Source organism: Ranitomeya variabilis, chromosome 1, assembly GCF_051348905.1.
Source record: "Ranitomeya variabilis isolate aRanVar5 chromosome 1, aRanVar5.hap1, whole genome shotgun sequence".
NCBI lineage: Eukaryota > Metazoa > Chordata > Amphibia > Anura > Dendrobatidae > Ranitomeya > Ranitomeya variabilis.
In genome coordinates, this window is record NC_135232.1 from 24289712 (window position 1) to 24361800 (window position 72089).

At 45.4% G+C, this 72089-nt stretch overlaps 1 protein-coding gene and 1 pseudogene across 2 annotated transcripts in view; both read left to right on the plus strand.

Annotated features, from left to right (window-relative positions):
- The first annotated feature begins 2002 nt into the window (after positions 1 to 2002).
- Positions 2003 to 14621, plus strand: LOC143803348 (SET domain-containing protein 9-like). Its single transcript, XM_077281400.1, has 6 exons — positions 2003 to 2156; positions 3191 to 3534; positions 10572 to 10695; positions 13395 to 13510; positions 13619 to 13724; positions 13825 to 14621. Exons 1-6 carry the CDS (start codon positions 2053 to 2055, stop codon positions 13910 to 13912), a joined length of 882 nt encoding a protein of 293 aa, XP_077137515.1. The 5' UTR covers positions 2003 to 2052; the 3' UTR covers positions 13913 to 14621.
- A 51093-nt stretch (positions 14622 to 65714) lies between these two features.
- Positions 65715 to 72089, plus strand: part of LOC143803364 (SET domain-containing protein 9-like) — a 20204-nt pseudogene continuing 13829 nt past the window's right edge. The window contains exons 1-2 of the transcript XR_013220948.1: positions 65715 to 65838; positions 66857 to 67200. The product of XR_013220948.1 is annotated as an SET domain-containing protein 9-like (transcript). The remainder of the gene's footprint in view (positions 65839 to 66856; positions 67201 to 72089) is intronic.

A 72089-nucleotide genomic window follows, 5' to 3' on the forward strand; every position in this document is an offset into this window, starting at 1 on the left:
GTAATTCAAACCCCCCTATACCACCCCTTTAGATAAAAATTTTAAAATGTGTTTTTTTTTCCCCCAATTCTTTGCAGTTAGGGTTGTGTTGGTGTTAGGGTTGGGTTTAGGGCTGTGTTAAGGTTGGAGTTAGAATTGCGGGGTACGTCAGGGGGGTCTCCAAACACGACATGGTGCCTGCCATTGATTCCAGCTAATTTTGCAGTCAAACAGCGCTCCCTCCCTTCTGAGCCTTTCCATGCGCCCAAACAGTGGTTTTCCCCCATGTACGGGTTATCGGCGTACTCTGGAGAAATTGCACAACAAATTTTGTGGTCCATTTTCTCTTGTTACCCTTAGGAAAATACTAAAAAGTTACGGTCTAAAGTAAATTATTTGTGAAGAAAGTTAAATGCTATTTGTTTCCTTCCACATTGTTTTAGTTCTCGTGAAGCACCTGAAGGGTTAATAAACTTTTTGTATGTGGTTTTGAGCACCTTGAGGGGTGCAGTTTTTAGAATGGTGTCACTTTTGGGGTATTTTCTGTTATATAGACCCCTCAAAGTCACTTCAAATGTGAGGTGGTCCCTAAAAAGAAGAGGTTAAGAGAAGCATAGAATCCAGATCACATGAAGTCATTATCTCCTCCTCGGTCAGGCCTCATCAGGAATACTACTGTGTCCAGTTCTGGGCACAACATTAAAAAAAATACATTGAAAAACTGAATGGGAGGAGACACGGATTAGAGATTAGAAAAAAAAAATTGACAGTGAGGAAGATCAATGAGTTGAACAGGCGGCCACGAACCCTAGAATTTAAGAAGCACATTTACTTCACTGGCCCGCAGTTGAACAAACCTATCACTAGATGGCAGCAGTCTACCATTAAAGGAGTGAATGGGAGGAAGAGAACTAGAACTCTAGCGCCACCTGCAGGAATCAGCAATACTAATAGTCAATATCGACTCTACTGAGCCTTGTCACATGATTTTGGTTTTGGCTTTTATCCTAAGTCATGTGACAAGGCTCGCTCGATAGTTGGTATTGACTTTTAGGATTGATAATTCCTATAGGAGGCACAAGAGTTCTAGTCCTCTTCCTCTCTGAAGAGACATATTTCACAGAGGAGCATGGCGGCTTAAAAGTCTCCTAGACTTGACATGTCAGGCTTGATGTGTCACTCTCCACAAGGAGAAACGTTACCCCTTGGATCCCAAACAAGAGGGAAGCAATGTACTACTTTAGTCACATGTAATTCGATAAAGTGACCACTAGATGTCACCAGTGTGCTCCCTGTAGCACACACAGTTTCTAAAATGTAACGCTATATAGTCACCACTAGGTGGCGTCTGGTTCAGCTCTCGCCACAAGGAATTTCTTATGGTGGTCACTGATGATCACTAGGAGACACTCCTGCAATCTTCTACAGAACACACATTTCCATAGATTGTAATTCCAAAAGGAACCTCTAGAGGATGTCTTGTTACGATAGTCTCAAATAATAAGATAAAACAACCACTGGGAATCACCCAAGTAACACAGTATCTACATGGCATACATTCCATTACATGTAATTCTGGAATGTCACCACTAGATGGCGCAGAGAAATAATTGAGCTACTTCTAATTTAATAAAGTGACCACTAGATGTCACTCGAACATGACCTACGAGGCATAGATTCAGTTATATGTAGTTTCATAAACATACCACTAGAAGGCGACTTGGCCACCATATGTGTAATTTGAATAAATGACCACAAGGTGTCACTCGTTCATCACCTATAGGGCATATAGTCTATTACATGTCATTTTAAAATGCTACCACTAGATGGCACCTGAACAAGATTTTTTTTGCGTGTAATTGGAAAAACTGACCACTAGATGTCACTCGTCCATCTCGTCAGGGGTATACATTGTGATACATGTAATTATAGAAACACACCACAAGGTGGCGCCTCCTCAGAGTCACGGCCCCGCTTGTAGACACGCAGAATATGACGTCACAGCTCCTCCTCCCTTTCATGACGTCTTTAATCCCCTCCCTCTCTTACGTCACTGCCCCGCCGGTAGGCGACATGCCCGCTCCGAGCGCGGTTTTGCGGGCGATCCTTTCCCGCTGGAGATCGTACAAATATCGGTTTGTCCCCTGGGTGGCGCTGAACCTGACTCGTAACCGCAGGTCTGGTATATGGCACTGCCGGGTATATGGGGGGCACGTATTATGTAATTACCCGAGGAGACGTATCGCACCGGGGGATGGTACTAGCGCCCCCCGCAGACTGATTGTATTTACAGAGGATCTGTAGACCCCGCAGCAAGGAGTGAAAGAGGGTCCGAACTATGTGCAAACACCGGTGACCGCCAGGTGGCACCAGAGGTCCTGCCGCTTCCTTTCAGTTTGTTGCTTCCGTGTAATTTTATGCCGCTGCCACAAGATGGAGCACGTCTTATTGCGCAACTTACCTGTAATTGCACAAACGGCCACGAGATGGCGACCGTGTACATTTCTTGAAGCACATTTATAGCGTTAATATGCAGATGAACAAAGGAACCACTAGATGGCAGCCGTGAGGCACTTAAGTTCATTCACTGCCGTGTACTTGCACTAGAGGGCAGCAGAGTACTACAATGCATGCCATTCGGTAGATTCACCACTAGATGTCGCCCGTGTATAAGGTATAGCTACTTGTGCAGCTACTGCTCGGCGATCTGCAGCATCTGAAGGGACTACAACTCCCATCATGTCCTGGATTAAGGGGACAGAGACGGAACCTATTCATGTGGATTCCCTCGCGGCAGCCACATTGTACGGAGCAAAATCTTACTTAGAACATACAGATTATACAAATAAAATATTAAATATAAATTAAATACAATTATAAGATTAAAATATGTATAAATATACAATAAATGTTAATAAAGTAATAAATCGCCATGAATGCAATAAATAAAAGTGCAAAGACGTGACATAGTGTATTCCCGTGCAGTGTCGGTGAGCGCTGCGGCACATTTGCCTTTTTCTTTGCATTTTTCCTCTATAGAAATGAATACAGGTGAAGACTATAAAGCCGCGAGAATAAAGCACAATCCTCTCTACGACTCCAGAATAAAGTCCTGACCCGCAGAAAGCGACGAGGCGGAATAAGCCCATTGCTCGTGTCCTCGAGGGGTTAATACCTCGGCTCCTCACTTCTGCTCTTCTTCCTCCTCCAGGACGCTGCGCTGTGTGTCCGCCGGCCGCGCTGACAAGGTCGTGGCGGATGACGACGTCTGCTCCTCGCTCGTCACTTTCTTTCGGGTCCTGTTCACATGGGACATAAATGCACAGACGGATCTGCTGTCGCTGCTGCCCCCGACCACCCGCGCCATGTACCCTGCACCCGATACCAGCGGTCAGCAGCACAGACATCATCACACGCTGCACCCTGCGGACGCCATCTACGAGTGTCTGGGGTTCTACATCGATCGGCAGCCGAGCACCATGGAGGCTGCAGGAACCGGAGTGTTCGTCTCCAAAGGGTTTGTGCCTAAAGGAGCCGTAGTGTCAATGTATCCGGGTAATGTCCTAAATGTCCGCACCCAGAACATCCTGTGTACACGAGCACCCCCTCCGAAATCACAAAATATACCGCCAAGAACAGCAAATCTAAGTACATTACTGATCCTGAGTTACATCCTGTATTATACTCCAGAGCTGCACTCACTATTCTGCTGGTGCAGTCACTGTGTACATACATTACATTACTGATCCTGAGTTACATCCTGTATTATACCCCAGAGCTGCACTCACTATTCTGCTGGTGCAGTCACTGTGTACATACATTACATTACTGATCCTGAGTTACATCCTGTATTATACTCCAGAGCTGCACTCACTATTCTGCTGGTGCAGTCACTGTGTACATACATTACATTACTGATCCTGAGTTACATCCTGTATTATGCTCCAGAGCTGCACTCACTATTCTGCTGGTGCAGTCACTGTGTACATACATTACATTACTGATCCTGAGTTACATCCTGTATTATACCCCAGAGCTGCACTCACTATTCTGCTGGTGCAGTCACTGTGTACATACGTTACATTACTGATCCTGAGTTACATCCTGTATTATACCCCAGAGCTGCACTCACTATTCTGCTGGTGCAGTCACTGTGTACATACATTACATTACTGATCCTGAGTTACATCCTGTATTATACCCCAGAGCTGCACTCACTATTCTGCTGGTGCAGTCACTGTGTACATACATTACATTACTGATCCTGAGTTATATCCTGTATTATACTCCAGAGCTGCACTCACTATTCTGCTGGTGCAGTCACTGTGTACATACATTACATTACTGATCCTGAGTTACATCCTGTATTATACTCCAGAGCTGCGCTCACTATTCTGCTGGTGCAGTCACTGTGTACATACATTACATTACTGATCCTGATTTATATCCTGTATTATACTCCAGAGCTGCACTCACTATTCTGCTGGTGCAGTCACTGTGTACATACATTACATTACTGATCCTGAGTTACCTCCTGTATTATACTCCAGAGCTGCACTCAATATTCTGCTGGTGCAGTCACTGTGTACATACATTACATTACTGATCCTGAGTTACATCCTGTATTATACTCCAGAGCTGCACTCACTATTCTGCTGGTGCAGCCACTGTGTACATACATTACATTACTGATCCTGAGTTACATCCTGTATTATACCCCAGAGCTGCGCTCACTATTCTGCTGGTGCAGTCACTGTGTACATACAATACATTACTGATCCTGAGTTACATCCTGTATTATACTCCAGAGCTGCACTCACTATTCTGCTGGTGCAGCCACTGTGTACATACATTACATTACTGATCCTGAGTTACATCCTGTATTATACTCCAGAGCTGCACTCACTATCCTGCTGGTGCAGTCACTGTGTACATACATTACATTACTGATCCTGAGTTACATCCTGTATTATACTCCAGAGCTGCACTCAATATTCTGCTGGTGCAGCCACTGTGTACATACATTACATTACTGATCCTGAGTTACATCCTGTATTATACCCCAGAGCTGCGCTCACTATTCTGCTGGTGCAGTCACTGTGTACATACAATACATTACTGATCCTGAGTTACATCCTGTATTATACTCCAGAGCTGCACTCACTATTCTGTTGGTGCAGTCACTGTGTACATACATTACATTACTGATCCTGAGTTACATCCTGTATTATACTCCAGAGCTGCACTCACTATTCTGCTGGTGCAGTCACTGTGTACATACATTACATTACTGATCCTGAGTTACATTCTGTATTATACTCCAGAGCTGCACTCACTATTCTGCTGGTGCAGTCACTGTGTACATACATTACATTACTGATCCTGAGTTACATCCTGTATTATACTCCAGAGCTGCACTCACTATTCTGCTGGTGCAGTCACTGTGTACATACATTACATTAGTGATCCTGAGTTACATCCTGTATTATACTCCAGAGCTGCACTCACTATTCTGCTGGTGCAGTCACTGTGTACATACATTACATTACTGATCCTGAGTTACATCCTGTATTATACTCCAGAGCTGCACTCACTATTCTGCTGGTGCAGTCACTGTGTACATACATTACATTACTGATCCTGAGTTACATCCTGTATTATACTCCAGAGCTGCACTCACTATTCTGCTGGTGCAGTCACTGTGTACATACATTACATTACTGATCCTGAGTTACATTCTGTATTATACTCCAGAGCTGCACTCACTATTCTGCTGGTGCAGTCACTGTGTACATACATTACATTACTGATCCTGAGTTACATCCTGTATTATACTCCAGAGCTGCACTCACTATTCTGCTGGTGCAGTCACTGTGTACATACATTACATTACTGATCCTGAGTTACATCCTGTATTATACTCCAGAGCTGCACTCACTATTCTGCTGGTGCAGTCACTGTGTACATACATTACATTAGTGATCCTGAGTTACATCCTGTATTATACTCCAGAGCTGCACTCACTATTCTGCTGGTGCAGTCACTGTGTACATACATTACATTACTGATCCTGACTTATATCCTGTATTGTACTCCAGAGCTGCACTCACTATTCTGCTGGTGCAGTCACTGTGTACATACATTACATTACTGATCCTGACTTATATCCTGTATTGTACTCCAGAGCTGCACTCACTATTCTGCTGGTGCAGTCACTGTGTACATACATTACATTACTGATCCTGAGTTACATCCTGTATTATACTCCAGAGCTGCACTCAATATTCTGCTGGTGCAGTCACTGTGTACATACATTACATTACTGATCCCGAGTTACATCCTGTATTATACTCCAGAGCTGCACTCACTATTCTGCTGGTGCAGTCACTGTGTACATACATTACATTACTGATCCCGAGTTACATCCTGTATTATACTCCAGAGCTGCACTCACTATTCTGCTGGTGCAGTCACTGTGTACATACATTACATTACTGATCCTGAGTTACATCCTGTATTATACCCCAGAGCTGCACTCACTATTCTGCTGGTGCAGTCACTGTGTACATACATTATATTACTGATCTTGAGTGACATCCTGTATTATACTCCAGAGCTGCACTCACTATTCTGCTGGTGCAGTGACTGTGTACATACATTACATTACTGATCCTGAGTTACATCCTGTATTATACTCCAGAGCTGCACTCACTATTCTGCTGGTGCAGTGACTGTGTACATACATTACATTACTGATCCTAAGTTACATCCTGTATTATAACCCAGAGCTGCACTCACTATTCTGGTGCAGTCACTGTGTTCATACATTACTGATCCTGAGTTACATCCTGTATTATACTCCAGAGCTGCACTCACTATTCTGCTGGTGCAGTGACTGTGTACATACATTACATTACTGATCCTGAGTTACATCCTGTATTATACTCCAGAGCTGCACTCACTATTCTGCTGGTGCAGTCACTGGGTACTTACATTACATTACTGATCCTGAGTTACCTCCTGTATTATACCCCAGAGCTGCACTCACTATTCTGCTGGTGCAGTCACTGTGTACATACATTACTGATCCTGAGTTATATCCTGTATTATACCCCAGAGCTGCACTCACTATTCTGCTGGTGCAGTCACTGTGTACATACATTACATTACTGATCCTGAGTTACATCCTGTATTATACCCCAGAGCTGCACTCACTATTCTGCTGGTGCAGTCACTGTGTACATACATTATATTACTGATCTTGAGTGACATCCTGTATTATACTCCAGAGCTGCACTCACTATTCTGCTGGTGCAGTGACTGTGTACATACATTACATTACTGATCCTGAGTTACATCCTGTATTATACTCCAGAGCTGCACTCACTATTCTGCTGGTGCAGTGACTGTGTACATACATTACATTACTGATCCTAAGTTACATCCTGTATTATAACCCAGAGCTGCACTCACTATTCTGGTGCAGTCACTGTGTTCATACATTACTGATCCTGAGTTACATCCTGTATTATACTCCAGAGCTGCACTCACTATTCTGCTGGTGCAGTCACTGTGTACATACATTACATTACTGATCCTGAGTTACATCCTGTATTATACTCCAGAGCTGCACTCACTATTCTGCTGGTGCAGTCACTGTGTACATACATTACATTACTGATCCTGAGTTACATCCTGTATTATACTCCAGAGCTGCACTCACTATTCTGCTGGTGCAGTCACTGTGTACATACATTACATTAGTGATCCTGAGTTACATCCTGTATTATACTCCAGAGCTGCACTCACTATTCTGCTGGTGCAGTCACTGTGTACATACATTACATTACTGATCCTGAGTTACATCCTGTATTATACTCCAGAGCTGCGCTCACTATTCTGCTGGTGCAGTCACTGTGTACATACATTATATTACTGATCCTGATTTATATCCTGTATTTTACTCCAGAGCTGCACTCACTATTCTGCTGGTGCAGTGACTGTGTACATACATTACATTACTGATCCTGAGTTATATCCTGTATTATACTCCAGAGCTGCACTCACTATTCTGCTGGTGCAGTCACTGTGTACCTACATTACGTTACTGATCCTGAGTTACTTCCTGTATTATACCCCAGAGCTGCACTCACTATTCTGCTGGTGCAGTCACTGTGTACATACATTACATTACTGATCCTGAGTTACATCCTGTATTATACCCGAGAGCTGCACTCACTATTCTGGTGCAGTCACTGTGTTCATACATTACTGATCCTGAGTTACATCCTGTATTATACTCCAGAGCTGCGCTCACTATTCTGCTGGTGCAGTCACTGTGTACATACCTTACATTACTGATCCTGATTTATATCCTGTATTATACTCCAGAGCTGCACTCACTATTCTGGTGCAGTGACTGTGTACATACATTACTGTTATGACCTGGTGGTTAAGAGGCAACATGGGACAAGCTCTGAGGGAGTGGTATCTGTACTGACTGCAGTTCCTAAACCTAACACCAACACTAGAAGTTGCCGTGGGATGTTCCTGTCACTCCCTAGACACCTCGTCACAGCCTGAGAACTAACTACCCCTAAAGATGGAAACAGAAAGCTATCTTGCCTCAAAGAAAACCCCCAAAGGACAGACAGCCCCCCACAAATATTGACTGAGTGGAGAGGGAAATGACATACACAGAATGAAAACAGGATTTAGCAAAGGAGGCCAAAACTACCTAAATAGACAGAACAGAATAGGATATTGTGTGGTCAGTATTAAAAGCTAAAAAATTCCACGCAGAGTTTACAAAAATAATCTCCACACCGACTCATGGTGTGGAGGGCAAATCTGCTTCCTCAGAGCTTCCAGCTAAGTTCAATATATCATACTGAAAAGCTGGACAAGAAAAAACATAACATGAGCTGAGCGATTAAGCACACAGCAGGTGGACAACAAAAGAACAAGCAAGGACTTAGCTTTGCTGAAATGGACAGGCAATCAGAGAAATCCAAGGAGAGATCTGAATCCAACCAAGAAACATTGACAGCTGGCACTGGCTGAAACCCAGAGCCAGGCTAAATAGCAGAGCCAGGAGAGACGATCAGTGGAAGCAGCTGCTAATGCTAAACCCAAGGAGCAGCAGTTCCACTCAAAACCACCAGAGGGAGCCCAAGGGCAGAATTCACAAAAGTGCCATTCACAACCACCGGAGGGAGCCCAAGAACGGAATTCACAATACATTACATTACTGATCCTGAGTTATATCCTGTATTATACTCCAGAGCTGCACTCACTATTCTGCTGGTGCAGTCACTGTGTACCTACATTACATTACTGATCCTGAGTTACTTCCTGTATTATACCCCAGAGCTGCACTCACTATTCTGCTGGTGCAGTGACTGTGTACATACATTACATTACTGATCCTGAGTTATATCCTGTATTATACTCCAGAGCTGGACTCACTATTCTGCTGGTGCAGTCACTGTGCTCATACATTACATTACTGATCCTGAGTTACATCCTGTATTATTCTCCAGAGCTGCACTCACTATTCTGCTGGTGCAGTGACTGTGTACATACATTACATTACGGATCCTGAGTTACATCCTGTTTTATACTCCAGAGCTGCACCCACTATTCTGCTGGTGCAGTCACTGTGTACATACATTACATTACTGATCCTGAGTTACATCCTGTATTATACTCCAGAGCTGCACTCACTATTCTGCTGGTGCAGTCACTGTGTACCTACATTACATTACTGATCCTGAGTTACTTCCTGTATTATACCCCAGAGCTGCACTCACTATTCTGCTGGTGCAGTGACTGTGTACATACATTACATTACTGATCCTGAGTTATATCCTGTATTATACTCCAGAGCTGGACTCACTATTCTGCTGGTGCAGTCACTGTGCTCATACATTACATTACTGATCCTGAGTTACATCCTGTATTATTCTCCAGAGCTGCACTCACTATTCTGCTGGTGCAGTGACTGTGTACATACATTACATTACGGATCCTGAGTTACATCCTGTTTTATACTCCAGAGCTGCACTCACTATTCTGCTGGTGCAGTCACTGTGTACATACATTACATTACTGATCCCGAGTTACATTCTGTATTATACCCCAGAGCTGCACTCACTATTCTGCTGGTGCAGTCACTGTGTACATACATTACATTACTGATCCTGAGTTACATCCTGTATTATACTCCAGAGCTGCACTCACTATTCTGCTGGTGCAGTCACTGTGTACATACATTACATCACTGATCCTGAGTTACATCCTGTATTATACCCCAGAGCTGCACTCACTATTCTGCTGGTGCAGTCACTGTGTACATACATTACATTACTGATCCTGACTTACATCCTGTATTATTCTCCAGAGCTGCACTCACTATTCTGCTGTGGATGTGATAAGTCATTGTACAGATATGTTCTAGAAGTGGATTAGAGATAAAACTAGGAATTAATTTCTTCTCTGATCCGGAATTTGCCTTCTTTGCTTTGTCCTTGAGGAGTTTTTGCTCGGATTTTGCCTGCGCGTTTGAGGTCGTCTTCTCCCTTATTTTGCAGGTGCCGTCTATCAGAGTTTTGAGCCCATCTTCTTTCAATCAATCGGAAATCCATTTATTTTCAGATGCCTCGATGGGATTCTCATTGATGGGAGCGACAAGGGAATCTCGAAGTCCGTGTACAGGTGAGAGGAGCTGTGACGGGTGTGGACGGCACCTTGAATTTTTTTTTTTTTTTTTTTTTTTACTTAAATGTATATATTTTTGTATAAAAATAATATGTTGTTATTAGGAATGTTGCAGTGTTCGCCTTCTACATCCTCTATGTATCACTGTACACAGCAGCTTAAGTTCCCAGCAATCTGCCAGTGAGCATGGATTTGATTTTTCAACTGGTCATAAATCAACATAGAAGATGGTTCAGGAGAAGAGAGATGAGAGTTACAGATCAGAGAGCACGATCACTGACAAATCACTGGTAACTCATCCTCCAGTCTGCTATGTACCGTGATACATAGAGGATGTAGAAGACAAATGAGACGACATTTTATATAAAATCCTACTGGAATAATTATGCTTAGACTAAAATTTGTGCATTGAAGTAACAATTGTCCCAGAGGTGTCCGTATCCTGTAATATTTTAGGATCCTCTGTCCCCCATGACATGCAAGAGACGTCACAATCTGCAGCAAAAAAAAAGCACCGCGGGCAGGAGGTTTCTGTAAATGCCATCCACTTTGCTGGAAGAACGCTTGGTGTCGTCAGAAGCCTGAAGCGATTAGAAGATGTTGGAACATGTGAACAGCGAGTTATCGCTACCTAGGAACGCTCAGAATCCGTCTTCTCAGCAGTTTTTAATGTGTTTTTCGGACAGAAACTCCCTGATAATCCCATTGGCTGACATGGGATTCTCCATCTGCCCTTTTCAGCTTTTAGCCACAGGGTGGCACTGTGCAGACACTGAACAAGCAGGAATCATGCAGAATTGTGAATAAATAGGTATGAGTGGCGCTATAGAGCACAAAGCAGTTTGCCTGCCGCAGGTGAAAACAATCACCACAAAAGATTGTAAATAGTATGAATGAAGTAAAGTAGATGATCACATAAGAATGATTACATCAAAACCTGCGCTGGTATAACTGCCTGTCGACAAAAATCTCCTACACTGTCAACAACTCTAAGGTAATATACACAAAAGACTGTATTGGCATGCTACGAAGTCCAATGTTACAGATAAACAGGCCAACCGGCATTCATGGTCAGAAAAAGAAAGAAGAAAGAGTCAGTTCTCATCCTTACCACGAGTCCATAGGGGGGATGCTGACGGTCCTGAAGATCCGCTGCCAGAAAGAGTCCTAGGATGCCGCTTCACTGGCCGGGTAGGTAACAAGACGTTATGTCCGTGTAGACAGCACGGCAAAGTTTCGGAGGAGGATTTTGAGGTTGAAGCGGAGGCCCTTACTACTAAATTCTTGGAAAAAGGGTATAGTTTAGATGTGTTGAAGGAATCTAGGGATGCAGCTCTTTTGAAACCACGTCATGAATTGATAACTCCTACTCCTAAAATAAAAAATAACAATCTGGATTGTATCCCAATAATTACCCAGTTTAATGCAAACTCAAACATACTGCGCAGAATAGTGAGAAAACACTGGTATCTATTGAAAAAAGATAAAATCTTGGGGGGCAGCATTACGGAGGTACCTCGCTTTATTTATAGGAAAAGTCGTAACTTAGGTACATACATTGCTCCCACAGTACAAAATAGATCAGCATTTATTCAAACTACCCTCTCGCAGAGGGTTCTAAAAGGTTTTTTTCCTTGCAAAAAATGCAATATGTGTAAAAAAACTCAAACACATAAACAAACGAAGATTGGCAATACCGAATTGAGGATTGAAGAATTCATAACGTGTTCATCTACAGGGGTTATTTATACCATCACATGCCCCTATAATAAAATATACGTAGGACGCACTAAGAGACCTTTGCAGGTTCGAATAAACGAACACATTCGTAATATCAATAATAAATTCCTGGGTCACCCACTCTCGAAGCATTTTATTGAATTACATGAGGGAAAGGCAAAAAGTATGAAGATTGTGGGAATTGAAAGGATACACCCGCATTGGAGAGGAGGAAATTTTATCAAATCCATGTCAAGATCAGAAACTAAATGGATCTTCACCTTAGATACCTTTATCCCTAAGGGTTTGAACTGTGGGATAGAACTTTTCGGGTTTCAGTAATTAATGGTACGGCTGGCGTCTATATAAGGACTGTTATTTGGAGGTATGGACCATACCTGAGGAAGGAGACAGGCGTCTCCGAAACGCGTTGTATTTTTGGTCCATATCGCCACCCGTACTTTACCCTCCGTCACGTGTGCGGTCACGTTGCGTACTACGGCTCACAGGTCCTGCGCAGGCGCCGATCGCACTAACCGCACCGAGGGGGTTTGTGGTTATTTCCGAAACTTTGCCGTGCTGTCTACACGGACATAACGTCTTGTTACTTACCCGGCCAGTGAAGCGGCATCCTAGGACTCTTTCTGGCAGCGGATCTTCATTCAGGACCGTCAGCATCCCCCCTATGGACTCGTGGTAAGGATGAGAACTGACTCTTTCTTCTTTCTTTTTCTGACCATGAATGCCGGTTGGTCTGTTTATCTGTAACATTGGACTTCGTAGCATGCCAATACAGTCTTTTGTGTATATTACCTTAGAGTTGTTGACAGTGTAGGAGATTTTTGTCGACAGGCAGTTATACCAGCGCAGAATTGTGAATACAGTGCTTTCTTCCAGCTTTTTTCCAAACGCAGTGTGATCCCGGCCTAAAGGGGATGTTCTGTATCGTGAAAATCTTACAGGGGTTTTTGTTTCAGGTCGTGCAGCAGAAGAGATCAACTCGGACCCCTGAAGATGTGTGACATCACCTGGCTGACCAGCGCCCCCCTCAATTCCCTGGCGGTGGGGCAGTATGTGAATAACTGCTCTAATGGTAATATACCCAGGTGTCATCTGCGGCCCCCCGCTCACATCACACATTTCCTCTACATGTGCAGCCGTCACACAGGTGGGGTCACTGCTTCACGTCTTCTTCCCGCAGAGCACGCGGCCAACATCTCTTACCAGGAATTCGATGTCCCGGAGTCTTTCCCAGTGGAGCTGAGGCAGTACATCCCCAATATCCGCTACTCCCATGATGTGGAGGGGTCAGTATGGACATATACATCCTCTGCGGGGGTCTCACCTACATAGCAGGGTGCATTTTTCACCATTTTTGCTACTTACTCCTCGTCTTCTCTTTCTTAGGCCGTTGCGCTGTGTGGTCCTCGTTGCTCTCCGAGACATTCGCTGCGGAGAAGAACTTTTCTCAAACTACTTTACTCTCATTCAGTGACTCCCGGACGGAGATCGGACTCTGCAGGAGATGCTTCAGTTATTATTATTATTATTTATTGTTATAGCGCCATTTGTTCCATGGCGCTTTACAAGTGAGGAGGGGTATACATAATAAAAACAAGTACAATAATCTTGAACAATACAAGTCATAACTGGTACAGGAGGAGAGAGGACCCTGCCCCCGAGGGCTCACAATCTACAAGGGATGGGTGAGGATACAGTAGGTGAGGATAGAGCTGGTCATGCAGCGGTTTGGTCGATCGGTGGTTACTGCAGGTTGTAGGCTTGTCGGAAGAGGTGGGTCTTCAGGCTCTTTTTGAAGATCTCTGCGGTCCTGGAGAAGGACCGGCTCCGAGTGGGGAAGGGGCTCTGCGGTTGTGTTTTACATGCGGAGGATCCAGGATACATTATTTATTTTTCTATATATTTAGGAAATATTTAAGAAAATGCCATTTTTGCTAAATAAATACGGTAGATACAATAAATCCATTATTTGAAGGGGGTGAATGATAATCTGCATAGTGAAGGGGTCGCAGCGCGAGGAGGAAGCATGAATCACAGCTGCAACTGTCCAACAGCAGTCTCTTCCCAAGGATCTGCACCTTTTCTATGTGCCACTACACTGTGTTCCAAATTATTATGCAAATTGGATTTAAGTGTCATAAAGATTTAATTGTTTTGTTTTTCAAATAAACTCGTGGATGGTATTGTGTCTCAGGGCTCAATGAATCACTGAAATCAATTTTAAACACATGTGATAATTAGTTTTCCAGGTGATTCTAATTAAAGGAAAACTACTCAAAAATGATGTTCCACATTATTATGCAGGTCACAGGTTTCAAGCAATAGGGGAAATAAAAAGGATCTCTCTGCTGCTGAAAAGCATTAAATAGTGCAATGCCTTGGACAAGGTATGAAAACATTAGATATTTCACGAAAACCTAAGAGTGATCATCATACTCTGATGAGATTTGTGACTGAAACAGAGCACAGACAGAGTTCATGCAAATAAAGGCATAATGAGGAAGTTTTCTGCCAGACAAATTCATTGGATTAAGAGAGCAGCTGCCAAAATACCATTACAAAGCAGCAAACAGTTATTTGAAGCTGCTGGTGCGTCTGGAGTCCCTCGAACCTCAAGGTGTAGAATCCTTCAAAGGCTTGCTGTGGTGCATAAACCTACTATTCGGCCACTCCTAAACAGTGTTCACTAATTTTCAAACAGTCTTGTTTACTGATGAGTGTCGAGCAACCCTGGACGGTCCAGATGGATGGAGTAGTGGATGGCCACCATGTCCCAACAAGGCTGCGACGTCAGCAAGGAGGTGGAGGAGTCATGTTTTGGGCTGGAATCATGGGGAACCAGCTGGTGGGGCCCTTTAAGGTTCCTGAAGGTGTGAAAATGACCTCAACAAAGTTAATAGAGTTTCTGACTGACAACTTTCTTCCATGGTCTAAAAAGCAGAAACGTGCCTTCAGGAACAAAATGATCTTCATGCATGACAATGAATACCTCTGAGTAATTGGCTGCTATGGGCATAAAAGGAGATAAACTCATGGTGTGGCCACCATCTTCCCCTGACCTCAACCCTGTAGAGAACCTTTGGATTATCATCAAACAAAATATCTATGAGGGTGGAAGGCAGTTCACACCAAAACAGCAGCTCTGGGAGGCTATTCTGACTTCATGCAAAGAAATACAAGCAGAAACTCTCCATAAACTCACAAGTTCAATGGATGCAAGAACTGTGAAGGTGATATCAAAGAAGGCTCCTATGTTAACATGTAACTTGGCCTGCTAGGATGTTTTGGAGTTAAATAGCTTTTTTGTTCAGTGAATGTGACCTCCTAATGCTGCAAATTCGACAAATGAGCTTTTTCAGTTCTTTAAAACATATCAAATGTTTAGAAATTCTACTGTGCCTAATAATTTGGAACAGTGCATTTTGAGTTTTTATTCATTTTGGAGATTATACTGTTATCATTGGGAGGTTTCTTCAATAAAATTTGATGTATAATCTAAAGGGTAATGACTTTTATTAGACTGACTGTCATTTGCACTGACCATTTAGGAAAATCCGAGAAAAATGTCATTTGCATAATAATTTGGAACATAGTGTAATTAATAACCGTCCAGGAGATTATGAGGATATCCCACCACTGCCACCAATCGTCAGGACCAAGAGATTATGAAGATATCCCACCGCTGCCACCAATCATCAGAACCATCACACAATTGCCTGATGATCGATGGACGAGTCAACAACTACTATGGCTATTGGGCAGGTTATTGGGCGCTTTCACAGTTAATGTATAAAATATATACTGTACATCCGGTTCCAAACTCTTTGGTACGGTCACTTCCGCAATAACCGGAGAAAAACGCCGTCGCCAACCGTTTATTAGAGGCAAATTGGACACCCGTCACTGGTAACGTTGAGCCTCACATGGCTGCTGGGATGCGGTTTATAGAACAAGAGGAACAAAGCTAATAAATATTTTATGTTTCATCCAACAATTAGGCCAAAAATATACAAGACAATATAGTATATACAGTCACTTAAAAAGATAAAAGAAAATTGGTAGACTTTTTGGTAGCAGATTAATCTCTGTACTGTCCAGCCATTCAACAGTGAATATATGTTTCTTCAGGAGCAAAGATAACAGCTTACAACTGTTATTTGTTATAGCTTAGAATCTTAGCATCTTGTTTTACTTGCAGAGTGAAAGTAAAACTGCTCCAGCTACACACACAGTGAGCAGGAACATCCTGGTTCTTTTTTTCTTAACAATGGATTATTGTCAATATAAAATTACTGCTGGAGACAGAAACTCATCACTATTAAACAGTACTAAATAGTAGATGATGCAATATATACAATAATAAGCATTTTTCCAACACCCCCACTCAACAACTACTTATCCTGTTATTCCCATAGTGGTTTTGAGTTCTCCAAATTTGTTTCTTTTAAGTGGCTTTGTCATAATATCGGCTATCATCTGATCAGTCTCTCAATAAACTCAATTATGCCACATACTATCAGATCATGTGATGATGTATAACATCAATATTTTTGGTTCACATATGGATCTCACTGCATGCAATTTTCATGCATCCTCGGTTGTGTTCATAAACCGCCGTAGGTTGAGTTTACCTAGATAAATTAATGATTGATTTAATCAAATATCTTTGTGACTTGCATGGGCTGCAGACACCTACTCTGCTTCTGTAGATGGCAAGGCTACAGACACCTGTTTTCTACTAGTCCAAGAAATTGAATTTTTCTCTAAGCTTGAACAAATAGCAGTTTGTCGATTTACAATCACCAAACCCCTTAACACCCAATGATGGACATAGCACGTCATGAGCGGACTTGACTGTCACTGTGAGTGAGTTCAGTGAAGACAGTTGAGCGGCACAGGAGGAGGTGCGGGGACCCATGCCATCGGTCCCAGCAACCAGATTGCTGACTGACTGATCTCAGCATGACCACACAGGAGGTGCTGAAATATCAGCACCTCCTGCCCAATCAGAGCAGGAGCTCGGCACTGTTAGTGTCCGAGCTTTTGCACTATCAGGGACCAGCACCGCTCCTGGCTGTTTAATTACCCCCATATGCTGCATTTAGGAGGCAATCAGAGGGATGGAAGCTCTCTCTGCCTTCAGATCAGCGCTCCCGCTACAGTCAATCGTTGCAATGGTGACCTGGGGTCATCATGATGACCCCCAAGTCACCAAGCTATGGAAAGCTTCTGAGACCAAGCTCAAAGCATGGTCTCAGAATCTTTCTATACCTGCAATAACAGTTAAAAAAAAGTGAAAGTCCCACAGAGCGACTAAGCAATAAAAAACAACATAATAATAAAAAATACCCTAATAAATACACATTTCTCCTTCGCCTCATTGGGGGACACAGGACCGTGGGTGTATGCTGCTGCCACCAGGAGGCTGACACTAAGGTAACAGAAAAAGTTAGCTCCTCCTCTGCGGTATACACCCTCGTGCTGGCTCCCAGAGAACCAGTTCTTGCTTAGTGTCGGTAGGAGGCACACGGACGGGTCTGCTATTCAGACCAAAAACTATTATTTTATTTTTACATTTTTACCATTTTTACATTTGATTTTATTTTTCACAATGAACGAAGGGGCGATGGATCCTTTCAAGGCTCCAATCTCCCTGAAACATCAACAGGCGAGCACGGAGAGTGTCGCCTCTCCATATCCTCTCCTGCGACGTGAAATGCCATTCCTGAGCTGATTCTTAGGGGCGACGGGTCCATTCATGGGCACCGATCTCCCCACACCATCAACCGACAAGCACATGGAGTGTCGCTTCCATGTATCCTCTTTCGCAGCCAGGCCTATTGCCGGACATTCTGCCCTGTCTCATCCTAGGTGATTACCCTTTGTATGTGCAGAGGCCTACCTCGTGGTGTCCGAGCAGCCCCCACTGCACCACCACTGTTAAAGCGGAGGGTACAAGGAGGCAGTTGGTCCCTCTCCACCTCCCTTCTAAAGGGATGGTGGATTGAGGGTTTTCCCTTTATCTCTGCACCGTCCAAAGAAGCAGCAGCACAGGAGGACCTGCAGCAAGCTGCCTTACCTGCCACCCTGCAGCTTCTCCGGGTAAGTGCCGGGGCTGGAGAGCTCCTGTCAGGTGGTCTGGGGCGGCGCTGGTTAAGGGGGACCCATTTTGACTGTGGGAGCATGCATTCGGCCATATTCCTGCAAATTTAGTCCCCGGCTTCGGTCCTGTACTCGGCCGCAACCGCTGTCTCCGCCCATGCGATGATGCCATGCGAAGGTTCCGCTCACCAGTCCTGGCGCTTCTCGCACAGCACATGAAGCACCTCTGAATTCTCGGGGGCCATCTGTCTCCCCCCATACCACCTCAGGACACACTATCTGCCATCAGGACTGGCAGCAAGTGTTCCCAGCGCAGGGGCGATGCAGCTGGAGAAACGCAGGAGGAGCGGGGACACAGACCTGGGTAAGGGAGCGCTGCATTATACATCCCCCTCCCTGTTGTAACCCCTTTTCTCAGCAGTATCCCTTCTCGGCAGCCCCTAATATTATAGGCATACCTCCCAACTTTTGAAGATGGGAAAGAGGGACAAATTTTAGGCCACGCCTCTGACCACACCCATTCATAACTAGCCACACCCATATTCACGTCCCAACCACACCCATTAAGCACTGCTGATCACACTGTTTCATAAAGTAATTATAAACAAAAAAATATGGCCACACAGTGCTCCATACTGTATAATGGCCACACATGATGCTTCATACTGTATAATGGCCACACATGATGCTCCATACTGTATAATGGCCACACAGTGCTCCATACTGTATAATGACCACACATGATGCTCCATGCTGTATAATGGCCACACATGATGCTCCATACTGTATAATGGCCACACAGTGCTCCATACTGTATAATGGCCACACATGATGCCCCATACTGTATAATGGCCACACATGATGCTCAATACTGTATAATGGCCACACATGATGCTCCATACTGTATAATGGCCACACAGTGCTCCATACTGTATAATGGCCACACATGATGCTCCATACTGTATAATGGCCACACATGATGCTCCATACTGTATAATGACCACACATGATGCTCCATACTGTATATTGGCCGCACATGATACTTCGTACCGTATAATGGCCACACATAGCTACTCTTACACATGCGGCTGCTCTCCGTACACACGCGCTCCGCTCCATACCCCTCGTACACATTTAGCTCCGCTCCATACACCTCATACACACACGACTCCACTCCGTACACCTCAAACACACGGCTCCGCTCCGTACACCTCATACACACACGGCTCCGCTCCATACACCTCATACACATTCAGCTCCGCTCCGTACACCTTTTGCCTTTTGAAAAGATTTTTTATAATTTTTTATATTTTTTCTCTGGCGCCCCCTTATGGTCGGCGCCCTAGGCGGCCGCCTAGTTCGCCTATACGTTCGGGCCGGCCCTGCCAATCAGCGCCATAGGGGTTAATCAGGTGAGGTGACGTGCCGATCACCCCACCTACTGTGACGGCTGTGATTGGTGCGACGTCACACAGCACCAATCACAGCCTGTCACATGCTTTTTTTTAAACTTTACTGTCATGTTGCTGTGTCAATTATGACCAGCCAATCACAGCGATCGCTGATGCGGGGGGGGTGGTGCAGCCCCCCGGGGCTACGTGCAGAGATGGTCTGCTGTCAGGGACAGCAGCCATCGGAACCCAATCGCCACGCGATGCCACGCGGTGACCGGAAAATGGCGGCGCCGTACTAGTACTGCGGTTGGCACAAATGCAGTCCCCTCAGCACAGTACTAGTATGGCGCATGGCGCGAAGGGGTTAAAGATAGGTATGCGGGATGCATGTAGAAGTATGCAGAAGTAGGTGGGGCTTAACAGGACATATGCAGCCCAACGCAAAGCCCCGAACGCTAATGTGAACTTAGCCTAACACATACATGCAGGAGTATACTGACACATACAGGGGCTTCTCACTAAATTAGAAAATCATCAAAAAGTTAATTTATTTCAGTTGTTCAATACAAAAAGTGTAACTCATATTTTATAGTCATTACAAACAGAGTGATCTATTTCAAGTGTTTCTTTCTGACCATAACCACATGTAGAATCTATGGGGATTGTCAAAAAGAAGATGAGATGCCAGACCCAACAATGCAGACGAGCTGAAGGCTGCGATCAAAGCAACCTGGGCTTCCATAACCCCTCAGCAGCGCCACAGGCTGATCGCCTCCATGCCACGCCGCACTGATGTAGTAATTGATGCAAAAGGCGCCCTGACCAAGTATTGAGGGCATTTACTGATCATACTTTTCAGTAGGACGACTGCAGCGCCCCAGAGTCCTGGTCGTTGCAGTACTGTGGCTCCGCCACTATGGGGAGCTATGGTACGTCTGATTGCACTAAGGAGTTTCTCTGACCAGGTAACACTCACACTACACTCCACACTCCGGCCACCAGGGGGGGTGGTCCTATCTAGTAGGCCACTCCTCACACTCTGGTAAAACTGGGGGTTGGACAGGAAGACAGAGAGAAGTAGCTGGGAAGAGCTAGTGAAAGGACCCGTCAGGGATGGGATCCTGGCAGACTCCTAGGAACAGAACTAACCAGTGCATAACGGGAATACAGTAAAGAGGAATTAGGACCAGAAGGAGTCGTGCTGTTAGACCGAGGCAACATCCTTCTGAGGCGCAAACAGTCGGTGGCCGGAACGCCGAGCAAGTAAGAGACTTTAAGTACTACTGCAAACCACGGCCGGACAGCTAATTATAGGTTGGCTGTCTCACACAAATCACCTAAGCAGACAACGGAGGCAGCTGTGGGAGAGGGGCGACTCTAGGGTCCCGGAAGAACTCCAGGCCTACCCCGTCATACGGGTGCGTCCTACCATATCATCTGGGGGACGGAGAGAACGAATATCAGAGACAGACAGAAACAGTTGTGAGGACTATCCCGGGAGCTCAGCAGGGAAGAACTACAACACCCAGCGCTAGAAGGTGGACACTGATTCCCACCTGTAAAGAGAACTCCTGATGTGCCTTTGGACCGGCCGGTCTCAGACAGCCCTGTTGACAGCGCTCTGGACTGAGGACTCTAAAACCTTCAGTAAAGAGGTAAAAAGACTGCAACCTGGTGTCCTCGTTATTTACGGCGACCAGTACTTCACAACTACACCATCACTCACTTTACTATCACCGGACGTCCCCCACTGACCAGCAGGGTCACGGACCGGGTCTAGCCACCGTGACAACCCCAGAACAGAGACTCAGAGGCCCGGTGCCGGGTACCCCTCGGCCCCGCGGCAGTGGGGGCGCTCCAACTTGGCGTCACGAACAGGATCTACTTAAGCCTGAAGAATCAGGTCATGTGTGCCTTGGAACTGTGATTTATTGTGCTTGGACTGTGTATTGCCATTTACCGCCAAAATTCGCCATTGCCGCGCACGGAGGGAGGAGCCTTAGCTTCGTGGGCGGAACCAGCCCAAAAGAAGCGCGGAACGGAAAGCGCGGTAAGGCGCCAATCCCGGAAGAGGAACTCCGACCTCCAGCAGGTTAGTGGGAAGAAGGGACAGCCATGTCCGAGTCGGGAGGAGAGGAGGTGGCAGCCGTAGCCGCGGACGCAGGGGCAGCTCCGGTCCCCGCAGCGTGCGAAGCCGCGGCCCTAATACCACCACCGGTTGCCGCAGAACCCGCTGTTCCCCTCAGCCAGTCGGACACTGCCGCTAACACAAAAGCCATCATGCCCTTCTCTATGCCGTACCTGCCCGGAGCGGCCTGGCTCCCATGATACTCTGGGGAGTCGCATACATTCACTGACTTTAAAGAAGGGCTCTGCAGCCTGCTCGAGTTCTATCCCCTGACAGAGCCTCAGAAGGTTCATATGATAACCGGCCAACTCTTTGGGGCGGCTCTGAGAGAATTGAAGTCCTGGCCCGCCGAGGATAAGGGAACTGCACAACAGATTTTTGCAAAGCTTAAAGCCACCTTCGATACTCGCACTGCTACAGAAATTAAACTGACTTTCTATGGATGCAAACAGAGACCGCAGGATAGCTTACGGGACTATGCCCTTAATCTCCAGGAGGCGATGCGGGCCTTTAAGCAGAGTGACCCCGGCAGCATGCAGGATGAGGATAAACTTCTGAAGGAGCGGTTCATTGAGGGGCTCCTGTGCAGTCACCAGCGGGGCCAATTGCACTTCCTGGCCATGCAAAATCCAGACTTGACTTTTGCGCAATTCAAAGATAAAGCTATCCAGGCATTGCAGGAGCGACAGCCCAGCCGCGCAATACCACCCAGGCGCCCCGCTCTCACATACCACCAGGAGGTGGCATCGGATACCCCAGTTGCCGCGGAGGCCGACGCCCAGAGCTTCGAGGACGACTCCCCTGCAGGACTCCGTCTTCAGATGCAGGAGCTGACCAAGAGCGTTGCTGCCCTAGCCCGGACGGTGCAGTCCCTACAGGAGGCCCCCAAAGAAAAGATCCAGCTAGCCTCCAGACCAGAAGATGTCCCCTGGACGCGACAGAAGAGGACCCCACCGACCAGAGGCCGGGACAGCGATCGCTTCCATCAGGACGGACGACCCATCTGCCGCCGCTGTCACCAGGTGGGCCACATTGCAAGGTACTGTCCTTTAAACGAGCAACCCCTGGGGCAAAGGGCCAACCCCCAGGAGTAGGACGGTCAGGCCCGCAGCATTGGAGAACCAAGTACATTGGAGGACGACCAGTTCTCCCTGTAGTGATCGATGGAATCCCCCTGAACGCTTTGCTGGACACCGGTTCTCAGGTGACGACTATACCTTACGTGCTTTATAAACGGTATTGGGAGGACACTGATATTACTCGTGGCCCTGACGATGATTTCACCATAATAGCCAGTAATGGTCAGCCGTTGCCACAAGTGGGGTATAAGGAGGTCACCATCAAGGTGGGGCGGGTGGAATTGAAAGCCCAAGGGATTGTGATTGTTGATATTGATCGTCGAGAATGTAATCCCATGATGACTCTTGGTACTAATGTTATAGAAAATTGTCTTGCAGAAGTTATTGTTTTGTTGCAACAGGTGGCAGAAACCGCTGGCCACAGTGAGCAACGTGCCCTGCAGAAGGAAATCAGAGCTCTGATGCAGAGACAGAAGGTAGAGCTGACTGGTGGTGAGATTGGTCGTGTCACTGTGAGTGATTCAAACCCCATCGCGATACCCCCCAGGAGTGAGATGTTAATATGGTGTCGGGCAGCCATAGGCCTCAGGGGTAAAGACTACCAGGCCTTGGTATAACCCGTATATTCAGACAATAGGCCTACTGTTCTGACAGCCCGGGGGGTGGTCGACGTCCGCCAGGGGAGAGTGCCCGTACGTGTCCTCAATTGTGGGGAGGAAGAGGTTCACCTCACCAAGTATACCACGCTCGCCAAACTGTTCACTGTCAATAATAGTGTGATACAGACACCTGAACCCTTGGTCCCGTCAAACGTGGCGGAGAACAAAGGTTCTGCAGAGCACTCGAAAGACTGGTGTCGGGAATTGCATGTGGGCACTGACTACTCCATCCCATCAAAAACAGGGGGCCTACAGGGTGGTACACGAGTACGAGCAGGTATTCAGCAAACACCTCTTAGATTTTGGGCAGGTGAAAGGGATCCAACATCACATCCCCACGGGAGATCACCGACCCATAAAAGAGAGATATCGCCCTGTACCCCCAGCTCATTACCAGTGTGCCAAGGACATGTTGCGGGAAATGAAGGAGGCTGGGGTGGTGAGAGACAGCTGTAGCCCCTGGGCAGCTCCGTTAGTCCTTGTTAAAAAGAAAGATGGTACAATGAGGATGTGTGTTGATTACAGGCAGTTGAATCGCATTACACATAAGGACGCATACCCACTGCCCAGGATAGAGGAGTCTCTGGCTGCCTTAAAATCTGCTAACTACTTCTCTACCTTAGATCTCACCAGTGGGTACTGGCAGGTTCCTGTAGTGGAGGCGGACAAAGAGAAGACGGCCTTCACGACACCAATGGGACTCTGCGAGTTCAACTACATGCCCTTCGGATTGTGCAATGCTCCCGGGACGTTCCAGAGGATGATGGAGTGCTGCCTAGGACACATGAACTTTGAAACTGTGCTGCTGTATTTGGATGATGTCATTGTCTTCTCTAAGACCTATGAAGACCATCTGAAGCACCTGGCCGAGGTGTTTGAAGCCCTGTCCAACTTCGGCTTAAAGGTGAAACCGTCCAAGTGTCATCTGCTGAAACCTAAAGTGCAGTACCTGGGCCATGTGGTGAGCGCTGAAGGAGTGGCCCCAGACCCCGACAAGGTCACAGTGATCAAGGACTGGCCAAAGCCCAGTGACCTCCACGAAGTCCGGCAGTTCCTCGGGCTGGTAGGCTATTACCGGAGGTTCATTAAGGACTTCACCAAGAAGGCCGCACCCTTGCAAAACCTGTTGGTGGGCCAACCAAAGAAGACCAAGGGAAGGAACACCCCCTTTGATTGGAACGAGGAGCTGGAGGAATCCTTCACCTGTTTGAAGTCGGCACTGATGGGAGAAGAGGTACTGGCTTACCCCGAATACGACCAACCGTTTGTGCTGTACACAGATGCCAGCAATGTGGGATTAGGAGCCGTGCTGTCTCAGGTCCAGAAAGGCAAAGAAAGGGTGATCGCTTACGCCAGCAGGAAACTCCGTCCCACAGAAAGGAACCCTGACAACTACAGTTCCTTTAAGCTGGAATTCCTTGCCATTGTCTGGGCAGTGACAGAGAGGTTCAAACACTACCTGGCCTCTGCGAAATTCACCGTCTTCACGGACAACAATCCGCTAACGCATCTGGATACTGCCAAACTCGGGGCCTTGGAACAGCGATGGATGGCCCGGCTGTCCAACTACGATTTCACCATCAAGTACCGGGCAGGACACGAGAATGTCAATGCCGATGCCTTGTCCCGAATGCCCAATTTGCCAGAAGCGGGAGAAGACCCGGAGGCACTTGAAGAGGTGGAGCTGCCTGCATTCCATCGCCCCAAAGCCACTCAGAACTCTCATCATGTGAAGAACAGGCACAAGAACCAACCGGATGCCACGCTGAATCCCCTGCCCCATCACGGGTGGGCGGAAACCCAGGATGGTGACCCCGCGGTCCGTCGGGTGAAAGAGCTCTTGACGCAGGCAGGGTTGCACCCTGGCCCAGATGACCCACAAGAAACCCAACAGCTGTGGAAGGGGAGAAGCAAACTGTTTATCCATGATGGCAAGCTGTGCAGGAGGAGCGTCGACCCACGTACTCATGAATTGGTGTGGCAGATAGTGGTGCCAAGGCGAGATGCGCCCATGGTTCTGGGAGCCTACCATGATGGAGCCGGACACTTCGGATGGAGGAAGCTAGAAAGGCTGCTCCGAGGGAGGTTCTATTGGATTGGCATGAAGAGAACCATTGAGAAGTGGTGTCGGGAGTGTGGTCCATGTAGTCTGCGCAGGAAGGACCGTGACAGTCAACGGGCTCCCCTGCGGCCTATCATCACCAAACGGCCGCTCGAACTGGTCGCGCTGGATCATGTGAAGCTGACACCTAGCCGGTCGGGCTATATCTACGCCCTTACCATCGTGGACCACTACTCCAGGTTTTTGGTGGTTGTACCTGTCAAGGATCTAACGTCCAGGACTGCCGCCAGGGCCTTCCAGCAGCACTTTTGTAGGCCCCATGGCTACCCAGAGAAGGTACTGACTGATCAGGGACCTGCATTCGAAGCGGAAGTGTTCCAAGAATTCTGCCAACTGTACAGGTGTAAGAAGATCAGAACCACACCGTACCATCCTCAAACCAACGGGATGTGTGAGAAGATGAACCAAGTGGTAATCGATTTATTGAAGACCTTGCCTGTGGAGGAACGGAACCTGTGGCCGATAAAGTTGCCTGACTTGGTGGATATGTACAATCACATCCCAGTAAGTTCCACCAACTGTACTCCAGCGTACCTGATGCGAGGAAGGTCTAGCCAGTTACCCGTTGATCTGGACATGGGGGTCCTAGTACCCGAAGATACCTCGCCGGATGCCGATTGGGATGCAGAAAGGCAGCGAAGGTACCGCGAGGTACAGGAGTGTGTAGAAAGAAGTCTCGCCCAGGCTAGGCAGAAACAAGAAAGGGACTACAACCAACACACTCCTGCAATTCCCCTGTCACCTGGTGAACAAGTACTTAAACGAAAGAGGAGATTACACAAACTCGATGACCAATGGGAAGCGGAACCGTATACCATCCTGCCATCCGACTTCAATAACACGAAGGTCTGTCTCATCAGCAAGGACAGAGGGGAGACCTCGACAGCGGTATCCAGGGATCACCTTAAGGTCTGCCCCGATAAGTTGAGAGAGAGGGACACGGCCCCAGAAATCTCCCCGCCGGTGGAAAAGGAGAAGATGATCCATACCGTCCTTGGTGACTTTCCCCAGTCCTGGACTCAGATAAATCAAGCCATCGTGGTACCTGTTCTAATGTTTCAACAGCCAGACCCACCAGAAGCAATGGTGGTACCAGATCATCCGGTCCTGCAACCTCAACAAGCCTTACCTGAAGATGCCATGCCAACCGTTGAACCGGCAAATCCTCCCTCTGCTATCAGTGAACCTGCTGTACCCACTGTTGATAGCAGCAGCTCTGAGAGCCCCAACCTGCCAGTGCTACCCAGACTCACTAGAAGTGTAGCTAGAAGACAGTGCACTACACCAGCGGTAGCAAGCCTAGCGGGCCCTGTTAGGCCAATAGCAACCCCTGCGCTGCGAAGGTCCACACGCAGCACTCAAAATCAAACTCCCCTCCGCTACAAAATTTGGAGGTATTAATGAGGGCTGCTATTTAGTTGAAAATGTTTGTATGCATATCTTTTGTTACAGGTTTTAAAATGGACAATAGGGTAATGGACGGTGAATTGCTCAAAAACTTTCAAAAGGGGGGCCCCTTTGTTTACCCAGGGTCCCCGCTGTTTCAACCACTGAACTGAGAGTCATAAACTGTGCATGACCTAACTTTCACAACGTTCAAGAGTCCTCACCTCCCATAAAGGGAAGCACTGTTATGTTTAATTGTTATGCTATTTCAAAATTTTGTGTGTTTTCTGTTAACATGTATTGTTGTTCTTGTTTTCCCAGTCCGGGAGTACTGGATTTAACCGGGGGGGAGTGCAGCGCCCCAGAGTCCTGGTCGTTGCAGTACTGTGGCTCCGCCACTATGGGGAGCTATGGTACGTCTGATTGCACTAAGGAGTTTCTCTGACCAGGTAACACTCACACTACACTTCACACTCCGGCCACCAGGGGGGGTGGTCCTATCTAGTAGGCCACTCCTCACACTCTGGTAAAACTGGGGGTTGGACAGGAAGACAGAGAGAAGTAGCTGGGAAGAGCTAGTGAGAGGACCTGTCAGGGATGGGATCCTGGCAGACTCCTAGGAACAGAACTAACCAGTGCACAACGGGAATACAGTAAAGAGGAATTAGGACCAGAAGGAGTCGTGCTGTTAGACCGAGGCAACATCCTTCTGAGGCGCAAACAATCGGTGGCCGGAACGCCGAGCAAGTAAGAGACTTTAAGTACTACTGCAAACCACGGCCGGACAGCTAATTATAGGTTGGTTGGCTGTCTCACTTAACACCTAAGCAGACAACGGAGGCAGCTGTGGGAGAGGGGCGACTCTAGGGTCCCGGAAGAACTCCAGGCCTACCCCGTCATACAGGTGCGTCCTACCATATCATCTGGGGGACGGAGAGAACGAATATCAGAGACAGACAGAAACAGTTGTGAGGACTATCCCGGGAGCTCAGCAGGGAAGAACTACAACACCCAGCGCTAGAAGGTGGACACTGATTCCCACCTGTAAAGAGAACTCCTGATGTGCCTTTGGACCGGCCGGTCTCAGACAGCCCTGTTGACAGCGCTCTGGACTGAGGACTCTAAAACCTTCAGTAAAGAGGTAAAAAGACTGCAACCTGGTGTCCTCATTATTTACGGCGACCAGTACTTCACAACTACACCATCACTCACTTTACTATCACCGGACGTCCCCCACTGATCAGCAGGGTCACGGACCGGGTCTAGCCACCGTGACAACCCCAGAACAGAGACTCAGAGGCCCGGTGCCGGGTACCCCTCGGCCCCGCGGCAGTGGGGGCGCTCCACGACATTTTGGATTTTAAAATAATTTTTCAAGCCGTTGTTATAAAGTATTCTAATTTACTGAGATAATGACTTTTGGGTTTTCATTAGCTGTAAGCCTTAATGTTGATGATTAACAGAAATAAACACTTGAAATAGATCACTCTGTGTGTAATGACTCTCTAATATATGAGATTCATGTTTTCTATTGAAGAACTGAAATAAATTAACTTTTTCATGATATTCTAATTTAGTGAGAAGCTCCTGTATGTAACGGACTGTACTGTAGTTTCATCCATCAGACACTAGATGGCGCAGCGGTTACCAGTGACGTCAGGGGTCCTGCAGCCTCTAGTCAGCAATAGCAGCAGTAGACATCGCCGGGTGCGGTGGCGTGCGCCTGTAATCCCAGCGACTAGGGAGGCTTAGTCTGGTGGAACGCTGGAGTCCAGGAGTTCGAGGCTGGCTGGCACTGGGCTATGTCAATTGGGGGTCTGCACTAAGTGGAGCAATTAATATGGTGGCTGCTGCTGGGCTCTCAGAGCTACCAGGATATGAATGAGGGGTAAACCGGCCCGAGATGGAAAGGGAGCACGGTTACACCCACAAGCTGATCAGTAGTGAGACTACGCCTGTGAATAGCCAGTGTATAACAGCGTGACACAGACTTTTTATGTGCACAGATAATATTCATTTTATCAGGGAATGATGTATTGTCTAAATCAGATTTTTTTGGTCAATGTTTTTTTTTTTCCAATGTTTTTGTTCCCCATATAACAATCTGTGTTAAAAATAAAAAGTAGTAATATAGATTATTACTTTTCAGAATATTTTCCCAGGCTCGAGTTCATATGAGTTCATCCAGCAGAGGGCGCATCACCGCGACTCGAGGTAACTACAGCACATTCCCCTGCATTCCATTCATTCACAAAGTTTTTATTTATCTATATAGTTTTCTCATGCACAGCGTTCACTTTAAATGGATACTTTCCTGATATATGCACTTTATATTGAACTAGCTGTACTACCCGGCTTCGCCCGGGGTAATAACTGCTGTTAGCAAAATAGAATGTGTTAACAAAAATGTATTCTGCACAAAAAAACCACAAAACAAATAGATAGAAATGTCATTATTAAAAGGCAAAAACTAAGCTAATAGAAGCATTTTACAACATATATTTCAACACCAGAGATATTCCACACAGATTTAACTAAATTGGCCAAGTAATGTGAAGTAATCTTCTACTACTTATTCGAGAGCCTTTTGATAAACGACATTCTTAGTTTTTCCTTCAGGTGCAAAGACAAACAGATTTTTGGCTGTTCCAACTCTTGAACAGGCCACATAAAGTTGACCATGAGAAAAGCATGGAGATTGTAAATCTAAGCTAGCTGAAGAGCCCGGCGTTGCCTGGGCATAGTAAATATCTGTGGTTAGTTATAGCACCTCACTTCTCTTATTTTCTCCCTCACACCTCTCATTTTCCCCCTCACTCCTCTTATTTTCCCCCTCACTCCTCTCATTCCCCCCTAACACTTGTCATTTCGACCTCACATCTGTCACTTTCCGATCACTCCACTATTTTCCCTCACTCCTCTCATTTTGCACTCACACCTTTTCATTTTCACCTCACACCTCTCATTTTCACCTCAGTATATACATGTTTGTCATCTCCCTTATATATAGTATACACCTGTATATCATCTCCTGTATATAGTATATACCTGTATGTCATCTTCCCTGTATATAGTATATACCTGCTGTGTGTCATCTCCCCTGTATATAGTATATACCTGTATGTCATCTCCTCCTATATATAGTATATACCTGTATGTAATCTCCTCCTGTATATAGTATATACCTGTGTGTCATCTCACCTATATATAGTATATATCTGTGTGTCATCTCCTCCTGTATATAGTATATACCTGTATGTCATCTCCTCCTATACATAGCATATACCTGAATGTCATCTCCTGCTGTATATACTATATACCTGTAGGTAATATGCTCCTGTATATAGTATATACCTGTGTGTCATCTCCTCCTGTATATAGTATATACCTGTATGTCATCTCCTGCTGTATGTAGTATGTACCTGTATGTCATCTCTTCCTATACATAGCAAATACCTGTATGTCATCTCCTCCTGTAAATACTATATACCTGTAGGTAATCTGCTCCTGTATATAGTATATACCTGTGTGTCATCTCCTCCTGTATATAGTATATACCTGTATGTCATCTCCTCCTGTATGTAGTATGTACCTGTAGGTAATCTGCTCCTGTATATAGTATATACCTGTGTGTCATCTCCTTCTGTATATAGTATATACCTGTAGGTAATCTGCTCCTGTATATAGTATATACCTGTGTGTCATCTCCTTCTGTATATAGTATATACCTGTGTGTCATCTCCTGCTGTATGTAGTATGTACCTGTATGTCATCTCCTCCTGTATATAGTATATACCTGTGTGTCATCTCTCCTGTATATAGTATATACCTGTGTGTCATCTCCTCCTGTATATAGTATATACCTGTGTGTCATCTCCCCTGTAAATAGTATATACCTGTGTCATCTCCTCCTGTATATAGTATATATCTGTATGTCATCTCCTCCTGTATTAGACCTCGTTCACACGTTATTTGGTCAGTATTTTTACCTCAGTATTTGTAAGCTAAATTGGCAGCCTGATAAATCCCCAGCCAACAGTAAGCCCACCCCCTGGCAGTATATATTAGCTCACACATACACATAATAGACAGGTCATATGACTGACAGCTGCCGGATTCCTATATGGTACATTTGTTGCTCTTGTAGTTTGTCTGCTTATTAATCAGATTTTTATTTTTGAAGGATAATACCAGACTTGTGTGTGTTTTGGGGCGAGTTTCGTGTGTCAAGTTGTGTGTGTTGAGTTGCGTGTGGCGACATGCATGTAGTGACATGCATGTAGCGACTTTTGTGACATGAGTTTTGTGTGGCGACATGCGTGTAGCAACTTTTTGTGTGTCGAGTTGCATGTGACAGGTTAGTGTAGCAAGTTGTGTGCAGCAAGTTTTGCGCATGGCGAGTTTTGCGCGTGGCGAGTTTTGAGCGGCGACTTTTGTGTTTCAACTTTTATGTGGCGAGGTTGGTGTATGTGTGGTGAAATGTGCGCTGAGGGTGGTATATGTGTTCGAGCACGTGGTAGTGTGTGGCGCATTTTGTGTGTGTGTTCATATCCCCGTGGTGGTGTGGTGAGTATCCCATGTCGGGGCCCCACCTTAGCAACTGTACAGTATATACTCTTTGGTACCATCGCTCTCATTCTTCATGTCCCCCTTGTTCACATCTGGCAGCTGTTAATTTGCCTCCAACACTTTTCCTTTCATTTTTTCCCCATTATGTAGATAGGGGCAAAATTGTTTGGTGAATTGGAAAGCGCGGGGTTAAAATTTCACCTCACAACATAGCCTATGACGCTCTCGGGGTCCAGACGTGTGACTGTGCAAAATTTTGTGGCTGTAGCTGCGACGGTTCAGATGCCAATCCCGGACATACACACACACGCACACACACACACACACATTCAGCTTTATATATTAGATTACTAACACGCAGTGCAATGTGATTTATTTGGTGCACTTTAGAGGTAGTTTATTATTCATTATTTATTTATTTAGACTTTTCTGGGTAAATTTGACTTTTTTGTCACTGTATTTATTTTTTGAGTACCGATTTATAATATCAATTCTGCCACATGCACTATGTTCACTTTATTTATTACTCTTCCATATGGAATATATTATGAAATATGAACAGTGCAATATAAGTAAAATTACCTCAATTTTATTATTTTTTTGATCATTTATGGTGAGATTTCCATACTCGTTACATTATCTGATTTTCTTAAGAAATTAATTATTCCAAATTTACTGACATGCCCTTGTATGACAACCTGCATTCTACTGCCACCTGGTGGTCCTTTCCTGAATTTTAAACTGTTATTATTGTGTTTATAATAAAATTTATATTTTAATCTTAAATCATTGGTTGTTGTTTCATATCTATAGGTGTTATGTATGTAATCATGTTTCATATCATGTCGGGTTTGTGAAGGAGATAGGAAAAGCCGGCAATTGAATTACCGGCTTTTCTGCTATCTCGCGCTATATGAAATATAAATATACATATATATGTGTCTGTATATATATATTCCTATTCTATGTGTACACATTTATTCTACCTATTCTATTCTGTCAGTGTGATGTTACTGTACACCGCACTGAATTGCCGGCTTTTCTATAGAACACCGCTGCGTATTTCTCACAAGTCACACTGCTGGTCCGTGTGTAATCCGTATTTTTCTCGCCCCCATAGACTTTCATTGGCGGATTTTTTGCGCAATACGCTGACAAATGCGGCATGCTGCGATTTTCTACGGCCGTACAAGACCGTATAATACGGATCCGTATAACACGGCAGATAGGAGCAGCCCCATAGAGAATCATTGTACCGTATGCAATCCGTATTTTCTGCGCCTCTCATACGTCCGTAAAACTCACCAGTGTGACGCCGGCCTCACAGGCAGGTATGATAATGTCTGACCAGGGTTTATAGAGAGAGGAAATGAGCAGGTCAGGAGCATCTGTGAGAGGGAGGTGCAGGTCTCTAACCAGCATACAACAGCTGGTAACCTCTTCAGCGCCAATGGAAACCAAGTTCATTTAATATGAGGAACAAAACACACAGGCTAAATGGAAGAGCTGTGGTTCAAACCACATAAAGATCGCCTAACCCCAATTCTGCTGGTTTCAGCATTCGTCCTGGTCTCAGATTTCACCAGATCCCATGCCACAGATAACAGAACAAAGCAGACGCCTATGCCGAGTCTGAGCAGAGAGTTTGTGCTTTAGAAATAACAAACCGCCCTCATACAGAAGTGTGAGCTACCCCAGGTACAACGGGAGGCCGCCCGGTAGCTGAGCCATGTCCATCAGACAGCGAGCACAGTGCGCAGCCCAAAGCTTACTCCATAGTTATATACACACATGTAACAGGTATAAACTAACACATACATGCAGCTCTACACTGACTTATGGTACTGACTGTATGGCAGTTTCATCCTGCAGACACTAGATGGCGCTGTGGCTCCTGCAGCCTCTAGTCAGTAATAGCAGCAGTAGACGTCGCCGGGTGCGGTGGCGTGCGCCTGTAATCCCAGCTACCAGGGAGGCTGAGGCTGGTGGATCGCTTGAGTCCAGGAGTTCTGGGCTGCCCTGTGCTATGTCGATCGGGTGTCCGCACTAAGTTCAGCATCAATATGGTGACTCTGTGGGAGCTCGGAGCTACCAGGTTGTCCTAATGAGGGGTGAACCGGCCCAGGTCGGAAACGGAGCAGGTCAAAACCCCCGTGCCGATCAGTAGTGGGGACCCCGCGCCTGTGAATAGCCAGTGTAGAGCAGCCTGGACAACACAGCGTGACCCAGACTTTTATACACGCAGAAAATATTCAATTTATAGCACAAAATCATCATTATATCATTACCCTCAGTCACATCTGGAACAATTATTATTAATTTGAAGCTCGAGATAATAAACTGTACAAAACTTTTACATTTTTCATAAAATACGTATCTATCCATGTATTTGTATTTTTTCACTATTTCTCCATATTCTGCTTTTCTGCCTCCTGATCTCTATGTGAGCGCTACTGACACCTACTGGTAGAACTAAGAAAATGCTTCTATCTGTGTGCAGTACTGGTTATTACCAGTAGAGACCGCTCTGGTCTAAACCTTCAGGACAGAACAGTGATCACTCGCGCTGAGCAATTCCCGCTATAATAAGGTTGCAGTGCCGCCATCATCAGGGAATAATGGATTGTGTAAATCAGGTTTTTTTGGTCAATGTTTTTTTTTCCCCATATAACAATCTGTGTTCAAAATAAAAAGTAGTAATATAATATTATTATAACTAGATGGTGGCCCGATTCTAACGCATCGGGTATTCTAGAATATGTATGTAGTTTATAAAGATTTATGAATAATGCAATGAATACACAGGATTTTCCGGGTAAAATATATACATTATCATTAAATTTTATTGCTCAAAGAACTTAATACAACTGAACGAAATTATTAAACAGATCATCAAAATATATAAACCATTACATGAATATCTAACTGTATTTAAATAAATCATCGGACAAAAGAAGTATATCGACACTATAATATATTTGTTAACAATATCAACCCAAAATATTTACACCACATTGATTGAACGTGTTCAGTAAATGTGAGTGAACCACGTGGCACTGTGACTGACAGAACTTATTCAGTAAACGTGACTGAACCACGTGGCACTGTGACTGACAGAACTTATTCAGTAAATGTGACTGAACTATGTTGCACTGTGACTGACAGAACGTGTTCAGTAAACGTGACTGAACCACGTGGCACTGTGACTGACAGAACTTGTTCAGTAAACGTTACTGAACCACGTGGCACTGTGACTGACAGAACTTGTTCAGTAAACGTGAGTGAACTACGTGGCACTGTGACTGACAAATCTTGTTCAGTAAACGTGACTGAACTACGTGGCACTGTGACTGACAGATCTTGTTCAGTAAACGTGACTGAACTACAAGGCACTATGACTGACAGAACTTGTTCAGTAAACGTTACTGAACCACGTGGCACTGTGACTGACAGAACTTGTTCAGTAAACGTGAGTGAACTACGTGGCACTGTGACAGATCTTGTTCAGTAAACGTGACTGAACTACGTGGCACTGTGACTGACAGATCTTGTTCAGTAAACGTGACTGAACTACAAGGCACTATGACTGACAGAACTTGTTCAGTAAACGTGAGTGAACTACGTGGCACTGTGACTGACAGAACTTGTCCAGTAAATGTGACTGAACTACATCACACTGTGACTGACAGAACTTGTTCACTAAACGTTACTGAATTACGTGGCACTGTGACTGACAGATCTTGTTCAGTAAATGCTACTGAACCACGTGGCACTGTGACTGACAGAACTTGTTCAGTAAACGTGACTAAACTACATCGCACTGTGACTGACCGAACTTGTTCAGTAAACGTGACTGAACCACTTGGCACTGTGACTGACAGAACATGTTCAGTAAACGTGACTGAACTACGTGGCACTGTGACTGACCGAACTTGTTCAGTAAACGTTACTGAACTACGTGGCACTGTGACTGACCGAACTTGTTCAGTAAACGTTACTGAACTACGTGGCACTGTGACTGACCGAACTTGTTCAGTAAACGTGACTGAACTACGTGGCACTGTGACTGACAGAACTTGTTCAGTAAACGTGACTGAACTACGTGGCACTGTGACTGACAGAACTTGTTCAGTAAACGTGAGTGAACTATGTGGCGACCAATCAGCGACGTGGGATAATAAATGGAGCAGAACGTCGTGATCCTGGAACATTGGATGGAGAGGTATTGGTTGACACCTTACAAATTATTAACCTGTCTGATTATTCCCTGTCCCAGGTTGAACTGTCGGTCCTCCGTAGAGCCTTGACGTTTTTACCCCCACAGAAGGCTGATAAGTTTATTCTTATCAAGGATTTGTATCTTTTTTCTACAAATCTCACTTTCCAAGTGATGTGTAAAAAACCTGATATTTTGCAGACTATATCTCTGGACGAACGCCAGGCTTTCCAGGATTTGCTGGACTTATTGGAGGAGAATCAATCGGCCACTAACATTAGGACATTTCCACATAAAAACAAATCTTTGATGGCACCTTCTTTCTCATTGGTTCTGGCTATAAAGATTTTTTTATGAGCTTGTACAACGAGACATTATGGCCATGTCTCCCCAGGTGGGCATATCCTCTAATCTTTCTATTGCAGAAAGTCGGGCTATTTCAGATTTGAAAAATAATGGTGCTTTTATAATTAAGGAAGCTGACAAGGGGGGCAATGTCGTCCTGCGGCCTACCCACATGTATCAGGAGGAGGCTATCAGACAGTCAAGTAATAGACGATTCTACAACAAATTGCCTTTAGATCCCACACAGGTATTTTCATCCAAACTCCAGGCATTGCTGTGTAGAGCTAATCAGCTTGATATCATTAGATCTAGTGAGAAACGGTGCATGTGGGTAGAGGATCCCATCATGGCTACATTTTATATGTTACCAAAGATCCACAAGGACGACAAACAGCCCCCCGGTCGTCCGATAGTTTCAAGCATAGGCAGTTTGTGTGAGAAAGCCTGCGACTACCTTGACTTCTTCCTGCAGCCTATTGTATTGGCGCTACCTTCTTTTGTGAGGGATTCTGCCCATTTTATTGAGATTATCCGTGACATTACTCTGCCTACTGAATTCCACTTAGTCACATGTGACGTGGAATCGTTGTACTCCAACATCAGCCATACCGATGGTCTTTCTTTTTGGATAAAAGGAAACAAGAGGACTCCAGACACCATACTTTCTTGTTGGAACTTTTGAGATTTATTTTACGTCATAAGTTCTTTCTCTTTGACAGGACTTTTTATCTCCAGGTGTCTGGAGTGGCGATGGGGGCGAAGTGTGCACCAGCCTACGCTAATATCTTTTTAGGCTGATGGGAGGAGAATGTGGTTTACCCATCCGTGATTTTCAGAGAGAAGGTGAGTCATTGGCATCGTTACATAGACGATGTGTTCTTTCTATGGATGGGCACTGAAGCCATAGCTCCCAACTGTCCCTCATTCTGCGGGACTGTCCCGGTTTTGAGCCTTTGCCCCGCACTCCTGCACGGGACGCTCTGCTTCCCACAGACAGCAGAAGCAGCCGACATGCCCCCTTGTATTAAGCCATGCCCCTTACCCTTCCTATGCAGTGCAGTATCAGCGGCTGCACTGGCGGGGTGCCGGGGGATTCCCTGGTTGGCCCCTAGAGAAAAGCAGGAGAGGGGAGGAAGGGGAAAAAAAATGTTGCGGGCCCTTTAAATGTGGGCGTGGCTGAACGGATGCACACACAGTGGAGACTGGAGAGCTGGGCCAGGGAGCAGGAGAGCAGCAGGGGGTCGCACACCCAGCAGAGTCACAGCTGAGCTAGCAGACAGACTCCGCCACAGCCTAACGTGACATCATCACTCCGTGTGGGTATAGGAGTGCAGTGCAGTGCTTCAATAATGCCTGGGCTGGAGACAAGCCAAGGTAGGGTGCTAACACCCTGAATGTGTGTGTGTGGTTATATATGGATTGTATGCATATGCCTGCATGTGTACATGGTATATTTGTGTATGTATATGCCTGTATGTATGTATGTATGTGTGTATGTATGTATGTATGTATGTGTGTATATATGCTTGTATATGTATGCCTGTATGTATGCATGGTATATTTGTGTATGTATATGCCTGTATGTATGTATGTATGTATGTGTGTATATATGCTTGTATATGTATGCCTGTATGTATGCATGGTATATATGTGTATGTATGCATGGTATGTGTGTGTATATGCCTGTATGTGTATGCCTATTTGTGTATGTATGTATGTATGGTATATGTGTGTGTGTGTGTATATGCTTGTATGTCTGTACGTGTATATATGCATGGTATATGTGTGTGTGTATATATGCCTGTATGTGTACATGGTATATGTGTGTGTATAAATGCCTGTATGTGTATGTATGCATGGCATATGTGTGTAAATATGCTTTTATGTGTATGTCTGTATATGTGTGTCTGTATCTGCATGCACGTGTCTGTGTTTACATATGCATTTCTGTGTGTGTATGTCATTGAGTGTCTGCATGTGTGTGTGTCTGTCTTCCTGCGTGTGCTTGTATGTGTCTAGTCTATGTGTGCATTTCTGTCTGTGTCTTCACGTGTGTGTGTTTGTGCTTGTCTGAGCGTGAATTTCTGTGTGTATGAGCATGAATGTCTGCGTGTTTACGTATGCACTTTTGCATGCATAAGTGCGCTTGCCTGTGTGTGTATATGTGTGTGTGTCCCCATTTCTGTGTGTGTTCGCAATCTGCAAGTGTGTGTGCGTGTGTCTATTAATGCATGTCTTCGTGTGTGTGTGTGTGTATATGTGCTTCTGTATTTCTTTGTGTGTCTTTGTACTCTTCCAAATATTTTAATTGGGGAGAGATGGGGGGGGGGGAATTTTAGGATACAGTATGTGGAGAATGTGGTAAGAAACAGTATGGTGAAAGAGAGGAGGGGGGAATGGGTGCGGGAGACAATATGGAGAGTGAGAGGAGACAGCATGGGGAGTGTTATGATCTGGTGAACTTGGAGCCGCATGAAACTTTCTCTGGAGTTGGTGGAACCTGTACTGACCGCAAACCCTAAACTGACACCGCAACTAGAAGTAGCCGTGGGGTGTGCCTAACACATCCTAGACACCTCGACACAGCCGGAGGACTAAATACCCCTATAGATGGAAATGGGAATTCTATCTTGCCTCAGAGCAGAACCCCAAAGGATAGGCAGCCCCCCACAAATATTGACTGTGAGTATTAGAGGAAAGACATACGCAGGCAGAAATCAGGATTTAGCAAAAGAGGCCACACTAGCTAAATAGGAAAGGATAGGACAGAATACTAAGCGGTCAGTATTAAAACCCTAAAAATATCCACAGCAGATAATACAAAAATTCCACCATCTAACTAAAGACATGGAATGTATATCTGCATCTCCTGAGAATCCAACTTGACTGAAATATCCAAACACAGTCTAAGCTGGACAAGAAAAAAAATTGAATAGTACTGAATTGTAAAGCACACAGCATGTGTGCTGCAGAAACAAAACCAGACACTTATCTTTGCTGATTTGGCAGCAGGGCAGGAGGAACCAGACAGAGATGCAAAACCTCCAAGAACAATGGACAACTGACAAGGGCTAATGAATCCTGCACACCTAAATATCCCAGTCAGAGCTGCAATCAGCAGGAACACCTGCCCAGGATTGCAACCCAGGGACAACTGCATTACTACCAACAACCACCGGAGGGAACCCAAGAGCAGAATTCACAACACAACAAGGCTTGGCCCACGCACAAGTCCCACAGGACTGCACAAAAGAACGCACATCACGTGACAATGAAGGCCACCAAAAGGACCTACCAACCAAATCTCTGGTACCAAAAATACCAGGATGACCAGCCAACACAGAACAGTGAACCTCAGAAATCACTCTACTAGTCCATCTGTCAGGAACAAACAATTTCCCCACTGGACAGCGGTCAGGTCTATCAGCCTGAAATTCCTGAAGAACCCGCCGTAAATCAGGGGAAATGGCAGAAAGGACCACCCCTTCTTTCAGAATGCCGACCGGTTCAAGGGCCTCAGGAGAATCAGGCAAAAAACTCCTAGAAAGGGCATCAGCCTTAATATTCTTAGAACCCGGAAGATATGAAACCACGAAATCAAAACGGGAAAAAAACAAGGACCATCGAGCCTGTCTAGGACTCAGCCGTTTGGCAGACTCGAGGTAAATCAAATTCTTATGATCGGTCAGGACCACAATACGGTGCTTAGCTCCCTCAAGCCAATGTCGCCACTCCTCAAACGCCCACTTCATAGCCAACAACTCCCGATTGCAGACATCATAATTGCGTTCAGCAGGCGAAAACTTGCGGGAGAAGAAGGCACACGGTTTCATCAAAGAACCAACAGAATCCCTCTGAGACAAAAGGGCCCCTGCCCCAATCTCAGAAGCATCAATCTCAACCTGAAACGGAAGAGAAACATCTGGTTGGCGCAACACCGGAGCAGAAGTAAATCGGCGTTTAAGCTCCTGAAAGACAGCCGCAGAGGACCAATTCGCCACATCAGCGCCTTTTTTCGTCAAATCAGTCAAGGGTTTAACCACGCTGGAGAAGTTAACAATGAAACGGCGATAAAAATTTGCAAAACCCAAAAATTTCTGAAGGCTCTTCACGGATGTGGGTTGAATCCAATCATGAATGGCCTGAACCTTAACTGGATCCATCTCCATAGATGAGGGAGAAAAAATAAAGCCCAAAAAAGAAACCTTCTGCACCCCAAAGAGACACTTAGACCCCTTCACAAACAAGGCATTGTCACGAAGGATCTGAAATACCATCCTGACCTGTTCCACATGAGGCTTCCAATCATCGGAAATAATCAAAATATCGTCCAAATATACAATCAAGAATTTATCAATATAAGTCCGGAAGATATCATGCATGAAGGATTGAAAAACAGATGGAGCGTTAGTGAGCCCGAATGGCATCACAAGGTATTCAAAATGGCCTTCGGGCGTATTAAACGCAGTTTTCCATTCATCACCCTGTTTAATACGAACAAGATTATATGCCCCCCAAAGGTCAATCTTTGTAAACCAACTAGCCCCCTTAATCCTAGCAAACAAATCGGAAAGCAAAGGTAAAGGGTATTGAAACTTGACCGTGATCGTATTCAAGAGGCGATAATCAATACAAGGTCTCAAGGAGCCATCCTTCTTAGCAACAAAAAAAAAACCCGCTCCCAACGGTGAAGAAGATGGCCGAATATGCCCTTTCTCCAAAGACTCCTTAACATAACTCCGCATGGCGGTATGTTCAGGCACAGACAGGTTGATAAGTCGGCCCTTAGGAAACTTACTACACGGAATCAAGTCTATGGCACAAGCACAGTCCCTGTGCGGTGGAAGGGAACTGGACTTGGGCTCATCGAATACATCCTGAAAATCAGACAAAAACTCTGGAATTTCAGAAGAGGAAGAAGAGGAGATTAACATCAAAGGAACATCATTATGAACTCCCTGACATCCCCAACTAGTCACAGACATAGATTTCCAATCCAACACAGGATTATGTACCTGCAACCACGGGAAACCCAGCACGATAACATCATGCAAATTATGCAACACCAGAAATCGACAATCTTCCTGATGGGCTGGCGCCATGTGCATGGTCACCTGTGTCCAAAACTGAGGCTTATTTTTAGCCAAAGGTGTAGCATCAATCCCCCTTAAAGGAATAGGGTTCTGCAAAGGCTGCAAGGGAAAACCATAACGCCTGGCAAACTCAAAATCCATTAAGTTCAAGGCGGCGCCTGAATCCACAAACGCCATGACAGAAAATGATGACAATGAGCAGATCAAGGACACTGATAACAGAAATTTAGGTTGTACAGTACTGATGGTAAATGAACTAGTGATCCTCTTTGTCCGCTTAGGGCAGACTGAAATGACATGAGAAGCATCGCCACAATAATAACACAACCTATTCTGACGTCTGAATCCTTGTCGTTCCGTTCTAGACAAAATCCTATCACACTGCATTGGCTCAGGCATCTGCTCTGAGGACAACGCCACAGCGCGCACAGTTCTACGTTCCCGCAAGCGCCGATCGATCTGAATGGCCAGAGACATAGAATCACTCAGACCGGAAGGCGTGAGAAACCCCACCATAACATCTTTAACGGATTCAGAAAGACCCTTTCTGAAAATTGCCGCCAAAGCATCATCATTCCATTTAGTCAACACAGACCATTTTCTAAATTTCTGACAAAACAATTCTGCCGCCTCTTGACCCTGAGACAGGGCCAACAAGGTTTTCTCTGCTTGATCCACAGAATTAGGTTCATCATATAATAATCCTAAAGCCTGAAAAAAGGAATCTACATTATGCAAGGCCGGATTCCCAGATTCCAGGGAAAATGCCCAATCCTGTGGATCGCCACGCAGCAGGGAGATGACAATTTTAACCTGCTGAATGGAATCACCGGAGGATCGGGGTCTCAGAGCAAAAAACAGTTTACAATTATTTTTAAACCCTGAAAATTTGGACCTATCCCCAAAAAACAAATCAGGAGTAGGAATCTTCGGCTCTAAAGCTGGAGTCTGAACAATATAATCAGAAATACCCTGTACCCTAGCAGTAAGCTGGTCTACACGAGAAGCTAATTCCTGAACATCCATGCTGGCACAAGACTCCTCAGCCACCCATAAATAAAGAGGGGAAAAAAAAGACAAAACAGACTGCAGAAAAAAAAAATGGCTCAACACCTTTCTTCCCTTCTTCTGAGATGCATTTAACTCATTATGGGCCAGTTGTACTGTTATGATCTGGTGACCTTGGAGCCGCATGAAACTTTCTCTGTAATCGGTGGAACCTGTACTGACCGCAAATCCTGAACTAACACCTCAACTAGAAGTAGCCGTGGGGTGTGCCTAACACGAACCTAGACACCTCGACACAGCCGGAGGACTAAATACCCCTATAGATGGAAATAGGAATGCTACCTTGCCTCAGAGCAGACCCCCAAAGGATAGGCAGCCCCCCACGAATAATGACTGTGAGTAGGAGAAGAATAGACACACGCAGGTAGAAAACAGGTTTTAGCAAAAGAGGCCACTCTAGCTACATAGGAAAGGATAGGATAGAATACTAGGCGGTCAGTATTAAAACCCTTCCAAAAATATCCACAGCAGATAATACAAAAAGTTCCACAATCTAACTAAAGACATGGAATGTATATCTGCCACTCCAGAGAATCCAGCAAGACTGAGAAAATACTGACACAATCTGAGCTGGACAAGAAAACACAAAGAATAGCACTGAATTGTGAAGCACACAACATGTGTGCCACAGGGAAAAAAAAACCAGACACTTATCTTTGCTGATTTGACAGAAAGGCAGGAGGAACCAGGCAGAGGTCCTACACCTCCCAAGAACAATTGACAACTGGCAAGGACTAATGAATCCTGCACGCCTAAATACCCCAGTCAGAACTGCAATCAGCAGATACACCTGTCCAGGACTGCAACTCAGGGGCAAATGCATTACCACCTACAACCACCGGAGGGAGCCCAAAAGCAGAATTCACAACAGGGGAGAAAAGAGTGAGGGTACACAGAACAGAGACTACGTAGTGTGGGGAGAGGTATATAGATGGGGCAGTATGGGGGGACAGTGTGGGGGCACAGCAAGGAGGGAATAGTATGCTGTAGAGCGGTAGTGTGATGAGGGGGCACATTATAGAGATGGGCAGTATAGGGGGACACCATGTGAGAGGACAGTGTGAAGAGGAGGCCCAGTATAGAAAAGAGAGCTCAGTGAGGAGGGCATGTGCCATAAGAATAGTGTGTGGGTCATATTTAGCGCAGGGTCATTGTGAGTGTTAATAGTCTATACAAGAGCTCAGTGTCGGGCAGATATTTTTATTCAGGAGCATTGTAATGACTCTGCTATTTTTAGGTCGATGGAGGTTGACGGAGAACAGCTGTGCATGAGAAGAGTCATCATGGAGTCTGGACAAGTTGGAGATGAAAAGAAAGAGAAAGACTCCAAGCAGAGAAGAGGTCACAGGTAAGATACCTGGATGTAAATGTTTATTTGTGATCCAGCCTGCATCTCATCAGTGCTGTGGTTCCTGTATGGTCCGCAGGCTGATGACTGATAACAACAACTCCCTGTATCTCAATTGTTAAGGACATACTGGGAGTTGTAGGTTCATGTGATACAAAGGTATATGGGACTGACCTGACACTACAATTGATGCACCATGTACTGATGGTGGTTAAGGAGATGTATTCATGTACTGGCGTGTTTGTGCCTGTCTGCGTGTTTGTGCCTGTCTGCGTGTTTGTGCCTGTCTGCGTGTTTGTGCCTATGTATTTGGAATTATATGTATTTTTGTAAGACGTGTATTCTGGAGTGTAAAAATATTTGTATGTTTGGGCACATTTACTAAATCTATAAGGGCTCTTTCACGTGTTGGGGAATTCCATTTGTCTGTCCATGTTTAGGAACAGACATGTGAAATTTTCTAACCTTGTCATAACTGTCACCTTAGGGATATGATTGTATGGAGCGTGTTCAGGAGCTGAGCCTGCTCCATATCAGGCAGATGTCGGATATAATGCACAGCCGGCATCTGCCTGTAACAGCAGTGATCAGAGCTCACCTTGATTGCTGCTGTTTTAGGTATTTAAATGCCCTTGTCAATCACTGACAGCGGCATTTAGATGGCCGGTACCTGCACCCATCAGCCTCCTGTGACGCAGCTGCAGGTTGCTGATGGGTGTCACATGCTGCTGCCATGTTAGTCGTTCAGTGATGCCCAGCCTGAGGTTGGGCTCCCTGGACGATGTCACAATCCATGTCAGGACGTTATTCCAGCACGCTCACTTTGTAGTTAGCGGTGACTGTAATTTCTTCCTCCTTGCACCGACCCTATCACAGGAAGCGACGGGCGGAAGGGAGAATAAAGTGTAAATTTCTCCCTGCAGCCAACGCTTTCCCATTATGCCAGCTAACCCATTTACCTGCAGATTAACCCTATATCTGCAGATAAATAATGTTTCTGAAGATGACAAGTTACCCTTAAATGGACTCTGTCAGTGCAGAATGACTGTTCAAACTAAGTCCTGCCACTCGGTGCTTCACGGCGGGGCCAATCATGTACATTCACCTTCCGACCTGTTTGTATTCCATCATTCTCCACCCCCTCTAATGTGATTGACAGCTCTGACTTCATAGAGTCAGAGAAGGATGGAAATGGATGGGAAACAAGCAGGTGGGAAGGTGTATATAAATAATTGGCCGCCATGATGATCTGAGCGGCTGTGCTTGGTATCAATAGTCATTCTGTGCTAACAAAGAGCCTTTAAAGAGGTGTCCGATACACCTGAAGGATTTCACTCTGACTCAAAACATTGTATATAATGCACCCAGCATTATATATGAGAATATATCCGTATAATGTCGGCACGATCCTCCTCCAGAGCGGGTCCACTGTGGGATACAAGCAGTGGGCATCCTGCAGTGGACTCGCTAGTGTGAAATTAGGTGTTATCCAGGGATTCTGTTACAGGGAATCTGTCGCTGATTTCATGGTGTCCTAACTAAGGGAAACAAACTAGTGACAGATCCCCATAGCAGAATGCCGGGTCACTCAGTTGTACCACAATCTTGTATTGGGAGCTCCAGCACAAAATGATGAGTCCTGATTATTCAGGAATTCCTGACTTTCTCTGCCCTCCGCTGCTAATTCAGTTTAAAAAAAAATAAAAAAATCCTGTAAATCAGAGGCCGAGTGTAGAGAAATCCGGGAGCTCAGGAACATCCGGACTCATCATTCACTGCTGACAGAAACTTATTTTCCTAATGAAGTATATTGCAAATATGATTAACATCCCTGTCCGTATATTATATAAAAAAATGTTTATGGAAGCTGTAGAGTGGGCCCCTAGAGTTAATTCCCCTGGTGGGCCCTAGGCACCCCAGTCCGACCCTGATGGAGCATCATGTGGGGCCATTGTACAGTATGGAGCATCATGTGTGGTCATTATACAGTATGGAGCATCATGTGCGGTCATTATACAGTATGGAGCATCATGTGTTGTCATTATACAGTATGGAGCATCATGTGTGGCCATTATACAGTATGGAGCATCATGTGGGGCCATTATACAGTATGGAGCATCATGTGTGGTCATAATACAGTATGGAGCATCATGTGTGGCCATTATACAGTATGGAGCATTGTGGGGCCATTATACAGTATGGAGCATCATGTGTGGCCATTATGCAGTATGGAGCATCATGTGTGGTCATTATACAGTATGGAGCATCATGTGGGGCCATTGTACAGTATGGAGCATCATGTGTGGTCATTATATAGTATGGAGCATCATGTGTGGCCATTATACAGTATGGAGAATCATGTGGGGCCATTGTACAGTATGGAGGATCATGTGTGGTCATTATACAGTATGGAGCATCATGTGTGGCCATTATACAGTATGGAGCATCATGTGTGGTCATTATACAGTATGAAGCATCATGTGGGGCCATTGTACAGTATGGAGCATCATGTGTGGTCATTATACAGTATGAAGCATCATGTGGGGCCATTGTACAGTATGGAGCATCATGTGTGGCCATTATACAGTATGGAGCATCATGTGTGGCCATTATACAGTATGGAGCATCATGTGGGACCATTGTACAGTATGGAGGATCATGTGTGGTCATTATAGAGTATGGAGCATCATGTGTGGCCATTATACAGTATGGAGCATTGTGGGGCCATTATACAGTATGGAACATCATGTGTGGCCATTATACAGTATGGAGCATCATGTGGGGCCATTGTACAGTATGGAGCATCATGTGTGGTCATTATACAGTATGAAGCATCATGTGGGGCCATTGTACAGTATTGAGCATCATGTGTGGTCATAATACAGTATGAAGCATCATGTGGGGCCATTGTACAGTATGGAGCATCATGTGTGGTCATTATACAGTATGAAGCATCATGTGAGGCCATTGTACAGTATGGAGCATCATGTTTGGTCATTATACAGTATGGAGCATCATGTGTGGCCATTATACAGTATGGAGCATCATGTGTGGCCATTATATGGTATGGATCACTGTGTGGCCATATTTTTTTGTTTATAATTATTCTTTATGAAACATTGTGATCAGCAGTGCTAAATGGGTGTGGTTGGGACGTGAATATGGGTGTGACTAGTTATGAATGGGTGTGGTCAGAGGCGTGGCCTAAAACTTGTTCCTCTTTCCCATCTTCAAAAGTTGGGAGGTATGGATTAGGACACTAACAGGAGCATAGTAAGGTCAGAGACTTGGGCCTTTCTACCTTTTAGAGTATGCCCAGGACAGGGATAGTTAGGGTCCCACTTCCAGGGATAGTGTAAGGCCCCCCTCCTTTACCGAAGACCACCACAGCATGACAATTCACCAGCGTATCTAGTTAAATCTGCTAACACTGACCCACAAAGCCATCCATAATCTTTCTCCTCCATATATCTACGACCTAATCTCCTGATATCTTCCAACACGCAACCTCCGGTCTTCCCAAGACCTCCTTCTATTGTCAACACTCATAAATTTCACCCCCAATTGCCTCCAAGACTACTCATAAGTGTCCCCCATCCTCTGGAACTCTGTGCCTCAACACTTTTGATTATTTGCCACAGTCGGAACCTTCAGACGGAACTTGAAAACCTACCTCTCCAGGAAGGCCTACAGCCTGACACGACCCTACTACCACCTCACCACCACCTAAGCTGCCGCAACCCCCTACCCTACTGTCTCCATCACATTATCCTCGAGACTGTAGGCCTGCAAGGGTGGGGCCCTCTCTTTTCTGTACAAGTCTGTCATTATTAGTTTGTTCACCGTTTTTTTTTATTTGTACACTGTATGTAACCCCTTACATGGACTCAATGGTGCTCTAAACATAAATAATAATCTACTATATAATTGTCTAATTCTTTCTGTTTGTCTGTAACGGAAATCCCACGTCGCTGATTGGTCGCCACATAGTTCACTCACGTTTACTGAACAAGTTCTGTCAATCACAGTGCCACGCAGTTCAGTCACGTTTACTGAACAAGTTCTGTCAGTCACAGTGCCAAGTAGTTCAGTCACGTTTACTGAAAAGTTCTGTCAGTCACAGTGCCACGTAGTTCAGTCACGTTTAGTGAACAAGTTCTGTCAGTCACAGTGTGATGAAGTTCAGTCACATTTACTGGACAAGTTCTGTCAGTCACAGTGCCTCATAGTTCAGTCACGTTTACTGAACAAGTTCTGTCAGTCATAGTGTGATGTAGTTCAGTCACGTTTACTGGACAAGTTCTGTCAGTCACAGTGCCACGTAGTTCAGTCAAGTTTACTGAAAAGTTCTGTCAGTCACAGTGCCACGTAGTTCAGTCACGTTTAGTGAACAAGTTCTGTCAGTCACAGTGTGATGAAGTTCAGTCACATTTACTGGACAAGTTCTGTCAGTCACAGTGCCACGTAGTTCAGTCAAGTTTACTGAACAAGTTCTGTCAGTCACAGTGCCGTGTAGTTCAGTCACGTTTACTGAACAAGATCTGTCAGTCACAGTGCCACGTAGTTCATGTGAATAAATATAAATGGGTCGCACTCCCATAACAATAACGATACCAGGTGCAAAAACCTAGTCTGCAAGCAACAAAGTGAACACCAGAAAGAAGGAAGACTCGACTAATAATGGTATGCACACGCGTCAATAATAAGAAAATAAGACAAATTTTATTGTTAAACCTCAAGCAACAAACACACAATAAAACCACTTAAAAGGCCTAAATGTAAGACCGATCACCAACACCCCTTAAATTTTGAATGCCTATTACACTGTGACATAACCAATAGATTAACTAAAGACACAAATACAAAATAAGATGCATAGTACAGTTGGTTATGGAGGTATGCAATAGTAACAAAATCTCTTGCTCTGTAGACCCCTGTATAGCAATAATATGCTGAGAAAAACACTCCAAATGATGGAATGTTGAACTGCATAATTATGTGCAATATATATAAAACATGCTTAAACCCTAATAATGACCTCATAGAGATTAATTGTGACGTTATATATACAGAGCTCCTAATGCCAAAATATGGAGCTTCATATATGAGGTATTGCTAGATGATAATCTGCAATATACTTTAAGCATGTTTGAGTCCTAATGATATCACTATAGAAAATAAACATGGCAAGATAATATAGAGACCTGGTATCACGGTATAAAACCCCATGCAGTAATATGCTGAATACAATTTGATTATGATGTTATATACACAGAGTTCCTGGTGCCAAAGTATAGAACCTCATATATGAGGTATTGCTAGATACCATTCTGCAGTGTACTTTAAGCATGCTCGGATCCCGATGATGACCCCATGGAGAACATGTACAACAAAATATATACAAAAACCTGATATCACAATGTAAACCATCATCCATAAGGCATAGCCCCTATAGAATAAAGGGCATAAAGCAGTGGCGTAACTACAAAGTTATGGGCCCCGGTGCGAACTTCCAAATGGGCCCCCCTTCCCTGCAGCCCTGCCATACAATTCAATGTAACCCCCATAGAATACAATGCAGCCCACCTCATAGTATAATGCAGCCCCTCCATACAGGGGCAGTGAGAAAGACAAGAGCAAATGGTGATGAGGGGGCAGGGGAGAGGGATCAAGGGGGTTAGGGGAGACATTCTGCTCCATTTATTATCCCACGTCGCTGATTGGTCGCCACATAGTTCAGTCACGTTTACTGAACAAGTTCTGTCAGTCACAGTGCGACATAGTTCAGTCACGTTTACTGAACACGTTCTGTCAGTCAGTGTGACATAGTTCACTCACATTTACTGAATAAGTTCTGTCAGTCACAGTGCCACGTGGTACAGTCACGTTTACTGAACAAGTTCTGTCAGTCACAGTGCCACGTAGTTCAGTAACGTTTACTTAACAAGTTCTGTCAGTCACAGTGCCACGTAGTTCAGTAACGTTTACTGAACAAGTTCTGTCAGTCACAGTGCCACGTAGTTCAGTCACATTTACTGAACAAGATCTGTCAGTCACAGTGCCACGTGGTTCAGTCACGTTACCTGAACAAGTTCTGTCAGTCACAGTGCGACATAGTTCACTCACATTTACTGAATAAGTTCTGTCAGTCACAGTGCCACGTAGTTCAGTCACATTTACTGAACAAGATCTGTCAGTCACAGTGCCACGTGGTACAGTCACGTTTACTGAACAAGTTCTGTCAGTCACAGTGCCACGTAGTTCAGTAACGTTTACTTAACAAGTTCTGTCAGTCACAGTGCCCCGTGGTTCAGTCATGTTTACTAAATAAGTTCTGTCAGTCACAATGTGATGTAGTTCACTCACGTTACTGAACAAGTTCTGTCATACTGCCCAACTTTTTAAGATGGGAAAGAGGGATAAAGTTTGCGGCGCGCAAAGCGCGACGCTGTAAATTTTAGGCCACGCCTCTGACCACATCCATTCATAATTATTCACACCCATATCCACAACCCAACCACACCCATTTAGCACTGCCGATCACGCTGTTTCATATACAATAATTATAAACAAAAAAATATGGCCACACAGTGCCCCATACTGTATAATGGCCACACATGATGCTCCATACTGTATAATGGCCACACATGATGCTCCATACTGTATGATGACCACACATGATGCTCCATACTGTATAATGACTGCACATGATGCTCCATACTGTATACTGGCTGCACATGATGCTCCATAGCGTATACTGGCTGCACATGATGCTCCATACTGTATGATGACCACACATGATGCTCCATACTGTATAATGAACACACATGATGCTCCATACTGTATACTGGCCGCACATGATGCTCCATACTGTATGATGACCACACATGATGCTCCATACTGTATAATGAACACACATGATGCTCCATACTGTATACTGGCAGCACATAATGCTCCATACTGTATAATGACTGCACATGATGCTCCATACTGTATAATGACCGCACATGATGCTCCATACTGTATAATGACCGCACATGATGCTCCATACTGTAATGACCGCACATGATGTTCCATACTGTATAATGACCCCACATGATGCTCCATACTGTATAATGACCGCACATGATGCTCCATACTGTATACTGGCTGCACATGATGCTCCAAACTGTATAATGACCGCACATGATGCTCCATACTGTATAATGACCGCACATGAAGCTCCATACTGTATAATGACCGCACATGATGCTCCATACTGTATAATGACCGCACATGATGCTCCATACTGTATACTGGCCGCACATGATGCTCCATACTGTATAATGACTGCACATGATGCTCCATACTGTATAATGACTGCACATGATGCTCCATACTGTATAATGACTGCATATGATGCGCCATACTGTATAATGACTGCACATGATGCTCCATACTGTATAATGACCGCACATGATGCTCCATACTGTATAATGACCGCACACGATGCTCCATACTGTATAATGACCACACATGATGCTCCATACTGTATACTGGCTGCACATGATGCTCTATACTGTATAATGACTGCACATGATGCTCCATACTGTATACTGGCCGCACATGATGCTCCATACTGTATAATGACTGCACATGATGCTCCATACTGTATAATGACTGCACATGATGCTCCATACTGTATAATGACTGCATATGATGCGCCATACTGTATAATGACTGCACATGATGCTCCATACTGTATAATGACCGCACATGATGCTCCATACTGTATAATGACCGCACACGATGCTCCATACTGTATAATGACCACACATGATGCTCCATACTGTATAATGACCACACATGATGCTCCATACTGTATAATGACCACACATGATGCTCCATACTGTATAATGACCGTACATGATGCTCCATACTGTACAATGACCGCACATGATGTTCCATACTGTATAATGACCCCACATGATGTTCCATACTGTATAATGATCCCACATGATGCTTAATACTGTATACTGACCCCCCTCCTGTATGTATGGCTCATATCCCCCCCCTGTATGTATGGCTCATATTCCCCCCCTATGCATGGCTCATATTCCCCCCTCCTCCTATGCATGACTCATATTTCCCCTCCCCCCACCCTATGCATGGCTGATATTTAACCCCCCTCACCCTATGCATGGCTCATATTTCCCCCCCCACCCTATGCATGGCTCATATTTCCCCCTCCTGTATGATGCATGGCTCATATTCCCCTCCCGCCCCCCCGCTCCCCCCGCTCCCATCTTGAATGGCGACAGCGCGACTTACCGTCTTCCTTCATCCTCCCAATCCGTCCCCTGTCCCTCATACTTACCTGTTCCTCACCGCGTGGTCATCCCTCTCGCGCTGTGTCCCGATTCCCGGCTCAGCACCTTCTTCCTGGGTGAGCGGTCATGTGATACCGCTTATTATAGGTCATGAATATGCGCATATTCATGACCTTAAATCAGCGGTACCATGTGACCGCTCATTCAGGAGCGCTGCAGAAGCCAAGACCAGCCATCGCTGGAGCAGGGTGTGTATTGTCTTCAAGGAGGGTGGGTGGATGCGGGCGGGCAGGGAAGCCGGGCGGGCAGGAGGTGACCCAACTTTTATAAAAAAAAACAAAAAAAAAACCAGCCACAAACCTTGCTCAGGTGCCGCCTCCTGCATTGTCCCCGCCCTAGGCACGTAGTGCGGGACAACTAATGTCCCTCCCGGGATCGCGGGGCTGACTGTCAAAATCAGGACAGTCCCGTGGTATCCGGGACAGTTGGGAGGTATGCGTTCTGTCAGTCACAGTGCGACATAGTTCACGCACATTTACTGAACACGTTCAGTCAATCAATATGGTGTAGATAAATATTTTGGGTTGATATTGTTAACAAATATATTATAGTGTCGATATACTTCTTTCGTCCGATGATTTATTTAAATACAGTTAGATATTCATGTAATGGTTTAGATATTTTGATGATCTGTTTAATAATTTCGTTCAGTTGTATTAAGTTCTTTGAGCAATAAAATGTAATGATAATGTATATATTTTACCCTGAAAATCCTGTGTATTCCTTGCATTATTCATAAATCTTTATAAACTACATACATATTCTAGAATACCCGATGCGTTAGAATCGGGCCACCATCTAGTTATAATAATATTATATTACTACTTTTTATTTTGAACACAGATTGTTATATGGGGAAAAAAAAACATTGACCAAAAAAACCTGATTTCGACCATACATTATTCCCTGATGATGGCGGCACTGCAACCTTATTATAACGGGAATTGCTCAGTGCGAGTGATCACTGTTCTGTCCTGAAGGTTTAGACCAGAGCGGTCTCTACTGGTAATAACCAGTACTGCACACAGATAGAAGCATTTTCTTAGTTCTACCAGTAGGTGTCAGTAGCGCTCACATAGAGATCAGGAGGCAGAAAAGCAGAAGATGGAGAAATAGTGAAAAAATACAAATACATGGATAGATACGTATTTTATGAAAAATGTAAAAGTTTTGTACAGTTTATTATCTCGAGCTTCAAATTAATATTAATCATTCCAGATGTATTTGAGGGTATAATGATGATATATATATGACTGAGGGTAATGATATAATGATGATTTTGTGCTATAAATTGAATATTTTCTGCGTGTATAAAAGTCTGGGTCACGCTGTGTTGTCCAGGCTGCTCTACACTGGCTATTCACAGGCGCGGTCCCACTACTGATCGGCACGGGGGTTTTGACCTGCTCCGTTTCCGACCTGGGCCGGTTCACCCCTCATTAGGACAACCTGGTAGCTCCGAGCTCCCACAGAGTCACCATATTGATGCCGAACTTAGTGCGGACACCCGATCGACATAGCACAGGGCAGCCCAGAACTCCTGGACTCAAGCGATCCACCAGCCTCAGCCTCCCTGGTAGCTGGGATTACAGGCGCACGCCACCGCACCCGGCGACGTCTACTGCTGCTATTACTGACTAGAGGCTGCAGGAGCCACAGCGCCATCTAGTGTCTGCAGGATGACACTGCCATAAAGTCAGTACCATAAGTCAGTGTAGAGCTGCATGTATGTGTTAGTTTATACCTGTTACATGTGTGTATATAACTATGGAGTAAGCTTTGGGCTGCGCACTGTGCTCGCTGTCTGATGGACATGGCTCAGCCACTGGGCGGCCTCCCGTTGTACCTGGGGTAGCTCACACTTCTGAATGAGGGCGGTTTGTCATTTCTAAAGCACAAACTCTCTGTTCAGACTCGGCATAGGCGTCTGCTTTGTTCTGTTATCTGAGGCCTGGGATCTGGTGAAATCTGAGACCAGGACGAATGCTGAAACCAGCAGAATTGGGGTTAGGCGATCTTTATGTGGTTTGAACCACAGCTCTTCCATTTAGCCTGTGTGTTTTGTTCCTCATATTAAATGAACTTCGTTTCCATTGGCGCTGAAGAGGTTACCAGCTGTTGTATGCTGGTTAGAGACCTGCACCTCCCTCTCACAGATGCTCCTGACCTGCTCATTTCCTCTCTCTATAAACCCTGGTCAGACATTATCATACCTGCCTGTGAGGCCGGCGTCACACTGGTGAGTTTTACGGACGTATGAGAGGCGCAGAAAATACAGATTGCACACGGTACAATGATTCTCTATGGCCCAGCTCCTATCTGCTGTTTTTTACGGATCCGTATTATACGGTCTTGTACGGCCGTAGAAAATCGCAGCATGCCGCGTTTGTCACCGTATTGCGCAAAAAAATCCGCCAATGAAAGTCTATGGGGGCGAGAAAAATACAGATTACATACGGACCATGCGTGTGACTTGCGAGAAATACGCAGCGGTGTTCTATAGAAAAGCCGGTAATTCAGTGCGGTGTACAGTAAAATCACACTGACAGAATAGAATAGGTAGAATAAATGTGTACACATAGAATAGGAATATATATACAGACACATATATATATATATTTATATTTCATACAGCGCTAGATAGCAGAAAAGCCGCTAATTCAATTGCCGGCCTTTGCTCTCTCCTTCACAAACCCGACAGGATATGAGACATGATTACATACAGTAAACCATCTCATATCCCTTCTTTTATTACATATTCCACATTAGTAATGTAACAAGTGTCTCTGTGTAAAATTTGGGGTCTCTAGATATTAAATTAAAGGAATAATCCCGGAAATCCCGGAAATAAATGGCGTGGGCTCCCGCACAATTTTCTCCGCCAGAGTGGTAAAGCCAGTGACTGAGGGCAGATATTAATAGCCTAGAGAGGGTCCATGGTTATTGCCCCCCCCCCCGGCTACAAACATCTGCCCCCAGCCACCCCAGAAAAGGCACATCTGGAAGATGCGCCTATTCTGGCACTTGGCCACTCTCTTCCCACTCCCGTGTAGCGGTGGGATATGGGGTAATGAAGGGTTAATGTCACCTTGCTATTGTAAGGTGACATTAAGCCACATTAATAATGGAGAGGCGTCAATTATGACACCTATCCATTATTAATCCAATAGTACGAAATGGTTAATAAAACACACACACATTATTAAAAAGTATTTTAATGAAATAAAGACACAGGGTGTTTTAATATTTTATTATACTCTCAATCCACCTGAAGACCCTTGTCACCTGAAATAAATGTAAACAAAACAAACAACAATATTCCATACCTTCCGTCGTTCAGTCTTGTCCCGCGCTGTAAATCCATCTGAAGGGGTTAAATCATTTTACACCCAGGAGCTCTGCTAATGCAGCTGTGCTCCTGTCTGTAAAACTTTGTGAATGAATGGAATGCAGGGGAATGTCCTGTAGTTACCTCGAGTCGCGGCGATGCGCCCTCTGCTGGATGAACTCATATGAACTCGAGCCTGGGAAAATATTCTGAAAAGTAATAATATATATTACTACTTTTTATTTTTAACACAGATTGTTATATGGGGAACAAAAACATTGGAAAAAAAACATTGACCAAAAAAATCTGATTTAGACAATACATCATTCCCTGATAAAATGAATACCGTATTTCGCGGACTATAAGACGCACCGGACCATAAGACGCACCCCAAATTTGGGGTGAAAATTGCAGAAAAAAAGATTTTTTATAAGATGGGGGTCCGTCTTATTGTCCGAATTTACAGTATCTTACCTGTGGGCTGGTGGTGGCAGAGCAGGGTCACAGGAGGCATGGTGTCGGCAGAGGTGGGGTGAGGCGGTACGGCGTGCACTTGAGCAGGGTCCCTTCCTGCTTATGTGGGCGACGCCACGGCCTGGTGTCCATGGGAGGGTGGTAGCAGTGGTTACCGGCAGAGGTGTGGAGACGAGGAGGCGCAGTGAGCGGGGTCCCTTTCCCTGGTGAGGTGATGCAGCAGCCCGGTAATGCAGCAGAGCCGGGTGAATCCTGTTGTTACCGTGGTGGCAGAGGTGTGGAGATGAGGAGGCGCAGTGAGCGGGGTCCCTTTCCCCGGTGAGGTGATGCAGCAGCCCCGGTAATGCAGCAGGGCCAGGTGAATCCTGTTGTTATCGGTGCGCGCGGCCATCTTCCTGAGGCCGCGCGTTCGCAGATGGAGCTCTGCTGCCCGGGGCTTCAGGAAAATGGCCGCCGCGATCCCCATCTGCGCACGCGCGGCATCCCGCGGCCATTTTCCTGAAGCCCCGGGCAGCAGAGCTCCATCTGCGAACGCGCGGCCTCAGGAAGATGGCCGCGCGCACCGATAACAACAGGATTCACCTGGCCCTGCTGCATCACCTCACCGGGGAAAGGGACCCCGCTCACTGCGCCTCCTCATCTCCACACCTCTGCCGCCGCACCTCGGTAAGCCTGCATTGCGAATATAAGACGCACCCCCCATTTTCCCCCCTTTTTTGGGGGGGAAAAAGTGCGTCTTATATGCCAAAAAATACGGTATTATCTGTGCGCATAAAAAGTCTGTGTCACGCTGTTATACACTGGCTATTCACAGGCGTAGTCTCACTACTGATCAGCTTGTGGGTGTAACCGTGCTCCCTTTCCATCTCGGGCCGGTTTACCCCTCACTCATATCCTGGTAGCTCTGAGTCCCCAGCAGCAGCCACCATATTAATTGCTCCACTTAGTGCAGACCCCCAATTGACATAGCCCAGTGCCAGCCAGCCTCGAACTCCTGGACTCCAGCGTTCCACCAGACTAAGCCTCCCTAGTTGCTGGGATTACAGGCGCACGCCACCGCACCCGGCACAGCTTACTGCTGCTATTGCTGACTAGAGGCTGCAGGACCCCTGACGTCACTGGTAACCGCTGCGCCATCTAGTGTCTGATGGATGAAACTACAGTACAGTCCGTTACATACAGGTGCGTCTCACTAAATTAGAATATCATGAAAAAGTTAATTTATTTCAGTTCTTCAATAGAAAACATGAATCTCATATATTAGAGAGTCATTACAGACAGAGTGATCTATTTCACGTGTTTATTTCTGTTAATCATCAACATTAAGGCTTACAGCCAATGAAAACCCAAAAGTCATTATCTCAGTAAATTAGAATACTTTATAACACCAGCTAAAAGAATTATTTTAACATCCAAAATGTCGTCCTACTGAAATGTATGTTCAGTAAATGCCCTCAATACTTGGTCGGGGATCCTTTGGCATCAATTACTGCATCAATGCGGCGTGGCATGGAGGCGATCAGCCTGTGGCTGCTGAGGGGTTATGGAAGCCCAGGTTGCTCTGATCGCAGCCTTCAGCTCATCTGCATTGTTGGGTCTGGTGTCTCATCTTCCTTTTGACAATCCCCATAGATTCTACATGTGGTTATGGTCAGAAAGAAACACTTGAAATAGATCACTCTGTTTGTAATGACTATAAAATATGAGTTACACTTTTTGTATTGAACAACTGAAATAAATTAACTTTTTGATGATTTTCTAATTTAGTGAGAAGCCCCTGTATGTGTCAGTATACTCCTGCATGTATGTGTTAGGCTAAGTTCACATTAGCGTTCGGGGCTTTGCGTTGGGCTGCATATGTCCTGTTAAGCCCCGCCTACTTCTGCATACTTCTACATGCATCCCGCGTACCTATCTTTAACCCCTTCGCGCCATACTAGTACTGCGCTGCAGGCACTGCATTTGTGCCAACCGCAGTACTAGTACGGCGCCGCCATTTTCCGGTCACCGCGTGGCATCGCGCGGCGATCGGGTTCCAATGGCTGCTGTCCCTGACAGCAGACCATCTCTGCACGTAGCCCCGGGGGGCTGCACCCCCCCCCCCCCCCGGCTGCACCCCCCCCCCGCATCAGCGATCGCTGTGATTGGCTGGTCATAATTGACACAGCAACATGACAGTAACGTTAAAAAAAAAAAAAAAAAAGCATGTGACAGGCTGTGATTGGTGCTGTGTGACTTCGCACCAATCACAGCCGTCACAGTAGGTGGGGTGATCGGCACGTCACCTCACCTGATTAACCCCTATGGCGTTGATTGGCAGGGCCGGCCCGAACGTATAGGCGAACTAGGCGGCCCCCTAGGGCGCCGACCCTAAGGGGGCGCCAGAGAAAAAATAGAAAAAAATTATAAAAAATCTTTTCAAAAGGCAAAAGGTGTACGGAGCGGAGCTGAATGTGTATGAGTTGTATGGAGCGGAGCCGTGTGTGTATGAGGTGTACGGAGTGGAGCCGTGTGTATGAGGTGTACGGAGTGGAGTCGTGTGTGTATGAGGTGTATGGAGCGGAGCTAAATGTGTACGAGGTGTATGGAGCGGAGCACGTGTGTACGGAGCGCAGCCGCATGTGTAAGAGTAGCTATGTGTGGCCATTATACGGTACGAAGTATCATGTGCGGCCAATATACAGTATGGAGCATCATGTGTGGTCATTATACAGTATGGAGCATCATGTGTGGCCATTATACAGTATGGAGCATCATGTGTGGCCATTATACAGTATGGAGCATCATGTGTGGCCATTATACAGTATGGAGCATCATGTGTGGCCATTATACAGTATGGAGCATCATGTGTGGCCATTATACAGTATTGAGCATCATGTGTGGCCATTATACAGTATGGAGCACTGTGTGGTCATTATACAGTATGGAGCATCCTGTGTGGCCATTATACAGTATGGAGCATCATGTGTGGCCATTATACAGTATGGAGCATCATGTGTGGCCATTATACAGTATGGAGCATCATGTGTGGCCATTATACAGTATTGAGCATCATCTGTGGCCATCATACAGTATGGAGCACTGTGTGGTCATTATACAGTATGGAGCATCATGTGTGGCCATTATACAGTATTGAGCATCATGTGTGGCCATTATACAGTATGGAGCATCATGTGTGGCCATTATACAGTATGGAGCATCATGTGTGGCCATTATACAGCATGGAGCATCATGTGTGGCCATTATACAGTATGGAGCATCATGTGTGGCCATTATACAGTATGGAGCACTGTGTGGCCATTATACAGTATGGAGCATCATGTGTGTTCATTATACAGTATGGAGCATCATGTGTGGTCATTATACAGTATGGAGCATCATGTGTGGCCATTATACAGTATTGAGCATCATGTGTGGCCGTTATACAGTATGGAGCATCATGTGTGGCCATTATACAGTATGGAGCACTGTGTGGCCATTATACAGTATGGAGCACTGTGTGGCCATTATACAGTATGGAGCATCATGTGTGGCCATTATACAGTATGGAGCATCATGTGTGGCCATTATACAGTATGGAGCACTGTGTGGCCATATTTTTTTGTTTATAATTCTTTATGAAACAGTGTGATCAGCAGTGCTTAATGGGTGTGGTTGTGACGTGGATATGGGTGTGGCTAGTTATGAATGGGTGTGGTCAGAGGCGTGGCCTAAAATTTGTCCCTCTTTCCCATCTTCAAAAGTTGGGAGGTATGAATAGGAAACCTTTTTTTTCTTTTCCCACCCACCCTGTCCTGTGCTTGTCTGCACCAAAGTTTCACCAGTACTCACATACATTTACTACAGTCCACAGCTCCTTCTCTCCTCACTGCTCCTCCCACATGAGTCACAGTCTGATAAGCTGCAGCCAAGAAAGAAAAAAAAAAAAGAGACTGGGCTCACTCACGCTGCTCCTTTTGTTCACAGCAGGGTGCCAGCTCTTTGTGTCGGCTCGTTCACAAACGACACATCACTAGCTGAGACGCAGTTGCAGCCACCGCTGGAGGAAGGTGAGTATTACATCTTCAGGGAGGGGGGCGGGAGGGGGGGAGGAGGAGGGGGGTGGGCACTTGACCCCAGAGTTTTATAAAAAAAAACAAAAAACCTAGCAGCGCAAATCCAGTTACTACAGAATCTGCCGCACCCTCTCTTCTGCCGCCTGAGCCAAAGAGCTCAAATCGCCTCATGGTAGCAGCGTCACTGCTCACACGAGCTGCAGGGGGCAACATGCAAGAGGTGTTAGAGGTGCACAAATCAGAAGTGGCGTTGGACAGAGGGGTTTTATGACCAGGTTGTGGAGTGATTTCGCAATGACCGCAGATACGACAGGTACTGCAGCATCAATTCAAAGTGACAGGAGACAACATTTGTCCAGTATGGTTACCAACTATTTTTCCTCCCTTATCAATGTTCTCCCTCAACCGTCATTCCTATTTGATTACTGGGCATCCAAATTAGACACCTGGCCTGAATTGGCAGAATATGCATTACAGGAGCTTGCTTGCCCAGCTGCTAGTGTGCTATCAGAAAGAGTATTCAGTGCTGCTGGTTCAATACTGACCGAAAAAAGGACTCATCTGGCGACCCAAAATGTTGATGATCTAGCCTTCATAAAAATGAACCAATCATGGATTTCTAATTATTTTGCCCCACTTTTCCCGGCTGACACCTAGCTTTCCTGTAAAAAAGTCTTGCTTTTGGACTCGTCTTACTGACTTCTCCAATTTCTCCATTTGCAGCTGCTGAATGTCCACCATAGGCCATTTTTACACCACCCTAAATGGGCTGACTCCCCCCACGGGGCCGTGGTCACAACTTGGCGCAATCACCCGTGCGAGTGCCGTTTGCCTGGACAGGTGGGTGTGCCACTCTTAGGCGACGGCACTGGCACAGGGTCCCTCATAGTACAATGAAGTGTCTCTGGCGGTGGTGGTGCACAACCAATGACAGACACACCGTCGTAATATGAGGGGCCCTGGGCCAGTACCGCCGCCCACGAGAGAGTGTCCCCCCCCCAGCTCGAACAGTGCTCTACCACTTGCAAAATTACCTCTCACTGCTCCACCACTGTTTAGTCTGTGCTGTTAAATCCTTCAATGGCACTGCCAATACCAATTTGTTGACATGATTGTTGATAGTAAAAATATACAGGGGCCCTGCCCTACATTTACACCAGTTAATACTTTGCGCCAACTACCACTGTCTGAAAGTCAGCAGAGGAGCCCACCCCTGTACCTAGGTATGGCACCTGTTTATTTGTGAATTTTTTTTTGGGCCAGACATTCACCTCACTTTATTATTTTGGCCTACTAACTGTGTCAGACACTCCTTACAGTTGTCCTCCACTGAACAAAGCAATGCCGCCTGCGTACTCCTGTAACCGATTTTTAACTGCATTTTGCCTATTACTTTTTTGGCCCTACTAACTGTGTCTGCCCCTCGGTGCAATCATCCTCCGCTGACCACACCAATGCTGCCTGTGTAACCCTGTAACCTATTTAAACCTGCATAGAGCCTACTTTTTTATTTTAGGCCTAGTAAGTCTGCGCCACTCCTTCCAATTGTCCTCCGCTGACCACACCAATGCTGCCTGTGTACCCCTGTAACCTTTTTTTAAACTGTATTGAGCCAACTTTTTTGTTTAAGGCCTACTGCCTGTGTCTGTCTGCGCCACTCAATACAGCTGTCCTCCTCTGAAAAAAGCTGAGCTTCAATTGTCAGGTTTTCAGCCTATAGGAATTTGAAAGCTGCATTGGGCCTACAAGTTTGGTTGGGGCCTACTAATGGTGTCTGCCGCTCCTTGGTGTTCTCCAGGTTTACTTGCCTGAGCTTCAATCTCCAGGCTCTCATTAAGTTGTTGTTAATATAACACGGCATTAGGCCTACTAGTTTGGTTGGGGCCTACTAACGGTGTCTGCCGCTCCTTGGTGTGCTCCTGTTTTTTTTTCCTGAGCTTCAATCTTCAGGCTTTCGGCCAATATTTGAAATATGAAACTGCATTTGGGATACTAGTTGCGTTGGGCCTACTACGGTGTCTGCCGCTCCCTGGTGTTGTCCTCCACTGAACAAAGCTGAGCTTCAATCTTCAGGCTCTCATTAAGTAGTTGTTAATATAACACTGCAGTTGGCCTACTAGTTTGGTTGGGGCCTACTAACGGTGTCTGCCGCTTCCAGGTGTTGTCCTCCACTGAACAAAGCTGAGCTTCAATCTTCAGGCTCTCATTAAGTAGTTGTTAATATAACACGGCATTAGGCCTACTAGTTTGGCTGGGGCCTACTAACGGTGTCTGCCGCTCCAAGGTGTTCTCCAGGTTTACTTGCCTGAGCTTCAAACTACAGGCTTTCGGCCTATAGGGAATTTTAAACTGCATTTGGGCTACTTGTTTGGTTGGGGCCTACTAACGGTGTCTGCCGCTCCTTGCTGTTCTCTTCCACTGAACAAAGCAGTGCCGCCTGTTTACTAATGTTACCAATTATGAACTGCATTTAGCCTAGTTACTTATTAGGGCCTACTCACTGTGTCAGTCTCTCATTACAGTTGTCCTCCACTGAACAAAGCAATGCCGCCTGGTTAGTCCTGTTACCAATTTTGAACTGCATGTAGCCTACTTTATTCTTTGGCCCTATATCTGTGTTTCCTCCTCATCCTGCCCATTGCCCAGCCACTGCTAGATGAGTCTGCTGGTACATTGACCCAGACCACTACATTCCCCTTGCACTGTACACAGCCAGAATCTGACCCTGCTGAAACTCAGGTTCCCCTTCCCGCATGTTACACCACCTTACACGGGGACAAAGAGGAAGGTGCAGATGAAAGTGCAGGTTCCTTCATCAGGTGGGGGGGCATACTCGTTGGCGACGTCACTGGCACAGGGCCCCTCATAGTACGCAAAAGTGTCTCTGCCAGTGGGAGGCGCCATCCGCTGTCAAACACACCGCCGTAGTATGAGGGGCCCTGTGCCAATGCGAACGAGTGGGCCCCCCCTGCTTGCTCAGGATCACAGCACATGCAAAGTTGAAATACTTACCTCTCCCTGCTCCACCGCCGTGACGTAGTCCGCGTTTCCTGGGCCCACTAAAAACTTGAACCAGCCCTACCCCCCCACAACTTTTGCCAAATGACCCTCAGTTTTCAATGCCTAACTATTATTATAAGGTAAATTAAGATTGACAAGCTTCAATAATAAGAATGGATGTTTTTGCCATTAAAATGGGCACTGTAGGTGTTTCTGTCCTCCACTCACTGCCGACTTTGCTTCCCCATTGACTTGCATTGGGTTTCGTGTTTTGGTCGATCCCCGACTTTTGGCGTTAATCGGACGATTTCACTTGACTCGACTTTTCACAAAGTTGGGTTTCGCGAAACCCGACTCGATCCTAAAAAAGAGAAAGTCGCTCAACCCTAGTGGTGAGTTGTCCTTCAATGGAAGTCTTCACACAGAGGCTGGACAGACATCTGTCTGAGATGGTTTAATGACTCCGGCATTGAGCCGGTGGTTGGACACGATGACCCCGGAGGCCCCTCCAACTCTAACATTCTATGATATAAGTTGGTCATCTGCAAAGATTCTGTAAAGGAAGCTTGTAATTGTAGAAAGCTGCCAATAGGGGGCGCTTGTGTGCGGCTTACATGTAATTGAATCAGGAGACCACTAGATGGCCTCCTATCTATTACTGTAAGGCTATGTGCACACGTTGCGGATTGGGGTGCAGAATTTTACGTACAAAATCCGCATTTCCAGGCAAAAACCGCAAAAAAACGCAGGTGCGGATTTTATGCGGAATTGATGCCGATTTTATGCGGTTTTTACCCCTGCGGATTTCTATTGTGGAAAGGATCAGAAACGCTGCAGTTCCGCACAAAAGAAGGAGCATGCTACTTCTTTTGTTCCGCAGCGGGTTTCATGCGGATTTTTCCGCACCATATTAGCACAGCCTTTTTTTTGTTTCAATTGATTTACATTGCACTGTAAATCACAGTGCGGAACTGCAGCGTTTCTGCGCAGAAAAATCCACTGCAGATCCGCACCAATTCCACATCGTGTGCACACAGCCTGAAATGTACCCTAGAATTTGAGAAGCACATTTCCTGCGCTGGCCGCAGTTGAACCTCTGACTAGATGGCAGCAGTCTACCATTAAAGGAGTGAATGACAGGAAGAGGACTAGAACTCTAGCGCCACCTGCAGGAAGTAGCAATCCTAACAGTCAATATCGACTCTACTGAGCCTTGTCACATGATTTTGAGATTTTGGTTTTGGCTTTTATCCTAAGTCATGTGACAAGGCTCGCTCAATAGTTGGTATTGACTTTTAGGATTGATAATTCCTATAGGAGGCACGAGAGTTCTAGTCCTCTTCCTCTCTGAAGAGACAATTTGCATATTTCGCAAAGTAGCATTGCGGCTTAAGGCTATGTGCACACGTCAGGATTTCTTGCAGAAATTTCCTGAACAAAACCGGACATTTTCTGCAAGAAATCCGCATGCGGATTTTTCACTTTTTTTTTGCGTATTTCTCGCGTTTTTTTGCGCTTTTTTTTTCTTGGAAAAAAACACAACATATGCACAAAAATTGCGGAATGCATTAAAAATGATGGGATGCATATGTATGCGTATTGTAAGCATTTTTATCGCATTTTTATAGCAAAAAGACATGAAAGATCCGAAACGTGTGCACACAGCCTAAAAGTCTCCTAAAGGTAGCATGTCAGGCTTCACATGTCACTCTCCCCTTGGATCCCAAACGAGGGCAGCAATGTAATTCAATAAAGTGACCACTAGATGTCACCAGTGTGCTCCCTGTAGCACACACAGTTTCTAAAATGTAACGCTATATAGTCACCACTAGGTGGCGTCTGGTTCAGCTCTCGCCACAAGGAATTTCTTATGGTGGTCACTGATGATCACTAGGAGACACTCATGCAATCTTCTACAGAACACACATTTCCATAGATTGTAATTCCAAAAGGTACTAGAGGATCTCTTTTTACGATAGTCTCAAATAATAAGATAAAACAACCACTGGGAATCACCCAAGTAACACAGTATCTACATGGCATACATTCCATTACATGTAATTCTGGAATGTCACCACTAGATGGCGCAGAGAAATAATTGAGCTACTTCTAATTTAATAAAGTGACCACTAGATGTCACTCGAACATGACCTACTAGGCATAGATTCAGTTATATGTAGTTTCATAAACATACCACTAGAAGGCGACTTGGCCATCGTCTGTGTAATTTGAATAAATGACCACAAGGTGTCACTCGTTCATCACCTATAGGGCATATAGTCTATTACATGTCATTTTAAAATGCTACCACTAGATGGCACCTGAACAAGATTTTTTTTGCGTGTAATTGGAAAAACCAACCACTAGATGTCACTCGTCCATCTCGTCAGGGGTATACGTTCTGATACATGTAATTATAGAAACACACCACAAGGTGGCGCCTCCTCAGAGTCACGGCCCTGCTTGTAGACACGCAGAATATGACGTCACAGCTCCTCCTCCCTTTCATGACGTCTTTAATCCCCTCCCTCTCTTACGTCACTGCCCCGCCGGTAGGCGACATGCCCGCTCCGAGCACGGTTTTGCGGGCGATCCTTTCCCGCTGGAGATCGTACAAATATCGGTTTGTCCCCTGGGTGGCGCTGAACCTGACTCGTAACCGCAGGTCTGGTATATGGCACTGCCGGATATATGGGGGGCACGTATTATGTAATTACCCGAGGAGACGTATCGGGGATGGTACTAGCGCCCCCCGCAGACTGATTGTATTTACAGAGGATCTGTAGACCCCGCAGCAAGGAGTGAAAGAGGGTCCGAACTATGTGCAAACACCGGTGACCGCCAGGTGGCACCAGAGCTCCTGCCGCTTCCTTACAGTTTGTTGCTTCCGTGTAATTTTATGCCGCTGCCACAAGATGGAGCACGTCTTATTGTGCAACTTACCTGTAATTGCACAAACGGCCACGAGATGGCGACCGTGTACATTTCTTGAAGCACATTTATAGCGTTAGTATGCAGATGAACAAACGAACCACTAGATGGCAGCCGTGAGGCACTTAAGTTCATTCACGGCCGTGTACTTGCACTAGAGGGCAGCAGAGTACTACAGTGCATGCCATTCGGTAGATTCACCACTAGATGTCGCCCGTGTATAAGGTATAGCTACTTGTGCAGCTACTGCTTGGCGATCTGCAGGCACTACAACTCCCATCATGTCCTGGATTAAGGGGACAGAGACGGAACCTGTTCATGTGGATTCCCTCGTGGCAGCCACATTGTACGGAGCAAAATCTTACTTAGAACATACAGATTATAGAAATAAAATATTAAATATAAATTAAATACAATTATAAGATTAAAATATGTATAAATATACAATAAATGTTAATAAAGTAATAAATCGCCATGAATGCAATAAATAAAAGTGCAAAGACGTGACATAGTGTATTCCCGTGCAGTGTCGGTGAGCGCTGCGGCACATTTGCCTTTTTCTTTGCATTTTTCCTCTATAGAAATGAATACAGGTGAAGACTATGAAGCCGCGAGAATAAAGCACAATCCTCTCTACGACTCCAGAATAAAGTCCTGACCCGCAGAAAGCGACGAGGCGGAATAAGCCATTGCTCGAGTCCTCGAGGGGTTAATACCTCGGCTCCTCACTTCTGCTCTTCTTCCTCCTCCAGGACGCTGCGCTGTGTGTCCGCCGGCCGCGCTGACAAGGTCGTGGCGGATGACGACGTCTGCTCCTCGCTCGTCACTTTCTTTCGGGTCCTGTTCACATGGGACATAAATGCACAGACGGATCTGCTGTCGCTGCTGCCCCCGACCACCCGCGCCATGTACCCTGCGCCCGATACCAGCGGTCAGCAGCACAGACATCATCACACGCTGCACCCTGCGGACGCCATCTACGAGTGTCTGGGGTTCTACATCGATCGGCAGCCGAGCACCATGGAGGCCGCAGGAACCGGAGTGTTCGTCTCCAAAGGGTTTGTGCCTAAAGGAGCCGTAGTGTCAATGTATCCGGGTAATGTCCTAAATGTCCGCACCCAGAACATCCTGTGTACACGAGCACCCCCTCCGAAATCACAAAATATACCGCCCAGAACAGCAAATCTAAGTACATTACTGATCCTGAGTGACATCCTGTATTATACCCCAGAGCTGCACTCACTATTCTGCTGGTGCAGTCACTGTGTACATACATTACATTACTGATCCTGAGTTACATCCTGTATTATACTCCAGAGCTGCACTCACTATTCTGCTGGTGCAGTCACTGTGTACATACATTACATTACTGATCCTGAGTTACATCCTGTATTATACTCCAGAGCTGCACTCACTATTCTGCTGGTGCAGTCACTGTGTACATACATTACATTACTGATCCTGAGTTACATCCTGTATTATACCCCAGAGCTGCACTCACTATTCTGCTGGTGCAGTCACTGTGTACATACATTACATTACTGATCCTGAGTTACATCCTGTATTATACTCCAGAGCTGCACTCACTATTCTGCTGGTGCAGTCACTGTGTACATACATTACATTACTGATCCTGAGTTACATCCTGTATTATACCCCAGAGCTGCACTCACTATTCTGCTGGTGCAGTCACTGTGTACATACATTACATTACTGATCCTGAGTTACATCCTGTATTATACTCCAGAGCTGCACTCACTATTCTGCTGGTGCAGTCACTGTGTACATACATTACATTACTGATCCTGAGTTACATCCTGTATTATACTCCAGAGCTGCACTCACTATTCTGCTGGTGCAGTCACTGTGTACATACATTACATTACTGATCCTGAGTTACATCCTGTATTATACTCCAGAGCTGCACTCACTATTCTGCTGGTGCAGTCACTGTGTACATACATTACATTACTGATCCTGAGTTACATCCTGTATTATACTCCAGAGCTGCACTCACTATTCTGCTGGTGTAGTCACTGTGTACATACATTACATTACTGATCCTGAGTTACACCCTGTATTATACTCCAGAGCTGCACTCACTATTCTGCTGGTGCAGTCACTGTGTACATACATTACATTACTGATCCTGAGTTACACCCTGTATTATACTCCAGAGCTGCACTCACTATTCTGCTGGTGCAGTCACTGTGTACATACATTACATAACTGATCCTGAGTTACATCCTGTATTATACTCCAGAGCTGCACTCAATATTCTGCTGGTGCAGTCACTGTGTACATACATTACATTACTGATCCTGAGTTACATACTGTATTATACTCCAGAGCTGCACTCACTATTCTGCTGGTGCAGTCACTGTGTACATACATTACATTACTGATCCTGAGTTACATCCTGTATTATACTCCAGAGCTGCACTCACTATTCTGCTGGTGCAGTCACTGTGTACATACATTACATTACTGATCCTGAGTTACACCCTGTATTATACTCCAGAGCTGCACTCACTATTCTGCTGGTGCAGTCACTGTGTACATACATTACATTACTGATCCTGAGTTACACCCTGTATTATACTCCAGAGCTGCACTCACTATTCTGCTGGTGCAGTCACTGTGTACATACATTACATTACTGATCCTGAGTTACACCCTGTATTATACTCCAGAGCTGCACTCACTATTCTGCTGGTGCAGTCACTGTGTACATACATTACATTACTGATCCTGAGTTACATCCTGTATTATACCCCAGAGTTGCACTCACTATTCTGCTGGGGCAGTCACTGTGTACATACATTACATTACTGATCCTGAGTTACCTCCTGTATTATACCCCAGAGCTGCACTCACTATTCTGCTGGTGCAGTCACTGTGTACATACATTACATTACTGATCCTGAGTTACATCCTGTATTATACCCCAGAGCTGCACTCGCTATTCTGCTGGTGCAGTCACTGTGTACATACATTACACTACTGATCCTGAGTTACCTCCTGTATTATACTCCAGAGCTGCACTCACTATTCTGCTGGTGCAGTCACTGTGTACATTACATTACTGATCCTGAGTTACATCCTGTATTATACCCCAGAGCTGCACTCACTATTCTGCTGGTGCAGTCACTGTGTACATACATTACATTACTGATCCTGAGTTACATACTGTATTATACTCCAGAGCTGCACTCACTATTCTGCTGGTGCAGTCACTGTGTACATACATTACATTACTGATCCTGAGTTACATCCTGTATTATACTCCAGAGCTGCACTCACTATTCTGCTGGTGCAGTCACTGTGTACATACATTACATTACTGATCCTGAGTTACATCCTGTATTATACCCCAGAGCTGCACTCACTATTCTGCTGGTGCAGTCACTGTGTACATACATTACATTACTGATCCTGAGTTACATCCTGTATTATACTCCAGAGCTGCACTCACTATTCTGCTGGTGCAGTCACTGTGTACATACATTACATTACTGATCCTGAGTTACATCCTGTATTATACTCCAGAGCTGCACTCACTATTCTGCTGGTGTAGTCACTGTGTACATACATTACATTACTGATCCTGAGTTACACCCTGTATTATACTCCAGAGCTGCACTCACTATTCTGCTGGTGCAGTCACTGTGTACATACATTACATTACTGATCCTGAGTTACACCCTGTATTATACTCCAGAGCTGCACTCACTATTCTGCTGGTGCAGTCACTGTGTACATACATTACATAACTGATCCTGAGTTACATCCTGTATTATACTCCAGAGCTGCACTCAATATTCTGCTGGTGCAGTCACTGTGTACATACATTACATTACTGATCCTGAGTTACATACTGTATTATACTCCAGAGCTGCACTCACTATTCTGCTGGTGCAGTCACTGTGTACATACATTACATTACTGATCCTGAGTTACATCCTGTATTATACTCCAGAGCTGCACTCACTATTCTGCTGGTGCAGTCACTGTGTACATACATTACATTACTGATCCTGAGTTACATCCTGTATTATACTCCAGAGCTGCACTCACTATTCTGCTGGTGTAGTCACTGTGTACATACATTACATTACTGATCCTGAGTTACACCCTGTATTATACTCCAGAGCTGCACTCACTATTCTGCTGGTGCAGTCACTGTGTACATACATTACATTACTGATCCTGAGTTACACCCTGTATTATACTCCAGAGCTGCACTCACTATTCTGCTGGTGCAGTCACTGTGTACATACATTACATAACTGATCCTGAGTTACATCCTGTATTATACTCCAGAGCTGCACTCAATATTCTGCTGGTGCAGTCACTGTGTACATACATTACATTACTGATCCTGAGTTACATACTGTATTATACTCCAGAGCTGCACTCACTATTCTGCTGGTGCAGTCACTGTGTACATACATTACATTACTGATCCTGAGTTACATCCTGTATTATACTCCAGAGCTGCACTCACTATTCTGCTGGTGCAGTCACTGTGTACATACATTACATTACTGATCCTGAGTTACACCCTGTATTATACTCCAGAGCTGCACTCACTATTCTGCTGGTGCAGTCACTGTGTACATACATTACATTACTGATCCTGAGTTACACCCTGTATTATACTCCAGAGCTGCACTCACTATTCTGCTGGTGCAGTCACTGTGTACATACATTACATTACTGATCCTGAGTTACACCCTGTATTATACTCCAGAGCTGCACTCACTATTCTGCTGGTGCAGTCACTGTGTACATACATTACATTACTGATCCTGAGTTACATCCTGTATTATACCCCAGAGTTGCACTCACTATTCTGCTGGGGCAGTCACTGTGTACATACATTACATTACTGATCCTGAGTTACCTCCTGTATTATACCCCAGAGCTGCACTCACTATTCTGCTGGTGCAGTCACTGTGTACATACATTACATTACTGATCCTGAGTTACATCCTGTATTATACCCCAGAGCTGCACTCGCTATTCTGCTGGTGCAGTCACTGTGTACATACATTACACTACTGATCCTGAGTTACCTCCTGTATTATACTCCAGAGCTGCACTCACTATTCTGCTGGTGCAGTCACTGTGTACATTACATTACTGATCCTGAGTTACATCCTGTATTATACCCCAGAGCTGCACTCACTATTCTGCTGGTGCAGTCACTGTGTACATACATTACATTACTGATCCTGAGTTACATACTGTATTATACTCCAGAGCTGCACTCACTATTCTGCTGGTGCAGTCACTGTGTACATACATTACATTACTGATCCTGAGTTACATCCTGTATTATACTCCAGAGCTGCACTCACTATTCTGCTGGTGCAGTCACTGTGTACATACATTACATTACTGATCCTGAGTTACATCCTGTATTATACCCCAGAGCTGCACTCACTATTCTGCTGGTGCAGTCACTGTGTACATACATTACATTACTGATCCTGAGTTACATCCTGTATTATACTCCAGAGCTGCACTCACTATTCTGCTGGTGCAGTCACTGTGTACATACATTACATTACTGATCCTGAGTTACATCCTGTATTATACTCCAGAGCTGCACTCACTATTCTGCTGGTGTAGTCACTGTGTACATACATTACATTACTGATCCTGAGTTACACCCTGTATTATACTCCAGAGCTGCACTCACTATTCTGCTGGTGCAGTCACTGTGTACATACATTACATTACTGATCCTGAGTTACACCCTGTATTATACTCCAGAGCTGCACTCACTATTCTGCTGGTGCAGTCACTGTGTACATACATTACATAACTGATCCTGAGTTACATCCTGTATTATACTCCAGAGCTGCACTCAATATTCTGCTGGTGCAGTCACTGTGTACATACATTACATTACTGATCCTGAGTTACATACTGTATTATACTCCAGAGCTGCACTCACTATTCTGCTGGTGCAGTCAC

Bases quoted from the DNA above. Each gene is read 5' to 3' on its own strand.
- LOC143803348 (XM_077281400.1), top strand. From the start codon at position 2,053: ATGCCCGCTCCGAGCGCGGTTTTGCGGGCGATCCTTTCCCGCTGGAGA. The intron at 10,696-13,394 runs GTGAGAGGAGCT...TTTTTGTTTCAG, and splicing joins ATCTCGAAGTCCGTGTACAG to GTCGTGCAGCAGAAGAGATC. The intron at 13,511-13,618 runs GTAATATACCCA...TTCTTCCCGCAG, and splicing joins TGTGAATAACTGCTCTAATG to AGCACGCGGCCAACATCTCT.